The sequence below is a fragment of the Talpa europaea genome, assembly GCF_964194135.1.
Source record: "Talpa europaea genome assembly, chromosome: 2".
Lineage (NCBI taxonomy): Eukaryota > Metazoa > Chordata > Mammalia > Eulipotyphla > Talpidae > Talpa > Talpa europaea.
In genome coordinates, this window is record NC_140068.1 from 156,994,295 (window position 1) to 157,061,946 (window position 67,652).

General features: G+C 64.6%; 2 protein-coding genes across 2 annotated transcripts; both read left to right on the forward strand.

Annotated features, from left to right (window-relative positions):
* Positions 1 to 601: 601 nt before the first annotated feature.
* RPP40 (ribonuclease P/MRP subunit p40) lies at positions 602 to 3,642 on the forward strand (the record flags this gene model as incomplete). The annotated part of the gene is made up of 8 exons (XM_084257186.1): positions 602 to 724; positions 966 to 1,110; positions 1,285 to 1,353; positions 1,864 to 1,959; positions 2,416 to 2,541; positions 2,735 to 2,933; positions 3,032 to 3,166; positions 3,444 to 3,642. The coding sequence occupies 8 exons, from the start codon at positions 602 to 604 to the stop codon at positions 3,640 to 3,642; spliced, it is 1,092 nt and encodes a 363-aa protein (XP_084113312.1).
* A 20,934-nt stretch (positions 3,643 to 24,576) lies between these two features.
* On the forward strand, positions 24,577 to 54,440 carry CDYL (chromodomain Y like; the record flags this gene model as incomplete). Its single annotated transcript, XM_084228278.1, has 7 exons — positions 24,577 to 24,600; positions 47,348 to 48,014; positions 51,362 to 51,618; positions 52,201 to 52,373; positions 52,812 to 53,022; positions 53,831 to 53,974; positions 54,131 to 54,440. The coding sequence occupies 7 exons, from the start codon at positions 24,577 to 24,579 to the stop codon at positions 54,287 to 54,289; spliced, it is 1,635 nt and encodes a 544-aa protein (XP_084084404.1). The 3' UTR covers positions 54,290 to 54,440.
* Positions 54,441 to 67,652: the final 13,212 nt, after the last annotated feature.

Below are 67,652 nucleotides of genomic sequence, written 5' to 3' on the forward strand. Positions count from 1 at the left end.
GGGCGCGGGGGCGGGCACAGCACGCGAGGCTGCGGCGAGCTCCCCCCCCCCCCGGGAGCCGCGTGGGGGGGCAGCCGCGCCCCGGCCCCGCCCCCGGCCCCGCCCCCCGGCCCCGTCCCTGGCCCCGCCCCCCGGCCCTGGCCCCCCCCGGCCCCGCCCCCCGCCCCGTCCCTGGCCCCCGGCCCCGCCCCGCGGCGGTGGGGGTCGGTGGGTCCCCGTCTGCACCCCCAGCTCCTGTGCGCATTAACAAATCTTTTTAAAAATGAAATAAAAATGAACAATGATGTAAAACATCAAAAAAATCTTAAAAGCTGAGGCGGCGTGATGACAGGCGGCCGCCCCGCAGCGGCCACGGCGCAGGCGCGGGCGGGTCGCGCGTGGGACCCGCCTCGGGACGCCTCGGTGATTGACGGCGGGGCGGGGCCTGCCGGGAGGGGCGGGGCCTGACGGGGCGGGGCGCGGTCATGGGAGGGAGGGGCGGGGCCTGACGGGGGCGGGGCGTGGTCATGGGAGGGAGGGGCGGGTGGGGGCGGGCCTTCCGGGGCGGGGCAGGGCGGGCCCGGGAGCCCGGAAGCGGCCGGCGCGCCTGCGCGGGGAGAGCATGGCCACCCTGCGCCGGCTGCGGGAGGCGCCCCGGCACCTGCTGGTCTGCGAGAAGTCCAGCTTCGCCCACGACAAGTCGCGCCACCGGCAGCTCGTGGACACGCACCACCACAACTACAGGGTGAGCGCGGCGCGTGAGCTCCGGGGCCGCGGCGGGCGGGCGGGCGGGCGGGCGGGCGCGGGGCACGCCGGGAGCTGTAGTCCCGCGGGCGGCCCGCGCTGCCGGACTACAGCTCCCAGGGGGCGCCGCGCGGCGAGGGCTGCGGCGGCCCCGCCTACCCCAGGGGCCGGGGCGTCCGAGGCGCCCGGGACCCCGCGCCGGCCGCGCCCGGGCCGCGCGCTGACCCCGCCCCCGCCCGCAGGTGTCCCTTCTGGTGCCCGAGTGCGGGGCGCTGCCGGGGGCGCTCCGCGGCCTGGTCGCGCGGCTCGGGCCCTACTACTCGGTGGAGGACCTGCCCCTGCACGAGCTCGTCGCCCCGGGGTTCATCAGCGCCTTCGTCCGGGCAGGTCAGCGCGGGCAGCGGGAGGCCGCGGGGCCCTGCCCCCCGCCCTTGGGGCCCCCGGGGCTCCTCACGAGCTGACTCGGGCCTCGGAGTGCTGGAGGGGAGGGCGCGGCCCCCGGCCTGGCCGGGAGCGGGGTGTCCCCAGCATTGCGGGGGCCCTGATGCCCCTGCCCCACAGGCACCTGCTGCGCGCTCAGCCTCAACGCCCGCGTGGACGAGGACAGCACCGTCGCCCTGCTGCCCAGCGGTAAGGCCCCGGGCCAGGAGAGGGCAGGCCCGACGCAGCCCCTTCCCGGGAGGGGCTGCGGGGCGCCGCGCCCCAACTTGGGCCGCGCGTCTGTCAGTGTGGCCGGGGCGTTCCTAACAGGCCGGCTGCCCAGTGACCCCACCCCGCGCCCGGCTCTGCCCGCCTGCGCCTCGGCGGGTACCCCGTGTCCAGTGTCCAGCTGGGAAGGGCAGGGCATGCCCGGTGCCGCCTGGACGGCGATTTCCACACACCGCGTGGTCGCGGCCGGGCCCTGCCTTTGTCACTGCGGCCTCGCGCAGTTCCCGTGGGCGTGCATTCTGGTGCCACAAGTTAGAAGCACGTGTGTGCAAGCGCCCCTCGTGTGCAAGCGCCCCTCGTGCACGGCAAGGGTGCGCTGATGTGGCGACGGGGACAGCGAGCGTGTAGCACCTTGGGTCGCCGTAGGGCCTGGGGCTGGGCTCGTAGCGGGAGGCCCGCGCCCTGCCCCCACAGCCACCGACTGCCTTGCAGGGAAGCTGGTTTTGTCGCTGGATAAAGACACCTACGAGGAGTGCGGGCTGCAGGGCCGCCCGTCTCAGCATTCAGGCCGCAGCGCCCCGAAGTACGGTGCGTGACGCCCCGCCCCTCCTGCCGCCCTTCCCACCAGCCGCACCCTCGGGCCTAACATGCGACTTCAACTGCGTGTTCGTGTTCGGGAGGCGCCCGAGGGGTGGAACCGGGGGTGTCTGGGTCAGGACCTCGCAGTCACGGCTGCAGGCAGAGGCTCCAGCGCGCCAGTGGGGATCCCCCGGGGTCGCCGCAGTGGAAACCCGCCCACGGTGAGCCTCTGCGGCTGTGTGGCTGGACCCCAGTGTCCAGGTGGAATAGAACTGGTCCCCGGCAATTCCAGCCTCTGACTTTCAGACACTGGTGTCGGCAGCCCCAGGGCCAGACGCCCAGGGGGGCGCGCAGGAGCCGAACGAGACTTTAAGCTGCGCCACATTCCCAGGCGTTCTGGTTTCAGCCCAGCGCCGCCTCCGTGCTGGCTCCTGAGCGAGTGTCCTGTCCTCTCTGCCTCTCCAGTTGTTTCCATTGACTTGATGGAGCTGGCCCTCCACCCGGACTCGAAGACGTCCCAGAGGGTGGCCTGGTCCTTCAAGGAGAAGAAGCCTCTGAAGTTTGATTTTCTCTTGGCCTGGCACCAGACGGGTGCGGGCACGCCTGGGGCCGGGGAGATGGAGCCGGGGGCTGCCTGTCCCGGGGGCAGGGGCCCCTTCCACCAGGATACAGCTGGGCCCAGCCTCCTGGCCTCCCCCTCCACGCCCAGACACCCACGGGGGTGGGGGTGCCAGGGTTTGCCCGCCTGCTCCAGCACCCACACGGCCTCCCATGCTGTCCCCAGGTGCCGAGGGGTCCGCGCTGCTGACGCACTTTTCCAGCTACCGGATCCGGGAGCACCAGCCCAGAGTGGCCTTGAGCACCGTGAGGGACCTGCCATGCCCCGTGCTGCGGAGCGGGGCCCTGGGGGGGCAGCCCGGGGCGTCCTGCAGCGCCCCCGAGCTCCTGCAGTGGCTGGGGGCCGTCTTCTGCGGCGCGGGCCTGTGCGTGAGCGTGGTGGGTAGGGAGGGGCCTTGCGGGGTGGGGCCGCGTCGGGAGGGGCCGGTGGGAGCAGCGTGTCCCTCCCTCCCTCTCGTGACAGAGACCATGAGCCCAGCGACTTCGTCTCCAGCTACTGCTGTCCCCAGCCCAGCTCGGTGGCCGCCCAGGCCTGCCTCTGCACTGTCACTGGCTTCTTGCTGCCGACCAAGATCCACCTCCTGCTGGATCAGCTCTGGTGCGTCCTGCTTCGCGCCTGCGCCCTGGCACCGCCCTCCCCTCCCCCCAGGGTTACACTGTTCCTGACCACCTCGGGCACCAGCTACCCCTTCCCCCGAACCCTGCCCCCTGGGAGCAAGCTGTCCAGACACCAGATGGAGGGGTTCAGGGCACCGTCTGGGGAGAAGTCAGTCATGGAGGTGGTAGCTGGGGGTGGTCGTGGGGACGCCAGGCACCGCTGCTCCTAGTGAGCTCTAGTGCCCGGGCCCTGATGACCGTGGCTCCTTCCTTTCCAGCCGCTACTTCGACGAGCCCAAGCTGGCCCCGTGGGTCACGCTGTCTGTGCAGGGCTTCGCGGACAGCCCGGTGTCCTGGCGGGAGCTCGAGCACGGCTTTGGGAGTGGTGGAGACCATCTGTACAACTTCGTCATTTTCAGCAACCAGGACTACTGGCTGCAGATGGCCGTGGGGGCCCACGACGCATGTCCGCCATAAAGCAGGTTCCAAGTCACCCTCGTGTCTGCGGTGCTTGCGGCTCTGCAGCGTGAGGGGCTCATCTGGGCAGCCCTGACACTGCTGGGCCTGCGGCTGGGATCGCGCCCAGGGGCTCCTGCTGCATCGCAGCAAGGGCTAAAGACTGTTCCTCTGCCCAGAGGTAATAATGGGATCTGCATCCAGCACTGATGCGGGGTCACGTATGCTTAGTTATTTGAACAACTCTTAAAGAACATTGGCGTGGAGGGGGTTTCACAGCGCCTGTCAGGGGCAGTGGCTGGAGGGCTGGGGCTTCCGGGCTGCGGGACTACAGTGTGTGAAGCTGGCTGGGGCCAGCTCTATACTAGAAAACCTAGAGAAACCACTAGAATTAAAAATTACAGCTGTTAAGGGTCTTCCCAGTGGCGTAGCGGTTGAGCGCTGGGCTGCAAAGCTGCCCGCAGCCTCTGCAGTGCCAGTTGGATCCCCAGCAGCCGGTGAGGGCCCCTCATGGCGCGGCAGACCTCTCCTGCCACGCCCGCTGCTCCCCTCAGCAGTGTGTTTCGTCATTCTGCCTGTTCTGTTCCCCGCTCTGGCTCTGGTGAATCCTCTCACCCTCCCGCGCTTCTCACTGTACCTAGTGCTTGCATAAATACATAAATAAATCTTTTTAAAAAAAAAAGTTACAGCCGTTAAACTAACATAATACAATTCTAAAAAATAATTGATGAGGGCCTCCCTGGTGGTGCAGGGAGGTGACCCACAGGGCACAGCAGACCTCTCCTGTCCCCTCAGCAGTGGATTTCAGTGGATCCACCTGTTCTGCTCCTCACTCTGTCTCTGGGGAGTCCTCTCGCCCCCTGCGTCTCTGACCTGTGCCCCAGCTCTTGTATCATAAATAAAATAAACCTTAAAAATAAGACGGGCATCTCTAGTGGCGCAAGGGGTTAAGCACAGCACTGTAAAGCTGTCTGTAGCCTCTGCAGCATGAGTTCAACCCCCGGCCAGCCAGGGAGCAACCCACATGGCGCAGCAGACCTCTCCTGCCCCACCTGCTGCTCCCCTCAGCAGTGTAGTTCGTCAGCCTGCCTGTTCTGCTCCCCGCTCTGGCTCTGGCGGAGGGCAACCCTGGTAAAAAAATAAAATGGGTTGCCTGACTGTGGGTCCTCACCCGTGTGTGCTAAAAAGGGCCTCACGCTGCAGGCACACACAAAAGGTTAACAGGATTATTTGCAAGGTAAGCGGGATGTGGAAATGTACAACTCAGGGAGAAAAGAGGGAGATAAAGTCTCAAGTGCGTCCTACGGGGTCCCCCGACCTGGAATCCCAAATGACCCGCAGAGACCAAGCCCGCCTGGCCAAGAGCAGAGCCAAGCAGAGCCAGCCCACTAACAGGGCTGGCTTTATTTGCAGACTGAGGAGATGGCCGCCTAACTCCGCCCTCAGGTCCGCCCCCTCCCCTTGGGGGCCCTGGGATTTGTAGTCCCCAGGGTCTGGCTGGAGTGGGGTGGCTGCCCGAAGCCTGCGGTTTGCTCAGGACATCCTCTCCCCTAACATCCTCTCACCACCTGCCCCCCAGCTCTTGAGTGCATTAATAAATAAATCTTTAAAAAACAAGCAAGGAAGCCTAAGGAACATGCACAGCTGCAAACAAAAACATGGGGCTCCTGGGAGTGCCCGACCCGACCCCACACACGAGCGTGCAAGGCCTGAGCCCGGAGGGCACGGAGTGTCCCTTCCCGCCCCGGGGGACCCGGCGCTGGGACGCGTGTCCGCAGCACAGCCCAGGCCCCCCGCCGCGTGCGCGTGTGCACTTGCGTGTACATGTGTGCGTGCGCGTGTGCATGCATGTGCGCGCCCGCCAGCCCCGCCGCCCGTCTCCGGCGCAGCAGCGACCCCTCGGCCTCCCGCGCCCCCGCGGCTCCTTCCTCTGCCCCCAACACGGGCCCTGAAAGGCCGCGCCGCGGGTTCGCGGGAGTGAAGGCGCTGGGGCGGGGTCCAGCGGGTAGAGGGTCCAGGGGTAGAGGGTCCAGCGGGTAGAGGGTCCAGGGGGTAGAGGGTCCAGCGGGTAGAGGGTCCAGGGGGTAGAGGGTCCAGCGGGTAGAGGGTCCAGGGGGTAGAGGGTCCAGGGGGTAGAGGGTCCAGGGGGTAGAGGGTCCAGCGGGTAGAGGGTCCAGGGGGTAGAGGGTCCAGCGGGTAGAGGGTCCAGGGGTAGAGGGTCCAGCGGGTAGAGGGTCCAGCGGGTAGAGGGTCCAGGGGGTAGAGGGTCCAGCGGGTAGAGGGTCCAGCGGGTAGAGGGTCCAGGGGGTAGAGGGTCCAGCGGGTAGAGGGTCCAGCGGGTAGAGGGTCCAGCGGGTAGAGGGTCCAGGGGGTAGAGGGTCCAGCGGGTAGAGGGTCCAGCGGGTAGAGGGTCCAGCGGGTAGAGGGTCCAGGGGTAGAGGGTCCAGCGGGTAGAGGGTCCAGCGGGTAGAGGGTCCAGCGGGTAGAGGGTCCAGCGGGTAGGGGGTCCAGGGGTAGAGGGTCCAGGGGGTAGAGGGTCCAGCAGGTAGCGGGTCCAGCGGGTAGAGGGTCCAGCAGGTAGCGGGTCCAGCGGGTAGAGGGTCCAGCGGGTAGAGGGTGCAGGGGGTAGAGGGTCCAGCGGGTAGAGGGTCCAGCGGGTAGAGGGTCCAGCGGGTAGAGGGTCCAGCGGGTAGAGGGTCCAGCGGGTAGGGGGTCCAGGGGTAGAGGGTCCAGGGGGTAGAGGGTCCAGCAGGTAGCGGGTCCAGCGGGTAGAGGGTCCAGCAGGTAGCGGGTCCAGCGGGTAGAGGGTCCAGCGGGTAGAGGGTGCAGGGGGTAGAGGGTCCAGCGGGTAGCGGGTCCAGCGGGTAGAGGGTCCAGCGGGTAGGGGGTCCGGGGTAGAAGGTCCAGGGGTCGAGGGTCCAGCGGGTAGAGGGTCCAGGGGGTAGAGGGTCCAGCGGGTAGCGGGTCCAGCGGGTAGCGGGTCCAGCGGGTAGGGGGTCCGGGGTAGAGGGTCCAGGGGTCGAGGGTCCAGCGGGTAGAGGGTCCAGGGGTAGAGGGTCCAGGGGGTAGAGGGTCCAGCGGGTAGCGGGTCCAGCGGGTAGCGGGTCCAGCAGGTAGCGGGTCCAGCGGGTAGAGGGTCCAGGGGTAGAGGGTCCAGCGGGTAGAGGGTCCAGGGGTAGAGGGTCCAGCGGGTAGGGGGTCCAGGGGTAGAGGGTCCAGGGGGTAGAGGGTCCAGCGGGTAGAGGGTCCAGGGGTAGAGGGTCCAGTGGGTAGAGGGTCCAGCGGGTAGAGGGTCCAGCGGGTAGAGGGTCCAGCGGGTAGGGGGTCCAGGGGTAGAGGGTCCAGGGGGTAGAGGGTCCAGCGGGTAGCGGGTCCAGCGGGTAGAGGGTCCAGCGGGTAGAGGGTCCAGCGGGTAGAGGGTCCAGGGGTAGCGGGTCCAGCGGGTAGAGGGTCCAGGGGTAGCGGGTCCAGCGGGTAGGGGGTCCAGCAGGTAGCGGGTCCAGCGGGTAGAGGGTCCAGGGGTAGAGGGTCCAGCGGGTAGAGGGTCCAGGGGTAGAGGGTCCAGCGGGTAGGGGGTCCAGGGGTAGAGGGTCCAGGGGGTAGAGGGTCCAGCGGGTAGAGGGTCCAGGGGGTAGAGGGTCCAGCGGGTAGCGGGTCCAGCGGGTAGGGGGTCCAGCAGGTAGCGGGTCCAGCGGGTAGAGGGTCCAGGGGTAGAGGGTCCAGCGGGTAGAGGGTCCAGGGGTAGAGGGTCCAGCGGGTAGGGGGTCCAGGGGTAGAGGGTCCAGCAGGTAGCGGGTCCAGCGGGTAGAGGGTCCAGCGGGTAGCGGGTCCAGGGGGCGGGGCCTAGGGGACGGGGCGGGGTCCAGGGGCGGGGTCCGGGGCTTGGGCGGAGAGAGGACGCGGGGGGCGGGCTCGCAGCCCCCCAGCCGGCCCGAGGGGCGCCCGGGCCACCCGCTTCTGGAAGCTTCGGCGAGGCGCGACGTCACAGAGGCCGAGGGGGTCCGGGCCCGCGACGCCCCAGCCCCCCTGCCGCGCCCCGTCCTGCGGCGGTGACGTGGCGCCCGGGCCGAGGCAGGTGGGTGTCCCCGCGCCCGCCGCGCCCCCGCCGTCTGGACCCGGACGGGGCCAGTCGGGCCCAGCGCGAGCGGCCGGGGCGCGCGGTCCGGTCAGCCCGCGGGTGGCGGGGCACCCTCCGGGGGAGCCGGGAGGCGCAGGCGGAGCATGGGGTGCCCCGAGGAGGGAGGATGGGGTGCCCCAGGAGGGAGGATGGGGTGCCCCAGGAGGGAGGATGGGGTGCCCCGAGGAGGGAGGATGGGGTGCCCCGAGGAGGGAGGATGGGGTGCCCCAGGAGGGAGGATGGGGTGCCCCAGGAGGGAGGATGGGGTGCCCCAGCAGGGAGGATGGGGTGCCCCAGGAGGGAGGATGGGGTGCCCCAGGAGGGAGGATGGGGTGCCCCAGGAGGGAGGATGGGGTGCCCCAGCAGGGAGGATGGGGTGCCCCAGGAGGGAGGATGGGGTGCCCCAGGAGGGAGGATGGGGTGCCCCAGGAGGGAGGATGGGGTGCCCCAGCAGGGAGGATGGGGTGCCCCAGGAGGGAGGATGGGGTGCCCCAGGAGGGAGGATGGGGTGCCCCGAGGAGGGAGGGGCGCCCGCAGCGCCCCTAGGCCGGGCCGAGCTCTGCCGGGTCCGCGCCCCGGAGAGCTGGGGTCGCCCCACGGCTCAGAGCCGCGGCCCGGCGGGGGTGCACGGCCTCGGGGCACCCTGGGGCCCGTCCCTGCCGGCCGGCGCTCCTGGGCCAGGAGGGACCGTTGCTGCCGGCCGGTGCTGCCCAGGCCCGGTGCCGGTGGACGCGGGCGAGGCCGCCTGCGGCCACAGTGAGCCTTCGCGTCCCTGTTTGTGAAATCAGCCCGTGGCTGTTCCCGGCCGAGGCCTCCCCGTGGCGCCCGGAGACCCCGACGTGGCCTGCCCGGCTGGGCCCTGCCTGAGTGGGCTCCGGCCGCAGGCCCCGTGGGCGCTGCCACAGCCCGTGGCCTCTCGCTGTTGGCCTTCGGGGGCTGTCAGGCGGCTGTTGTCCGAGCCTGGGCAGGAGGTGCGGGTCCAGCCTACCCGGTGTCCTGTCCTCCCGCCCCTCGCCCCTGCTTGGGCCCCGCAGTGTCCATCCACACCCCCTGCTTCCTGCGCGTGCCCCCTCCGGAGCCTGCGGCGGGTGGGCCGGCGTTGCCCTTCCTGTCCGGCCTTCCCTCACCGCGGGCGCCGGCTCCCTCCTCTGGCTGAAAGCAGCCGCCTTTCGTCTCTGCTGACGCGCAGTGTCCACCCGCATCCAGACCCCGTCCCCTGGCTGGGGCGTCCTGGCTGGGGGGCCCGGTGGGCACACAAGGCTGGGCCCGTGCCCTCAGGGCTGAGCCTGGGGAGCGAAGCCCAGAGGGGCAGCTGGCCCGGGGGCGGGTGTGAGTGACGCTGCAGGCTGCAGGGCTCCTGAGGGCTCCGGGGGGCATAGGGGAGGCCGAGGCCGTGTGACCCCGCCCTTGTCCTGGGGCCTGCGGCTCCCTCCCCCAGCGCCAGCCAGGAGAGCTGCGCAGCCCAGGAGCAGGCTCCAGGGAAAGCAAGTGGAGAGAGGACTCAGGCCAAGGGGACGCGGGCCGGGGGTCCGGCCAGAGGCGCCAGCTCTCTTTAGCTCTGGGTCACCCGCCGTGGGCTCGGCAGCTGGGTCCTTGAGTCTGTGCAGCCCGGCACCTTCCTGTCCCTGATGCCCAAGAGGCCTCTCAGCCCCTAAGCCTAACGGGGGCATGGATGGCAGTGCCAGCCTCTGGGGCGCTCCCGTGAGGTGGGGGTCCCGCCCGCTCAGAGCAGGAAGAGTCTGTGGCCTTCGGAGGCTTCACAGGATCCCAGGGGACAGAGCCGGAACCGGCGGCCACACCGCAGCCGGAACCCGTGGCCATAGCCAGACGCGACCCCTAGTGGACGGGCGGACGAGGGGCCGCTGCGGAGCAAGCCAGGGTCGGCGTCCCAGCGCCCAGATGACTCCCAAACGTCCCCAGCTGGCCCCACACTGGGCGCTGGGCTCTGCCCGTCCTTTGGGCCAGCGGACACTCACCGCCACCTGCTGGCCGGGGCCACGCCGGAAATTCCTGGCATCCAGGCGAAACCATCAGCCGGTGGTTCCATTATGCTCTGTCGTGAGCGGGAAGGGAGGCGGCGTGGCTGCTGGACGGGGCACGGCGTCCCCAGGCCTCGGGCCCAGCGTCGCAGGTAGCACCTGCCCCTCCGACTTGAGCTGCCGGCGTCCTGCGCCGGCCAGGCTGCCCGCGGGGGCGACTTGGCCCTCCTGCTCGCTGGCCGTGCAGTCCGGGCCCGGCGTCCCCTGGCAGCCAGGCCTGCGTCCTCCTGGTCTCCGGTCTCCTCGCCCGCTGGACCTCGACTCTCCACTTCCGTGACGCCCTTGGAATCCTCCACCCCGGAGACAGGCGGGAGACGCGCGAGGAAGTTCCTGCCGCTTGGATTCTGAAAAAGACTCTGTTTTGCTCTTTTCTCCTTCATCCCTGGCGTGTCTTGCTTCTTTTTCTCCTGGGATTTTGCGTTCCAGCAACTGATCAGAGTCACAGCTTCAAAAACAGCAGGGAAAAGCCGCACGCTTTCCGGGAGTCGGACGACGTGTTCTCCTCATCAGAAGCCAAAGGCGGCGGGTCTCCGAACTGCTCTCTCGTACAAAGCAGATCAGGCTGCGACACAGCCGTCTCCCTCAGGGACCCGTGGGGTCCGCGCAACCACCGTCCTTGCGCCCCAAATCGCAGGCGATGTCTCAGGTGAGGTGAGCGGTTGCTGCAGCAAGGGAAGCGTGGGGAGCCCTGGGGAGCCTGTCACCCCAAGGACAGGGGTCTCCCTGTGACCAGGCAGGGCACCAGGAGAGACACAGGAGAGGGGGCCACGCAGAGTCCCAGGAAGTCCAGGAGGCACCGTCCCGGGGACAGCAGTGGCGGGACAAGAGCAGGCAGGAGAGACAGCGGGATGCAAGAGGCACCCAGGGGCTCGCCTAGAAGGTCTCCCAGGATCCTCCAGGATGTCCCGGTCCCCGAAGACTCGTCCAAGCCCGCAGGGTGGACTGGACCCTGAACCTCGGGCTCTCCCGTGCCTGGGGCAGCGACGCCCCCACTCGCAGCTGCTGCAAGTTGAGCAAGAAGCTGGAGACCCGCAGACAGCCCAGGAAAGCAGGCATGGAAAGTCAAGGAGCTCCGAGTCAGCGCCAGTCATCTCGGGGACCCAGGAGGACACCAGAGGCACCTTCCCACGAGGGCCGCGTCGGCATCACCACGTCTGCAGTCCCATGGGGGTCGCCAGGGAGAACGCGAGGGGCCGGCAAGGTCCTCATCCAACAGCCTCTGGCAGTTTTTCTAAGTCAACCCACCAGCAGGCCCCGGCCCCTCCGCCACCCCCAGCGCCTATCGCGGGGGCTGTGCTGCCCTCCTGGGTGGAGACGGCACTCGCTGGCCTGGCCTGGCCGCTCCCTTCGGCCACGCGGGCGACCGCGTCTTCTGCAGCGCGGCTTTTGGACAAAGGCGCCTGTTCGCAGAGGTCCCGTGTCTCCGCGGCCCAGCAGCTGGGAGACAGGTGGGGGTGAGCCGAGGCCCTCGGGTTCCCCCACCGGGCCAGGGGAGCAGCCTGTTGCTGTCAGCCGCGGTGTCGGGACGGGGGCGGCGCTGGGGGCCTGGGCTGGAGAGGAGAAGGCGAGACAGCCAGGGCGCGGCCACCTGGGCTTGGGGGCCAAAGAGCAATTGCAAATGCCGCGGAGACGTCACTCCCCTTGCCTCTCGGCATCTCTGGCTCTGGCGGGAGCCGCACCCCCTCCTCCAGCCACGCAAACGTTCACGCGAAGCCGGGGCGTGTCCGATGCCGCTGAGCCCAGTTCTAAGCGATGGTGTGAACCGGACAGCCCCTGTCCTCGCGCCCCAGCTGCCGCTCGGACCCCACGGGCTGGGAGCGCAGGCCCTGCTGCCCGCAGTTCTGGCGTGGACCTGAGGGTGCGGGCCGGACTCTGGCCGGGCCTTCCTGGGGCCCGGCCCCTCTCTGCGGCCTCACCGGCGGACGCTGGGGCAGCAAGGACCCGGGTCCCATTCCCGAGGCCCCAGGGCCGCCTGGCCCACTGTGGGCCGCCATGCCCGTTCTCAGCCTCCTCCTCCGGGAGAGCCGAGGTCTCCCCTCTCTGCACGGACTCTCCCGCCATGTCTGACTGGTGTCAAGTGAGTCCCACTCGTGGGCTAGACAAGCCAGCGGCTGCCCTGGGCTTCTCCCGGGCCGGGCGGGCCAGGGTCCCCAGGAAGGAGGAGATGATGGCGGAGACCCGGGGGTGGGAGGCCAGAGCGGCGGAGGCCGGGCCCACAGCAGGAGCCCAGCAGGGCCCGGACACGGGGGCCGGGGGCAGGCAGGGCCCCTCCCGGGCCAGCTGCAGGACAAGCTGCCGAGGCAGGTCCTCCAGGCCGCGCTGGCCATCCCCGCGTGTGCTGCGCCTGCCGTCCACGGCCAGCCCTCAGGGTGGCGGGTCTGCCGACCAGGACCATCGTGGCTTAAAGGACTCGGCTCGTGGGAGCCTGGATGAGAGCAGAGACGAGCACCCCGACGCCCCAGCCCCGGGACCCCGCAGCTCCCACACCACGCCCGTCGTGGGCAGGCCCCTGCCCTGGGCCCGGGGCCCTCCGGGCTTCAAGTCCCTTTGCAGCCGGAAAGCGAGGACCACCTGGATCCCGCCCCAGGTCCGCGACGCCCCAGGCTGCCCGCTCAGGGTGTGGGGGCCCTGCCTGCGTGGCATGACTCCAGGGGCCGTGCCCCGCGGGCCCTGGGACTCATCAGAGGAGCCGCCCACAGACCGAGCCCGGCCTGGCTAGGGGCAGGCGTGGTGGCCCCACGGGGCGCGGGCGGCGGGGCTGCTGCTGAGCTGCTCGCCGAGGGCCGCTTGCTCGGACAGAGCCTCAAAGTGTCTGTCGCTGACTCGCTCCTTCCGCCCTCAGGCCGGGCAGCTGCCCAAGCCCAGTGTCCCAGGGTGGGGTCAGGACTCCCTGTGGGTGTCGGGACCCCTGAGGCACAGAGCACAGGAGAGCCCCCCACAGCGGGGGTGACCCCTCACCTCACACTGGAGCCCCCGGAGCCGGCATCCCGCGAGGATCCAGAGAGGCCGCCCGAGTGGGCTGCCAGCGTGAGGTCAGCCTGCAGGACCCCATCTGGCCGCAGGGAAGAAGGAGCCACGCTGTGCCCACGTTCCACCCGCACCGGCCCCCCGGTGCTTGCGGGAAGGTGCCCCCGCCCTGCCAAGCGCTGAGGGGCCGTGGGCCTCCCCAGAGGCGGCCCCGCGAAGGGCCACCGGCTCCCGGGACCGCGTCGGGCCTCTGCCGCCCTCTGGCCTGAGGCGGCTGCCGGCCAGAGCAGGGGCCCGGCCACGCCTCGCTCGCGGCTCCCGCTGACCGCCGCCCTCTCCCGCGGCTGCAGGTGGTGACGGGAGACGCGGCCGCGCGTGGCCCCGAGGCCCTGGCGGAGCAGCCCGGCCGGGGCACCCGAGCCGAGAGCCAGCGCGCTGCCCGGCGGGGCCCCCAGGAGCAGCCATGGTAAGCCGCCCTGGGGGGCCTCTGCTGGTCTGGACGGTGTCCGGGACACCCCCGGGCGGCTGTGCCTCATGCACCGCCCCTTCCCCCCCACGCGCCCCCGTCCACGCCTCGGGAGGAGGCAGGGGCCACGCTGCCTCTTGCCGTGTCCTTTGCTTTTTTCAAAGTCTGGGGCTCCTGCCCCCCATCCTCCTGCTCCCCGCTCCCAGCTGAGGCCCAGCCCCCCATGGGGCGGGGGGGGGTGAGTTGGCAGAAGCGGCTCCTGCTCTCCCGGCTGCCCGGGTGGGAGGGTCCCCAACAAAACGCGGGGTCTGCGGGCCCCGAAAGCCCCCCGCAGGGCCAGCGAGAGTGTCACAGGGCAGGCGGGGACCCCTGGCGTCTGGGCCGGCGGTGAAGGTCAAGGGGCCGCGGGCCTCGGCAGCGGACGCCCCCCTCAGCCCGGGGTCGCGGGCGCGGCCAGCAGGGACGGCGGAGGGAGCCAGGGCGGGCGGGGTGGGCTCCCGCTGCAGCGAGCCTCCCTCCCGGCGGGGGTGGCAGAGCACACGCCGCGGCTGCTTTCTGGTGTCGGCCGCACCCGCGAGAGGAGGCCGGGGGTGACTGGCCACCCCGACCGCCCGGCCGTCCCGAGGCACTGGCCTCTGTGTCCAGCGCGCGAGCCCAGCGTCCTCCGCGCTCCCCGCAGCTTCCTCCCCCGCTCCGGGCTCCGGACTCCTGAGCTGCGCCCATGCGGGGGAGGCCCGGGGAGCTGCGCAGGGGGTGCTGGGCAGAGGCCTGGAAAGGAGGGTGTCCATGGCCTCCGGGGCCTCCCGGGCACTTCCTGCCCCGGAGCGGGGCGTCCAGGCACCGCACTTGTCCAGGAGCCCCGCAGGCCTCTGGCCGTGGCGTCCACAGCTCCGGCTGCACCGCGCCCGGCAACCCTGACCCTTCAAGACACATCCTGGGCCCTCCCGGCCCGCGTTTCTGCCCGCCCAGGACAGGGCGAGCCGGAGGGCATGGCTTTCTGCCATCCAGAGCCAGCCTGGCGCACGCCCACAGCCCGGGACCGTCTCACGCCGTCCCGCTCACCTGGCACAGACCCATGCAGGCTCCACCTGACCCTGGGCCCCTGTATTTGGCCCGGCCGTGCCCGGCGCCAGGTCCATTCAGTGAAGCCAAGGTCACTGTCTTCGGCTTCAGACCAGGGCAGCTGCCAGCCATGAACTCGGACTGCAGAGTGGCCGGGACAGCCCTGGGAGGCCCTCGGCTCCAAACACAGATGCCCCCAGCACCCTGCCGCTGCCCCTGGTCTGTCCCCCAACTGTGCACACACACACACACACACACATGCATCCACACACACCTCGACACACACGCACAGGCCACCCGCAGGCTCAGGGTGAGGAGCCCACACCTGCCTGTCCAGCTGGGCGCCCCCACTCAGGTGTGGACGCCCGCTGACTCACGGCTGCCCCTCCCTCCCCAGGGCCTGAGCAGCAGCGTGCCTTTCCCTGAGCAGGATCTGCCCTGCAAAGTTCTGGAGGAATGGAAGCCTCCTGCCGTCGAAGTCAGCCAGGTAGGTGCCACCACCACCGTCACGTGGCCCCCGGGCGCCCCCAGGGCTCGGTGAGATGCACGTGGGCTCCAGCCTCGTGTGCTCTCAAGACGAGACCTAAACAGCCAGCCTGTGTGCCGTGGCCGAGCCTGCAGACGCTGGGCTGTCTGGCACACACATGGCCTCAGGCCGAGCCCCGTCTCGAGGCTCTGTCTTGTCTCAGGACGTGGCTGGTGCACTGCTTTAACTGGACACACAGCTTCTCCCGGCATCTGTCCAGGAGCACCTGGGCTGGTGGGGGGTGAGTGAAGCATATGCATGTGGAGGTGGGGGCTGCACACCCCAAATTCTGTGGTGCGGTAGAACAGGGGCAAATCAGTGCAATGTGAGAGGGAAGAAGAACAGAAACAACCTAAGGGCCCCCAGCTGACAAACGGGTAAAGAAGGTGTGGTAAATAGAGGCAGTGGAATATTACTCAGCCCTGAAAAAAGAAAAGATGAAATCCTGCCATTTCATCCTCTAGCCCTATAGGATGGGCCTATAGGGAATTGTGTGTTCAGTGACCTAAGACAGGCAGAGAAAGACAAGGTAGGACTTCACCCCTGTGTGGGCATAAAGAGAGGAAGCAGGGCCTCCCTGGGCGCACAGGGGTCAGTCTCAGTGCTAGGAACCTATCAGCAGCCCCTGCAGCAGGAGTTCGATCACAACCAGGGAGCAACTCACAGGGCGCAGCAGACCTCTCTTGCCTCCCTGCTGCTCCCCTCAGCAGTGGATTTCATCAGTCTGCCTATTCTCCTCCCCACTCTGCCTCTGGTGAATCCTCTCACCCCCCACACCTCTGGCCTGTACCCCAGTTCTTGTGTGCATGAATAAACAAATCTTAAAAAAATCAGTGTATAATGTACCTGTTACATATAGAAGCACTGCAAGCAACAACTGTGCAATGCACTGCCTCTTGAAGTGCCATGCTTATTTATGAAGCACCAGCATGTTTACAAAATCTGAGCATGTTTGAGACATAAAATAAGTCTCAACAAATTTCAAAGGATTAAAACTTGATTATGTTCTTTGACTGTAATACCATTAAGTTGGAAATCAAATAACCACCACAACAAAAAAATTAGGGGCCTCCCTGGTGGCCTAGGGGTTAAGTCTCAGGCTGTCACTGCAATGGCCAGAATTCGATCCCTGGCCAGGGAGCTGCCCACAGGGCGCGGCGGACCCCTCCTGTCTCCCCGCTGCTCCCCTCAGCAGTGGATTTCAGTCAGTCTGCCTGTTCTGGTCCCCGCTCTGGCTCTGGTGAATCCTCTCACCCCCAAACCACTGGACTGCACCCCAGTTCTTGTATGCACATAAATAAATAAATCAATAAATAAAACGAAGAAACAAAGGTATTCACACAGAAAATGAAAGCTGGGAACAAGGGAGCCTGTGGCAGCTCTTCTGATGAGACATGCTTAGCCCTGATCACAAATTTTCCGGCCAATTTTTCCCACGACTGTGGATTCAAAATCCCGAACACGTTTTCACTGTAAACAATTTAGCAATTTATGAAAGGATAATGCATCGAAACCAAAGTTGGTTTCTACCAGAAAAAGAAGGTGGCGTCACATTAGAAAAGTAACATGGGTTGACATGTTCACAAACAAAGGAATAAAATCACACGTCCGTTTAGGTAGATGGTAAGATTCAACATCCATTCGGGCCCTCGTAGAAAGCTTGAGAAAGCGAGAACTAGAAAGGAACTTCCTGGATCTGATTAAACCTGACTGGCTCAGACTGTTGAGCAGATGGCATTCCTCACAGGGACCGCTTGCCCCTCACCTTGGAAACCAAGACGCCGCTGGGGGTCCCGGCGGGGCGGCCGTGCTGGATGCCTGCCTGGGCTCCGCGAAACTTGAAATAACTCCGGACCTTTTTAAAAAAAGCATCCAAGGTGACGTGGCCGCGCGGTTCCCCAGGGCCGTGCCCCAGCCTCCCGCGCTCCACAGAGCCGAGCTTTCAGAAAATACTCCAGATGATCGCGCGAGGGACCCGGCACATTGTCGAGACTCACCTGCCTCTTAATCCCACCTGATGTCCCTTTCCTGCTCCGTGTTCCAGCCTCTCCAGCTGTTTCCAGATTCCGGGAACTGTGTTCCTCCAACATGCGGCCTCTGCACAGGTCCTTCCCCACCCGGGCCATCTCTGCCATCACCCCACAGGCTCTAGCTCGGGAGGTCGAGCACCGCCTGATCAAAAGCTAAAGTCTCGGGAGCAGTGAGCAACCAGCTCCACCTCCTGCTGCAAAGGAGAGCCGGGGCACAGGCCAGAGGTGCGGGGTGAGAGGGTTCAGAGACAGAGCGGGGAGCAGAACAGGAGGATCCCCTGAAATCCACTGCTGAGGGGAGCAGCGGGCGAGTCAGGAGGGGTCTGCTGCGCCCTGTGGGTAGCTCCCTGGCGGGGCTCGAACTCATGCTCCAGTGGCGGCGGATAGTTTCATGGGTTGTGTCTTAACCCCTTGCGCCACCAGGGAGGCCCCACCTCTTGCTTTTTTTAACATGATTTTTCCATTAAAAGGAACCAGAGCTCCCTTGAGAGATGGCTGGTTCTAGAAGCGGCCAGAAAATGCACAAGGCGACGGTGGCGTTTGGTAACGTCCGAGAGAGAAGTGCTCAAACCCGCACGCCCTAAAAAAGCAGAGTGTGTCAGAGGGCGGAGGAGGGAGCTCTCGGTGGCCAAAGCTGGGACTAGCCGAGCGACAGAGGAAAGAGTTAGGGACAGTCACCCACCGTGTGGGGCACGGCTCCCGGCTCCCGGCGGTGAGAAGAGACATTCAGTCAATTCGCCAGTGGAGGAGGAGGGGGGCGGCTCGGCTGCGCGGGTCGGGTGGGCTGCGATGACAGAGACGTGCCGTCCCCGTGGCCTCCCCCGCTTCACCTCGCCGTCACACCAACCCCAGGTGAGGGACAGTCCACCAAACACCGCACGGCCCGGCTCATGGGGAACAGAGGCGCCCGGTCCCGTGGCAGCCGAGCGTGGCCGCGGGGACGCGGGCCCTGAGCCAGCGCCGGGTCCCGGGGGCGCTGCTGGGACAGAGGAGTGTCGGGCAAACACGCAGAAAATCGGATCAAAGTGAGGACTTGGGCTAAACGTGAGTCAACATTGGCTCAGTCGCTGTGGCAGATACGCCGTCCCCCTGTCGGGTGGAGCCTGGGGCAGGGCCGTGGGAATGAGAGAAACCTGTGGACCGTCTCTACAAGCTTTCTGTAAATCTAAATCTGTGACTAGAATGTTCATAAGGGCCTCCCTGGCGGCGCAGGGGCTAAGCCCATGTCCCGGGCTATGGAGCTGTCCGCAGCTTCTGCAGCACGAGTTCGATCCCCGGCCGGCCAGGGAGCTACCCACAGGGCGCAGCAGACCCCGCCTGTCTCCCCGCTGCTCCCCTCAGCAGTGGGTTTCAGTGGGTCCACCTGTTCTGCTCCCTGCCCTGTCTCTGGGGCGTCCTCTCACCCCCACACCTCTGGCCGCACCCCAGCTCTTGGATACATCAGTAAATCCTTGGTGACCGTGGACATAACTCTGAAGTGGGCAGCAGGCACACATGTGCTTGTATTCGCCTTGCTGTCCTTTGAAGAGCTAGTATCTCGTGTTTAAGACATGCTAACTCGTAAAGCAACTGCACAGAGGCCAAAGTGTCCTCTTCCCCACGGTGACCACCTAGATGCTGGTTTTCCAGGTGTCAAATTATTTGAAAATAATTTACCAGGAATCCGCTCTCCCTGCGGGTGGCTAAGTGGGTGGCAGTGCCCACGGGGCGCTGGGCGGCGTCTCTGCGGAAGCGGTGGCCGCACCCACACCATGTCCGCGGGCTCCGTGTCCTGCCACTGCCCTTGATTTCTAGCTGAGGCTTTCCCTGGTGACTTGGGGTGGACCGTCCCCTCCAGGCTCCCGCTGCCCCACGTGGCAGGACTGTGACACTGCATGGGTGCGGGTCAGGGGCCTGGTATGGTGGTACGGCGCGCGGGCAGCAGATGTTTGTTGAATGACTGTGACTTAAAGGCTCAGACCCTGGGGTGACCCGGGCTAGGATACAAACACGGGCTCCCCACTTACTAGGCACGGAGATGCCCGTGGAGTTTGCTACAAAAGGCACTGTATGAGGCGACGCATAGATTAGCACCACGGCTCCTGGTCCATGTTAGGGATTTTAATGATGCTGCTGGAATGCAAGAGGTTAGTGCTTTTCACAGTTGCCAGCGTACAGTCAGTGCGTCCTGTTTCTGTTTTTGTTTTTTTAATTTTATTTATCTATGCACACAAGAACTGGGGTGCAGCCCGGAGGTGTGTGTGTGGGGTGAGAGGACCCACCAGAGACAGAGCGGGGAGCAGAACAGGCGGATCCACTGAAACCCACGGCTGAGGGGACAGCGGGGAGACGGGAGGGGCCTGCCGCGCAGGTAGCTTGGCAGCACTGACCGGCCCTGCACCGCCAGGGAGACCCACTTGTCGGGCTTATCGCCGCCACCTCCACCCCACCTTAAAGTCCACGGATCCCAGCTTCACGCTGAGCCCCTCCCCCCTGGTCCTGGCCGGCCCAGCGCCCACTGTTTGGGGGGCTGGTGTTCCCACTTGCTTCCTGGCCAGACGCTCCCCCCCACTCTCCCTCAGGGTGACCTGTGTCTCTGCAGAGGCCCGAGGCGGGGGCTGCCGCACAGTCTCCGACCCCACGGCCCGTCACTGGGATTCTGGGGTTTGGGGATTCGGCTGAGCCGGGCACCAGGCTGGTGTCCGGCGGGCAGAGCCACCACGCGCCCAGGGTTCCCCGTGTGGCGATTGCTTATCTTCTGCTTCCAGAAGGTGGGTGTGGACGCGCTCTCCATGGGCGGCTTCAGCAGCGCGGGCGCACCATGCTCGGCAGGCCCGGGCCGCGGCCCCGGCTGAGGGAAGGGGCTGTGGGGCCCTCACTCCCGTGGAGCGAGAGTGGCCTTCCTCGTAAGCGGACCGGGCAGCGGTGGCGCCTCGGCCCCAGAGGAGAGGGGGCCTCAGAGGGGGCGTCCCGGGACGGACATCGGAGAGCCTGAAGAGACGGTAGCGTGGTCAGGAAGCCGCAGGCTGCAGGCCGGATGAGGCAGCAGCCCAAGGACAGGGCCGGGCGGGGGCGGGGGCGGCAGGTGACGGGGAAACTGCCTGGACAGGAAGCAGCCCCTGGAGGCAGGAATCGGGGTTACCAGGGGGAGAAAACGGGGGGGGGGGGCGGTGTCCAGTGGACGCCTCCAGGGGCAGCCGCGGGTCTGTCTCTCCCGGCTGCTCAGCCTCGCGCTGTCCTCGCCCCCTCTGGGCGGGCGGCGAGGGCGCCGTGGGGCAGCGTGGACGCGGCCACAGAGGGAGACCCTCGGGCGCCCGCGCTCACCCCACACGCCGGGCCACTCCTTCGTCAAGTGCCGCCGTTCCGCTGGGGGCGGTGACCCGGAGGGATTATGCCTTTGGGGGTGCAGAGTCAGGAAGGAGCCCTCACCACTGCTCCCCCCAGCCCTGAAATACCTTTGGGGGAAGAGCTCAAGTCCCCGCATTTGGAGCTTTTGTCTCCCCAGCCCCACCCCCGCTCCGCAGGCCAGCCTGGGATTCAGATGCAGATGCCATGCAGATTCTGGGGAGAAAGGGGCAGATTCTGGGGAGAAAGGAGCAGATTCTGGGGAGAAAGGGGCAGATTCTGGGGAGAAAGGGGCAGATTCTGGGGAGAAAGGGGCAGATTCTGGGAGAAAGAGGCAGATTCTGGGGAGAAAGAGGCAGATTCTGGGGAGAAAGGAGCAGATTCTGGGGAGAAAGAGGCAGATTCTGGGGAGAAAGAGGCAGATTCTGGGGAGAAAGGAGCAGATTCTGGGGAGAAAGAGGCAGATTCTGGGGTGAAAAGAGCAGGTTCTGGGGAGAAAGGAGCAGATTCTGGGGAGAAAGAGGCAGACTCTGGGGAGAAAAGAGCAGATTCTGGGGAGAAAGGAGCAGATTCTGGGGAGAAAGGAGCAGATTCTGGGGAGAAAGAGGCAGATTCTGGGGAGAAAGGAGCAGATTCTGGGGAGAAAGGAGCAGATTCTGGGGAGAAAGAAGCAGATTCTGGGGAGAAAGGAGCAGATTCCGGGGAGAAAGGAGCAGATTCTGGGGGAAAGAGCAGATTTTGGGGAGAAAGGAGCAGATTCTGGGGAGAAAGAAGTAGATTCTGGGGAGAAAGGAGCAGATTCTGGGGAGAAAGAAGTAGATTCTGGGGAGAAAGGAGCAGATTGGGGGGGAAGGAGCAGATTCTGGGGGAAGGAGCAGGTTCTGGGAGAAAAGGAGCAGGTTCGGGGAAAGGAGCAGGTTCTGGGGAAAAGGAGCAGGTTCGGGGAAAGGAGCCTGGAGCCCCCGAGCGGGACAGGGAGCCCCCACTTTGAGGCCCTTTGAGGCCCTCGCCCCGCCCGGCGGGGCCATGGCCGCGCGTCCCGGCCCCCGGAGCCCCGCGGCGGGCAGCAGCGGCCGCGCCCCGCCGGTCCCGAGGCGCCCGCAGGCGGCGTGAGCCGGGCCCGCGGTAAGAGCGCCCGGCGCGGGGAGTGGGGGGGGGGGGCTGGGGGCGCGGGGAGTGGGGGGGGCGGGGGCGCTGCGCGTGTTTGGGCCCCTGGAGGCGAGTCCGCGGGTGTTTCGGGCCGGGCCCCCCTCGCCGTCCCACGCACACACGGGGTCGTGGGACCCCCGCAGCTGCAGGGGCCCCTGAAGGGGAGCCCCCCGCAGGCTCACGCGTGGGAGCGGCCGGCGCGGGAGGGGGGGCGCGCGGCTGCAGCGGCCGGGGCGCCCCGGGCGGGGACGGGGCAGTGGGGGGCCGGGGCGCCCGCCCTGGCCACGGCGGGAGTGGGGGGCGCGGGCCGCCCGCGCGGAGCAGTCGGGGAAGACCCCGCGCACGGGCCGGCTGGGGCCGCCTCCGGGCTGCGCCCCCTCCCCGGGCACCCGGGGACGCGGCCGTGGCTCCCACCGGGTCCCGTCACGGGGCGGCCCTGCCCTGCCCTGGGCGCGGCGAGTCAGGCGCGCCGTGGGGGGTGCCGGCCCCGCCGCTGTGGGGGAGCCCGCGCGGTCGCGAGGAGGGACCCTGGTTCCCGGCACGACCTGCGCTGCCGCCCCGGCCCCGGCCCCCGCCCCGCCTGCCCCCCGCGCGCGGGTGTGGGGAGCGCCCGGTGTGGGGAGCGCCCGGTGTGGGGAGCGCCCGGTGTGGGGAGACCCCGGTGTGGGGAGCGCCCGGTGTGGGGAGACCCCGGTGTGGGGAGACCCCGGTGTGGGGAGACCCCGGTGTGGGGAGACCCCGGTGTGGGGAGCGCCGGGTGTGGGGAGACCCCGGTGTGGGGAGACCCCGGTGTGGGGAGCGCCCGGTGTGGGGAGACCCCGGTGTGGGGAGACCCCGGTGTGGGGAGCGCCGGGTGTGGGGAGACCCCGGTGTGGGGAGCGCCCGGTGTGGGGAGACCCCGGTGTGGGGAGCGCCCGGTGTGGGGAGACCCCGGTGTGGGGAGCGGTGTGGGGAGACCCCGGTGTGGGGAGACCCCGGTGTGGGGGGCGCCCGGTGTGGGGAGACCCCGGTGTGGGGAGCGCCCGGTGTGGGGAGACCCCGGTGTGGGGAGACCCCGGTGTGGGGAGCGCCCGGTGTGGGGAGACCCCCGTGTGGGGAGACCCCGGTGTGGGGAGACCCCGGTGTGGGGAGACCCCGGTGTGGGGAGACCCCCGTGTGGGGAGACCCCGGTGTGGGGAGACCCCGGTGTGGGGAGCGCCCGGTGTGGGGAGACCCCGGTGTGGGGAGACCCCGGTGTGGGGAGCGTCCGGTGTGGGGAGACCCCGGTGTGGGAAGCGTCCGGTGTGGGGAGCGTCCGGTGTGGGGAGCGTCCGGTGTGGGGAGACCCCGGTGTGGGGGGCGCCCGGTGTGGGGAGACCCCGGTGTGGGGAGCGCCCGGTGTGGGGAGCGCCCGGTGTGGGGAGACCCCGGTGTGGGGAGACCCCGGTGTGGGGAGACCCCGGTGTGGGGAGCGCCCGGTGTGGGGAGACCCCCGTGTGGGGAGACCCCGGTGTGGGGAGACCCCCGTGTGGGGAGACCCCGGTGTGGGGAGACCCCGGTGTGGGGAGCGCCCGGTGTGGGGAGCGCCGGGTGTGGGGAGACCCCGGTGTGGGGAGCGCCCGGTGTGGGGAGACCCCGGTGTGGGGAGACCCCCGTGTGGGGAGACCCCGGTGTGGGGAGACCCCGGTGTGGGGAGCGCCCGGTGTGGGGAGCGCCGGGTGTGGGGAGACCCCGGTGTGGGGAGCGCCCGGTGTGGGGAGACCCCGGTGTGGGGAGCGCCCGGTGTGGGGAGACCCCGGTGTGGGGAGCGGTGTGGGGAGACCCCGGTGTGGGGAGACCCCGGTGTGGGGGGCGCCCGGTGTGGGGAGACCCCGGTGTGGGGAGCGCCCGGTGTGGGGAGACCCCGGTGTGGGGAGACCCCGGTGTGGGGAGACCCCGGTGTGGGGAGACCCCCGTGTGGGGAGACCCCGGTGTGGGGAGACCCCCGTGTGGGGAGACCCCGGTGTGGGGAGACCCCGGTGTGGGGAGACCCCGGTGTGGGGAGCGTCCGGTGTGGGGAGCGTCCGGTGTGGGGAGACCCCGGTGTGGGGAGCGTCCGGTGTGGGGAGACCCCGGTGTGGGGAGCGCCGGCCGAGCCTGCGGGGACGGGGGAGGGGCAGAACTTGGGGACCTCGGGCTGGCGGCGAGGGGGGCTGTCGTGGAGGGGGGAGTCTTGCGAAAGCGCGTGGCGGTGCCGTCCGCGTGGGCGCCCCCGGGGACCCCGGGCTCCCGCTCGTGGCCGAGGCGCGCCGCGTGGGCGCAGCGCGGGGCGGCGGGGGCCGAGCCGGAGCCCCCGGGCGAGCGGGAACGCGGGAGGGGGGGGGCGGGGGCCGCCGGGGCTCTCCGGGGAGACTCGAGCCGCCGGCCGGGCGGGACGCGGGGCCGGGTTCGGGCGAGGGGCCGGGCGGGCCTGGCCGGCGCCGCGAGGTCCGCGGGCCGCGCCCTGGGACGCGGCGGGCCCCGCGCTCGGGGGAGCCGCAGCGGGAGGCCGGGCGCGGGGCGCGGGGCGCGGGGCGCGGGGCGCCGTCCCGGGGGCGCCGTCGGCGGGCAGGCCGGGGAGGCCGGGCCCCTCGGGAGGGCGGCGCCCGGGCTGCGGCAGCCGTGCGGGGCGCGTCCTCCCGGGGCGCCGAGCCGACCCCGGGCCCGCCGAGGGGCGCCGCGCCCCGCGCCCGGGAGCCCCGGACGGCTGCGGCCCTCGGCCCCGGGCCCCCCGCCGCCGGCCCCGGCCGCCCCTCGCCGCGGCCGCCCTCGGGCCGGGGCGCGGGGGGCGGCGGGCGGCCCCGCGCGGCGCCGGGGCGGGGGGCGCGGGGCCGTCGGGCGGCGCCGGCCTCGGCGCCCGCCCCGCCCGCCCCGCCCGCCCCGCCCGCCGCGGCTCCGCCCCTTCCTGCCGCGGCCCCGCCCCCCGGGCGGCCCGAAAACCCGGCGCGGGCGGCGCGCGCGGGGCATGCGCAGTCGGCGGGGCCGGCGCCGCCAAGTAGGAAGCGCGGCCCGGACCGGGGAGCCGCCGCCCGACCGCTCCCGCCCCCCGCCCGGCGGCGGCGCGCCCGAGCCGCCCCGCCCGCCGCCCCGCGCCGGCCCGGCCGCCAGGGGCGCGGGCGCGGGGCCGCCGCCGCCGCCCCCAGCCGCCGCCCGCGGCGCGGCGGGCAGGGCCAGGCCCGGCCGGGACCCCGAACAAAGTGCGGCCGCCCGCGCGCCCGCGCCCCGCGCCCCGCGCCCCGCGCCCCGCGCCCCGCGCCCCGCGCCCCGCGCCCCGCGCCATGGCCGCCGAGGAGCTGTACGAGGTACCGGCCCCCCCGACCCACGGCCCCGGCGGGCGGGCGGGCGGCGGGCGGGCCGGGTCCGCGGCGCGGGGGGGCGGCCGGCGCCGGGGAGGGCGCGCGCCCCGCGCCCCGAGGCCCCCGCGCCCCGCGGCCCCCGCGCCGGCCGGGCGCCCCGACGCCCCCGTTCGCGGGCCGCGGGCGCGGGACCCCGGGGCGCGGCGCGGGCGGCGCCTCCGCCTCCCCCGCCCGGCGCCCGCGCGGCGCGGCCCCGGGAACTTCGGCGCGCGGCGAAGTTGACTTCCTGGGGGGGGGGGCCCCGCCGCGCTGACAGGTCGGGGCGCCGCGCCGGACCCCAGAGCGCGCGGCCCCGGCCCGCCGGCAACTTCGCTGCCCCGGAGCCGCCGCGGACCCGGACTGTCGCGCCCCAGGGCCGGGCCGCCGCCCAGGCGAGGGGCTCCCGGGGCTCCCGGGGCGCCGAGGGCCGCGCGGGGCCGGCCGGGGCCTCGCGCACCGGGACGGCGGCCCCCGGCGCCCGGGCCCCTGGCGGGTCGCGACCCTGCGCCGCGGGGCCTCCCGTGCGGGGTGCGGCGCCGGCGGGGGGGGGGGGCTCGTGGGGCGGCCGCTCCCGGGGCAGCGCGGGCACCGCGTGTCCCCCCGCGCGCCCCCCCGAGCCCCGCCGGCCCCACGCCCGGGCCCTGCGAGGTCAGCTCTGTGCCGGCCCCCCGAAAGGCGGCGCGCTGAGGGGGTGCTGAGGGGGTGTCGGGCGGCCTCGTGCTTGCTGTGCTTCCTGAGTTTGGGGAGCAGCTGCTGAGGGGCGAGGCCGGTGTCTCGGGGATGCGACCGCTGGGAGCGAAACCGGGGTGCTGGGGAGCTCCTGGCTCCGGGGAGAGCCTGGCTCGGGCAGAACCCCAGAGGCTGTGCCCGACCCCGGTGCCGCGGGGCCTCCGGAGGGGCCGTCTGCCCGGCCGCAGCACCCCAGCCCTCAGCCTGGCGGGGCCGTCGCCTCTGTGGGGTGCTGGTCGCCCCAGGTGGGCGCGGCTGTTTCTTGCAAGGCGAGGCAGCCCGGGCGGGCAGGTGGCAGCTGGGCCCTTGCCGGGCTCCACCCTCGGCCTCCAGCAGCCTCGGGGAGCGTGGGGCCCGGGGTTCCCGCCCGGGCCCAGCCTGGGCGAGTGGGATGGTCGTAGTGGGCGGCTGGGGTGACCCCAGCGCCGAGGATGGGGGAGCACAGCGTTGGCTTGACCTTGATGGAGAACCCCATCACGTTCCCAGAAAGGCCGGCGCCCCCTGGGGGGCTGGGGCGGCGCCCCCCACCAGGAGCAGACTGTGGACACCTTGGCCGAGCGGCCACTGTCTTCCCCACCGCGCGTGGGCCCCGGACGGGAGGACGGGCCTGTGCCGAGGAAACGTCGCTGGGAGGCAGACGTGGATCCGTGTGGCCTCCTCGCGGCGGACACGCGCCCTCTCGTCACACGCGCCGGCAGGCACCGCCCCGCGCCCCTGCCCGGCCTGTCCGCTGAGTCCAGGTGGCCGGGTCTGGCCGGGGGTCAGCTCTGGCGCGGAGGTTGGCGCCTCAGGGGTGCGGCTGCGGGTCCAAGACCTGGCGGGGCTGCTCTCTGCCCCTCATCGGCGCATTGGGGTGACAGGAGGGGCTTCGAGGCCCGGGTGGCGTCGGCTGGTAGAGCCGTCCACGCTGGCTGAGACGCCGAGGCTCGGGGTCCCGGCGCACGGGAGCCCCGTCCGCCCCTCCTGGTGTTCAGGCGACGCGGTTCCGTGCCCGAGAAAGCTTGAGGCCGGACGCCCTGGCCTCGCTGCAGACGGCCGCGTGCCGGGGCCTTGTTCCCCTGGGATGGAGCGGGAGGCCCCCGTGACTGGAGCATCCTGACCTCCGGCCTGGCCGTGGCTCCCCGAGAGACGGTCGACTCTGCACTTGTGCGTCCGGTGGGTTGGTTGGCGGGAAGTGGGGCGAGCTCCGCTCCTGTCGGTGTGGCCCCCGTGTGGGGGTCAGTGTCCCCCCCGAGCCGGCAGCCAGCCGTGTGGGGCGGCGCTTGAGGGGAAAGCTCGGGCCAGAGGTGGGGACCGGGGAGGTCGCCAGGTCCCTGCGCTTGGTTGTGGGGGTCGGCAGGTGCCTGGGGTCCCAGGAATCAGCCGCCTTCACCCAGCGCCGGGAGCCGCCGCCGGCTCCTCCCAGCCACAGCCCGACCTCGGCTGCTGCTGGCCCGAGAGCCGTTCTGGCCCCGCTGGGCCTGACACCCGCGTCCCCTGCATCCGCCTCGAGTTGCTTCTCCGCCGGAAGCGCCTGATCTGGGCTGTCGTGACTCTCGGTCGCGAGCGTCCAGGCCCCCGCAGGAGCCCGTGGGGGGGCTGAGGACTGCGTTGTGGCGGCCTGTGGGTGCGGCGGGGCTGCTAGCACAGGCCTAGGCCGGCCCGAGGGCGAATTCGGGGCGTCTCGTGAGGGTCTCCCCAGCGCGGGCAGGACGGGGGCCCGGGCGGTGGGCCCTGCCTGGCTCGAGGCGCGCAGGCAGAGCTCCCGGGCTGGGGTGGACAGACCAGCCCCTGCCGTGGGCCCGTCGCGCAGGCCGGGGCTGGCCTCGCGTGTGGGTGCGGCCGCGAGGGCAGCTTCTCTCCCCGCGGTGCTCGTGCGCACGGTGGGGGCCGTGTGGAGGGCGGCAGGCCTCGGGGCTGCTTTCCCGAGATGTCGGGGGTGGACGGAGCCGCCCCCGGGCCGGCTCTGGCTGGGGAGATTGTCTGTCCACTGGCCCCGGCTCAGATGCGTCGGGGCCCACGATCTGGGGCCCGGCGGGGGTGCGGGGCTGAGGGGCTGTGCAGGCGCTCACCAGCCCCCTTGGCGGCAGGACCGTGGCGGCCGGCGTCCTGGGCCGAGGCCTTTGCGCTGAGACGGCTCCGAGACCGTGTCCTCGGCGCTCCGGTGAGCCCTCCCCGGCCCGGGCCCCTCGCTGCCGCCGCCGAGCGGCTGTCTGAGGTGACAGGGACGCGAAGTCCAGCCAGGAGCTCACAGACCCGCACGGCCGTGTCCTCGGGCAGGTCCGGGCTCAGCCTCGCCTCCTCCCCGCGGCTTCTTGGACCCGTCCCTCCATCTCCCCCCGGGTCCCTCCCGCCGGCGCCTGGCCTCCGCCTCTGGAGGGCTGCTGGGGGGAGTGGGCTGTCGGGTCACCTGGACGCGTGCTTTGCCTGGCTTTTGAGGTCGAGGGTTGAGTCCACGCCGGCCACGTTCTTGGGGCGTTGCCTTTGGCGCCTTGGCGGTCCCGCGGTCGCCTCCCCTGCGCCCCGGGCGGCTGGCTGGCTGGCTGGCTGCGGCTCTGGCTGTCCCCGGGCTTCTCCGTGACTTGGGTGTTTCCTAGGCTGTGGCTTTGGCTCTGCTGGTAAACGCGGCCTGAGCTGTCTGTGGATCTGCGGCAGGTCCCCTGGGCTGCTGGCGGCTCCCCTGTTGTGGGCCCCCAGCGGGTACATCCGCAGGCGCACCCCCTCCCGGGCCCTGGTGGTTCGCTGTGCCTTCTGGGCAAGTCGGCACCTTCTGGGCAAGGGGCGTCCGTCGCTAATTCCTGAAATGGCACCTGTGGCTTCCGAGCGCCCCGGGTCCCACCCCACCTCCAGGCCCCGCTCTGTGCCCCTCGGCGCCCCGGCTTGCTTTGTGGTGGGGTCACTCCTTGGCCTGGGCGGGGGCGCCAGTGGCGCCCAAGCATTTTCCTCGCTTCCTGGGAGGGGGGTCTTCCGATTCCAGCAGGCGGGCGACCTGGTGTTTCCCGGCGTGTGCCCTTTGGAGCCTCGGCTGCTTTTCCTGGCCGGTGTCCACAGAAACCTGGTGGCCATGGGGCGCGTGGTGTCACGAGTGGACAGAGGGCTCCGGCGGCGCGTGTGGGTCTGGATGCGCGCGGCGTGGGCGGCTGTTGCCGGGCCCTGCTGGTGGGTGCGCGAGGCTCGGAGAAGCCCACGGCCGCCGCTGCACGCCTGCTGCTCCCCCCGGGGCCCTGCTCGGTGTTCGGAGCCAGGGGAGCCAGAGCTGCCCCTTTGTCCACACCCCACGGCCCGTCCCTTCCGCCTCCCGGGCCGTCTGCGAGGCTTTGCTCTCTGTCGTGTTTCCACCGTCGCGGGCTCTGCCGAATGCTGTTGCCGAGAGGGCGGCAGCTGCGGGTGCTGGCCAGGACGCCCATCCTGCCCGCCTCGCTGCTGTCTCCTGCCGGCCGCCCTGCATGCCTGCGGCGGTGGGCACCCCTGGGGCAGGTCCGAGTTCCCGAGGTCTTCCCTCACCTGGGATCTCCGCAGGTGTCCCCTGCCCGCCTCCTGCTGTCCAGGTGTCCCGAGTGCGCCGGGTCTCCCCCCAGCTGCAGGTGGGCGCTCGAGCCAGAGGTCAGCGTGAGGCGGCACTTTTATTGTAGCCTTTGAGGATGGACACGGGTGGGCAGGGAGGTGGCCGCTGGCCGTGGGGCCACGGGACTCTTCCTGATGTCCTGCAGGACTGTGGGCGCCTCTCGGCTCAGCCACGAAGGAGCGTCTTAAGATGGCCTCGGCTGAGCCGCCTTGGAGACCCGGTCCCTCAGAGGCCGCTGGTCACTTCCTGGCTGGGCAGCTGGAAACAGCCGCCGCCGGGGGTGGTCCCTGCACTCTTGTCTCCACGTCCAGCAGCCTGGCCGTCCTGGCCGTCAGCCTGAGGGGACTCTGCTCTGGTCCAGGGGCGGGGCACGTGCTGACAGGAGGGACCGTCGTTTCTGCAGTGACCGGGTCTTTAGTGGCTTTTTAAAAAAGATGTATTTATTTATGCACACAGGAACTGGGGTACAGGCCAGAGGTGCGGGCGTGAGGGGGTTCCCCAGAGACAGCGGGGAGCACAACAGGTGGGTCCACTGAAATCCACTGCTGAGGGAGCAGCGGGGAGACAGGCGGGGTCTGCCGCGCCCTGTGGGTGGCTCCCTGGCCGGCCGGGGATGGAACTCGTGCTGCAGAGGCCGTGGACTGCTTCATAGGCTGCGTCTTAACCCCTTGCACCCCCGGGGAGGCCCTTTGGTGGCTTTTTTTAAGAACCAGCGCTTGATGCGGAAGAGCCTGCTCCCGAGAGGAGTGTCCGGCGCCAGGAGGCAGAGCGCGTGGGGCCGGCTGTTCGGGCCACGTCGGGCTAGGCGGGGACTCGCTGGGGAGCTGCTGCGGGGGCTGGGGCGAGCGTCGGGCTGGGCAGGCCATGGGGTGACCCCTCCCTGGGACCCCCATTTCGCACATGAGAAACCCGTTGCCTCCCCGGTCGTCAGGTCCAGCTCACTCGGTTCCCCCAGGATTTCTCTCCTCGGGGTGACCGCTGCCCCCGGGCGCTCCTGGCAGCCCCAGCGGGTGCCGCCCCTGTGCTGCCCACTGGCCTGCAGTGTGTCCACAGAGGGCGGAGGGTGCGGGTCCAAGAGGGAAGGACCCGCGTGGCCCCAGCAAGGGCCTCCCCCGGCGCTGGTCCTCATGGGACTGCGGGGCCCGTCCAGGGGCCACCTTTGCGGCCACCGAGCCGAGGGAGCCTTAGTGCTGCCGCGGCTTCTGCTCGGCTCGCGGCCCGTTGGGGAAACTCCCGCCCCAGATGTCTCCTGCCTGCGCTGGGCGGCCGCCCCCCACATCAGCGAGGCCACCCAGCGCTGGTCGTCCTCTGAGCCACGTCCTCTGTCCTCTCCCCGGGCCTGTCCCCGCGGTCGCGGGCAGGGCCGCCCTCCCCCAGCCCGACGGGGCGCTGCGGCCGCCCAGCTGGCTCCGGCCCGCGGCAGGCCCTGGGCTGTGTCCACGTGGGCTCAGTGGACACGGGGGCGGATGCCCCGTCACTCACTGATGCCGGTGAATGACGTGCGGGTGTTTCTGGCCGGGCCTCCAGGCAGCCTCCGCGGTGCTGAGCCTCCCGCCCGACCTGCAGCGCCGGGGGCTGCTCCTTCTCCACAGCACTCGAGGCTGGTGCTTCTGCCCCGTCCCCCCGTGGCCCCGGCGTGTCCCTGGCATGTCCCCGGCACTGAGCGCCTCTTCCGCGTGCCCCTGGGCCCCTGGCGTCTTCTGTGGCGTCTCCGAGGCGCGTGTCCTGGGCGTCTGTGGTGTGCGGGAAGACTGCTGTGTCCGCCCTCCGTCCAGCAGCCTGTCGAGCTGTCCCGTGGTGCGCCGCGTCGTGGGTGCTGAGACTGACGTGCAGGCAGCCGGCTCTCGCCAGCACAGAGACGGGCTGTTGTTTTTCTTGCATTCCTGGGCGGGACCCGCCAGCAGGGTGTTGAATGAGTCCTAACAAGCGTCCTCGTCGTTCTGTCCGAACTGTAAGTTCCTCAAAATTCTGTTATTAAGTAGAGGCGCTAGATATGTTGTCGCTGTTTTTAATCTGGTTTAAAGATCTCTTGTTTCAAGGCCTCCCTGGGGACCTGGGGGTTAGTCTCAGACTGTCACTGCTGCGGCCTGAGTTCGATCCCTGGCCAGGGAGCTACGCACATGGCACCGCAGACCTCTCCTGTCTCCCCGCTGCTCCCCTCAGCAGTGGGTTTCAGTGGATCTGCCTGTTCTGCTCCCCGCTCTGTCTCTGGTGAGTCCTCTCGCCACCCTCACCCTGCACCCCAGCTTTTGTAGGCATAAATAAATAAATAAATAAATAAATAAATAAATAAATAAATAAATATTAAAAAAATTTAAACTAAGTGGTTTTACAGTGAAAACCTTACGGCTGAATGGGGTCGTGGTCAGAAAAGTGTCTTCATGAATCCCAGGAATTCTTGGGGGCTTCTTTTATATTCTGCTAAAAGGTTTTATTTGAGATTGGGGTTCAGTGTTTGTTTGGTGCAGGGTTCAAAAACTGTATCTGCTGGAGCTACTGTCCGATTATTGACACTACTTTTGAGTGGCTCATAGTGAATTTTTGCTTTGAAGCTTATTTTTACAGGATGCCGTGTGAGCTCTCAGGCAATGTTTGCTAGTCATGTCTTTTCTTTTTATTATAAAAGTCTGGGGGCCTCCCTGGTGATACAAGGGGTTGAGCGCAGCACTGTGAAGCTGTCCGCAGCCTCTGCCGCGCGAGTTCGATCCCCAGCCAGGGAGCTACCCAGAGGGCGCAGCAGACCTCTCCTGTCTCCCCGCTGCTCCCCTCAGCAGTGTGTTTCAGTCAGTCTGCGTGTTCTGCTCCCCACTCTGTCTCTGGGGAATCCTCTCACCCCCCACCTCTGGTCTGTACCCCAGTTCTTGTATGCATATGTAAATAGATCTTTTTTAAAAAGTGGCATTTATTTAATATCTCTTGAAGGCAACACGTAGTGAGCGTTGAGCTCAATGTGATGCTTTTAGTGAGTTGAAGCATCTTTGTCAGGTCTTTGGACCTGACGCGGTTTGTTACCGTCCTTCCTCGCTCAGGCTGTTCTTCCTGGCTGGCTGCTGGGTCTAGACATGCCGTATGGATTTGCCGTCTCTCCCAGTGTGGACGAGGGCACATTCTTCTCTGACCTTGTGGTTGTCGTGCATTGCCTTCAGTTCTGTTTCCTGTCATCCCGGGTAATCAAGTGATTCACAAGTTTCTCCCTGGAATATGACATCAGCTCTCGTTGCCTTTCCAGGACATCCCCTCCCCAGCACATGTGCATGCGGAATTTTAAATTCCTTTGCATCTACCAAGAATAAGATGTGTATTTAGTGGTTAATAGATACATACTTATTTTGAGGACATACTTCATCGTGAAATCTCTGTGGAAGTGTCTGGCCTCGCTCCTGCTGGATTGTTTAGTAATTAGTTTTATCCTTTAAAAATAAACCAAAGAGGGCCGCCCCGGTGGCACAGAGGTTGAATGCCATGCTGTGAAGCTGTCCGCAGCTTCTGCAGTGCCACTTCGATTCCCTGCCAGCTAGGGCGATACCCACATGGCGCTGCAGACCTCTCCTGTCTCGCCCGCTGCTCCCCTCAGCAGCGTACTTCGTCAGTCTGCCTGTTCTGTTCCCCGCTCTGGCTCTGGTGAATCCTCTCGCCCTCCCGCACATCTGACCTATACCCAGCTCTTGTATAAAATTAATTAACTCTTTAAAAAAAAACACAGAATTTAAATCATTGAAAATTCTTTTCTGACATGGCGTCTGAATGCTTCTTTCACTGGCTCCTTCTCTTATGCGGGCCAACTTTGGTTCCTGAATCTTCTGGTTCCCCTTTTCCTTTATTGAGACTCGTGCGCCACAGAAGCCCTCCTTTCAAAGTGAGCAGGTGCGTGGCTGCTAGCTTGTTCCCGCTTGCACAGCCACCACCGCCATCTGATTTCAGAACATTTCATTTCTTTCACCTCAGAAAGAAACTCTGTGCCGCAGCTGCCGCCCCCGTCCCCACGCCCCTTGCCCTGTCTCCTTGGTGGCGGGAATCGCTGTGCCCCATGGACTGTGAGTTTGCTGGTGACAGTCACGCTGTGTGGGCTTTTGCATTGTGACTGGTCGCCAACATGTTTCCATGAGTCACCGTATGGCAGAGCATCATTTTTTATGGCTGAATAATATTCCACCTTGTGACTGTCCCACTCTTGGATCAGCTGCTCATCGTTGTACAGGCTCGCACTGTAGTCAGTAATGCTGCCGGGAACACTCCGGGGGGCGTTTCTAATTTTTTAAAAAAGTGATTTATTTATTTATACAAGAGCTGGGACACAGGCCAGAGGTGCGGGAGGGTGAGAGGATTCACCAGAGATAGAGTGGGGAGCAGAACAGGCGACCGACAAAATCCACTGCTGAGGGGAGCAGCGGGTGAGACAGGAGAGGTCTGCTGCACCCTGTGGGTAGCTCCCTGGCCGGGGATTGAACTCGCGCTGCAGAGGCTGCGGACAGCTTCATAAGTTGCGTCTTAACCCTTGCGCCACCAGGGAGGCCCAATAAATCTTTTTTTTTTTTACTCTTTTTTTTTTTTTTAATAGAGGCATGCTTTATTTATTTATTTATTTGTTTTGTTTGTTCTGTTTATACAAGCACTGGGGACAGTCAGAAGCGCGGGAGGGTGAGAGGATTCGCCAGAGCCAGAGCAGGGAGCAGAGCAGGCAGAAGGACCGAAGGACACTGCTGAAGGGAGCAGCGGGCGGCAGGAGAGGTCTGCGCGCCATGGGGGACCCTCCTCCGGTGCCCGGGGAGCAGCCGGGGATCGAACCGGCGCCGCAGAGGTCGCTGGCAGCTTCGCCACCCAGCGCTCAACCGCTGCGCCACCGGGGAGGCCCCCGATAAATAAATCTTTTTTAAAAAAGCGTAGATCTAGAACTGGACTGATTGCGTTCTTGGACTCCTTCACAGGGATTTGGCATAGTAACTTCTTGGTCTCTACTTATAAAAGAAATCTTGGGCCTCCCCTGGTGACGCAGTGGTTGAGCGCTGGGCTTCGAACCTGCCCGCAGCCTCTGCAGCACTGGTTCGATCGCCAAGGGTCCCCCATGGCGCGCAGACCTCTCCTGCCGCCCGCTGCTCCCCTCAGCAGTGTCCCTCGGTCCTTCCGCCTGCTCTGCTCCCCGCTCTGGCTCTGGGGAATCCTCTCACCCTCCTGCACTTCTGACTGCACCCAGTGCTTGTATAAATAAAGAAATCTTTAAAAGAAATCTTAGTCACTTGGTAGGTTTTTGGCTGGGTATAAATTTTATTGGTTTAACAATTATATTCTTCGTTTTGTTGCAAATAAAAAATCCCCTCCTCCCTTTTTTGCAGGGATCTGAGTTTCTGGCAGTTTCCAGTTTCCAGTCCTGCGTAGTGTCTTGCTAAGTGGAGAGGACGGGCTGGTGCCCTGAGTCTGAGTGACTGGCAGTGTTTAGTCTCTGGTGGATCCCGAAGCCCTGGGGCGTGGCTGTGCCCGTCCGTGGGATGTGGAAGTCCCCTCTATTGTGAGGTTGTGCTGGTCTCGTGAGAGGAGGTGTTGTGGGCAGAGGGCCACAAGCTCTCACCGGCTCTGGGCCCGTCCACCTGCTGCCCCAGATACAGATGAACGAGGCTTTGGTGCAGGGGAAGCCCTGGCTCTCCCGGCCAGCAGGGGAGAGGGGCAGGCGGGTTGGGTGGTGTCCCGGCGCTGTGGTGGCCTCTGCGCTGGCCTGGGTGGCCCTGGGAGGCGGGCGGAATCTGGCCTTGCAGCTCGGTGGGGGGCGGGAAGCAGGGGAGCATTTACTCCTCAAACCAGCGTTGACTTTTCCTGGGTCTGAACTGGGACGTATCAGTGACACCACCTGGTTCGCAATGTCCTCGTGGGGGGTCAGACTGTGGACGCGTTATCTTCAACAGATAAAAAGCCGTCAGAAATCCGGTGTCTCCTTGACTTAGGGTGTTGCGTCTTTAAGGACATTTATCTAAGCGGCTGAGTGTTGAGAGATGGTGGTTTCTGCTCTTCGACCACTTTGGTCTAACCTGCTTTTTTCTTTTTTTCTATATTCTGTGACGAGGAAGATGAGGTCATTAGCTTAGGGTTTTACTTTTTTTTAAAAAAAGATTGATTGGGCCTCCCCGGTGGCGCAGCGGTTGAGATCTGGGTTGCGAAGCTGCCCGCGGCCTCTGCGGTGCTGGTTCGATCCCCGGCTGCTCCCCGGCCACCGGAGGAGGGTCCCCCATGGCGCGCAGACCTCTCCTGCCGCCCGCGGCTCCCCTCAGCAGTGTCCTTCGGTCCTTCTGCCTGCTCTGCTCCCCGCTCTGGCTCTGGGGAATCCTCTCACCCTCCCGCGCTTCTGACTGGACCCAGTGCTTGTATAAACAAACAAACAAACAAATAAATGATTAAAATACATGCCTCTTAAAAAAAAAAGAATTAAAAAAAGATTGATTTATGCATGCTACAAGAACTGGGGTGCAGGCCAGAGGTGCAGGGGTGCGAGGACTCCGTAGAGACAGAAGCAGAACAGGCAGCTCCACTGAAATCCACTGCTGAGGGGAGCAGCAGGGAGCCAGGAGAGATCTGCCGCGCCCTGTGGGTAGCTCCGTGGCTGGGGATGGAACTCGTGCTGCAGAGGCTGCGGACAGCTTCATAGTGCGTTGCTCAACCCCTTGCGCCACCAGGGAGGCCCCTGATTTTGCTTTTTTTTTTTTTTTTTTTAAGATTTTTTTATTTATTCAAGAACCGAGGTACAGGCCAGATGCACGGGAGGGTGAGAGGATTCACCAGAGACAGGAGGGGGAAAAGAATAGGCAGACTGACGAAATACACTGCAGGGGAGCAGCGGGGAGACAAGAGAGGTCTGCCGCACCATGTGGGATTCTTGCTGGCCAGCTGGGATCGAACTGGCGCAGCAGAGGCTGCAGACAGCTTCACAGTGTGGCACTCAATCGCCTGCGCCACCAGGGAGGCCCTGATTTTACTTTCTTTTTTTTTTTTTAAATATTTCTTCTCTTTTTCTTTTCTTTTTTCTTTTCTCTCTTCTCTTCTCTTCTCTTCTCTTCTCTTCTCTTCTCTTCTCTTCTCTTCTCTTCTCTTCTCTTCTCTTCTCTTCTCTTCTCTTCTCTTCTCTTCTCTTCTCTTCTCTTCTCTTCTCTTCTCTTCTCTTCTCTTTTTTAAAGATTTATTTATTTATTTATACAAGCACTGGGTACAGTCAGAAGCGCGGGAGGGTGAGAGGATTCACCAGAGCCAGAGCGGGGAGCAGAGCAGGCAGAAGGACCGAAGGACACTGCTGAGGGGAGCAGCGGGCGGCAGGAGAGGTCTGCGCGCCATGTGGGACCCTCCTCCGGGGGCCGGGGAGCAGCCGGGGATCGAACAGGAGCTGCAGAGGCTGCGGGCAGCTTTGCAACCCAGAGCTCAACCACTGCGTCACCGGGGAAGCCCTGATTTTACTTTCTTTTTCTTTTTCTTTTTTTTTTTAAGGATTTGAAGATTTATTTATTTATTTATACAAGCACTGGGTACAGTCAGAAGCGCGGGAGGGTGAGAGGATTCACCAGAGCCAGAGCGGGGAGCAGAGCAGGCAGAAGGACCGAAGGACACTGCTGAGGGGAGCAGCGGGCGGCAGGAGAGGTCCGTGCGCCATGTGGGACCCTCCTCTGGTGGCCGGGGAGCAGCCGGGGATCGAACCGGCATTGCAGAGGCTGCGGGCAGCTTCGCAACCCAGCGCTCAACCGCTGCGCCACCGGGGAGGCCCCTGATTTTACTTTCTAATGTGAACATTTAATGTTGTAAATTTCCTTCAAACTTTCGTTTTAATCTAGTTCAGAATACTTTCTGATTTCCGTTGTGATTTATTTGACCCATGGGTTGTTTAGAATTGGGTTGTTTAATTTTCACATATTTATGGTCTTATTGGCGGCTTGACTTTTGCATCCCAATTCCATTATAGCAGAGAACAGTTTAGTAAGGGTTCCCCCCCGCCCCCCGCCTGCCCGCTGAGGCCTGGTGTGGGACTCCCTGTGGTGGATGCTCTGTGTGCACTCTAGCGACTCTGTTATTCTCCAAACTTGGTGGGGTCTCCTGCATAAAGGTCTTTGTCACTGGGACCCCACGTCGCTCTCGCGCTCAGCCCTGGGTGGGTCAGTTACCAGGGACACCAGGCTCTGTAGCTGCGGTGGGCACTGCCCATCCTACCTGGGAACCTCCTGCTGTTTCATGTGCCCTGATGGTCTCTTGCTCGGTGCTTGTATATTCAGTCTATTGTCGCCTTTTCCTGCTCTGCTGGCCCTTTAAGCCAGCAGGTGCGCCTCTGTCTGCCACTCCTGGAAGGTTGCTCTGTTCTCTTTCACAGCATCCACTTCAGTTTCTGTATGTGGCCAGCCTTCCGGTTCGTTTCTTTTGAAACTATAGTTACTTGCTTTATTTTCTTTTTCTTTTTTTAAAAAATCAATCTGACAATCTCTGCCTTTTGGTTGGAGTATTTAGTCCATTTACATTTAAAGTAATTGTCATTGGCTTAGTTGGCGCGAGGTCTGCCTCTTTGGGGAGAGAGTTGTCTCTGTCTTCCTGCCTCTTGGCTTTTCCTAATCAGAATTTAATTGTTTTATTTCTCTTTATTTTCTAGCTGTGTTTCTTTGCTGGGGGTGGTGGAGGGGGGCTGCTTCACCATGCCCAACCAGCTGTAGTGCTGGCCGTCCTCAGGTGAAACAGGGTACTTCCTGGCAGCCGTTTCCTCTTCCCTCTTGTCCCTAGTGTCATCACGTGTTTTGTGAAATTATCAGTAGTCTGTGATTTTTGCTTCGAGTTGTCATCTCTCACTGAAGCTGGGCTAAGCGACGAGGCATCGCACACACAGTCACTTCTCTGGCTTCCTTTCTTCCTGTGCTTCTAAGTCGCCCCCGGTGCGGTGCCCTCTCTGTTCAGGCCAGAGGACTTGCTCTTCGGTGATGAGTTGATTTTTATTTGAAAATGGCATTTTTCACCTTCGCTTAAAAAGATGGCTTTCCTGAAAACTTGCGCTCTCTTTTATGATCCTTTGTAGTTCGAGGTTATCTGTTGTAATTTCTCCGCTTTCATTTCTGAGTCTGTTCATTAGTGTTCTGTCTCTGAGTGTAGCAAAGGTCTGTCAATTTTGCTTATCTTTCCACAGAACCTACTCTTGCTTTCATTGATGTCTGTGTTGTCTTTTGGTGTCTAGTTCATTTGCTTCCTTTCTGATTTCTGTTATTTTCTTCTACAAACTTCTTTTTCAAGTTGCTTAAGGTGTAATGTTCAGGTGTTGGTAATTTTTCTTGTTTCTCAATAGGGTCCTGTGCTGCTATTAACGTCACCCTCAGTGTACTGCTTTTGCTGCATCCCACAGGTTCTGGTAACTTAGGATTCATTTTCATTGGTCTCCAAGTATTTTAAAACTTTTGCTTTAACTTCCTTGTTAACTCAGTGGTTATTGAGAAGCATGGAGTTTAGTCTCCATGTGTTTAGAGGCTTTTCCAGTCTTCTATTTTTATTTTAAGATTTATTTATTTATGCATACAAGAAGTGGGGTACAGGCCAGGGGTGTGGGGGGTGAGAGGGTTCATCAGACAGGGTGGAGAACAGAACAGGCAGGTTGGCTGAAATACACTGCTGAGGGGAGCAGCGGGCGAATCAGGAGAGGTCTGCCGCACCATATGGGTAGCTCCCTGGTTGGGGATTGAACTCACCAGGGAGGCCCTTTCTAGTCTTCTTTTTGTGTGGATTTCTAGTTTCATGACTTTGGGATCATAATAACTACTTGGTATGATTTCACCCTTCTTAAGCATGTAGACAGTTGTTTTGTGTTCCAACATACATTGAGGATGTTCCATGTACATGTGAGAAAAATGTAAGTTCTGCTGCTTGGGGATAGAATATTCTGGAAATGTCTTCTAAGCCCGTCTGACCTAATGCTTTTTCACTGAGAGCTGTTGTTCCGTTATCCTATGTCTGATTGAACTGCCCATGGTGGTCAGGGTGTTAAAATCCCCTACTATCATTGTGTTGCTGTTTCAGTAATGGCTTTACTTTTGTGTTTTGACCTCCATCATTTGATGCATATGCCTGAACAAGTGTTACACATTGTTGTGGAAGCCCGTGTGTCATTACATGATGTCCACCGCTGTCTCCTCTTGCCTCTTCTGACTGAATGTTTATTTAATCTGGTACGTCTGGCTTTGCTGCCTTCTGTAGCTGTCATTTGCTTGTGGATTGTTTTCCAGATGACTTTGAGGCTGTGTTTTGTCTTTAATGCTGACTTTACTGTAGGCAGCAAACTTGGGTTTGGTTCTTGACCTATTCAGCCATTCTATACCTTTTAATTGGTGGATTTAGCCTGTTAGCCTTTGGTTAATTATTGAAATACAAATGTAGATTGCCCTTTTATTAAATTTTAGTTGTTTTGGAGTTTTTGTTATTTTTTTTCTCACTTTCTTGTACTTTGACATCTTTTGTGTTGTTTTTTTTTTTTTTAAGATTTATTTATTTATGCATACAAGAACTGGGGTACAGGCCAGAGGTGAAGGGGGTGAGAGGACTCCCCAGACCCAGAGACAGAGTGGGGAGCAGAGCAGGTGGATCCACTGAAATCCACTGCTGAGGGGAGCAGCGGGGAGACAGGAGAGGTCTGCTGTGCCCAGTGGGCCAGCTCCTTGGCCAGGGATGGAACTCGAGCTGCAGAGGCTGTGGGCAGCTCTACAGTGCTATGCTCAACCGGTGCACCGCCAGGGAGACCCGCTGTTGGGGGAGGTTTTGATGCTGATTTAGTGTCTCGTTCTTCATCCGTCCAGGTTTTCTGTTTCTTGAGCTGTTTTGATTTCATGCGTGCGGGTTTGTCCGTTTCAACCAGGTTTTCCTGCCTGTGGGATGACGGTCCTTCGTGCCACACTTGACTCTCCAACAACACGCGTTTGAGCCTCGTGGGGCTGGGTCTATGCAGGTGGTTTGGTAAATATATTGGATTTTTTTTTTTCATGTGCAACAATTTGTGAAAATTCACAGGTGAAAGGCAGGCCCTCAATAGTTGGAAACATTAAGGAGAGGCTATGCTATGGATGCATAAAGTACCTGTAGGTGAGTCTGCCTTGTCCCATGCTGCCATGAAATACCCACACGGCTGCTATTAAAATGAGCCAAACGTGGGCCCTCAGACTGGCACAGCCATGAGTGGTGCCTCCGGTCTCTCCAGAAATTGCCGTTGCAGTGAAAAGTCCCTTCTCCCTGTTTCTCGCCTGCCTGGTGTGATGCCATAGACCCCGAGCAACACCACGCTGGAGGGGCTCCTGAGAAACACCACAGTCATGACCTATGAGAACAGGCTGAATCTCCTGGTGCCGGCCCCAAGGAGGGTGTGTCCGTCTGCCCTTGACAGATTAGGGAACCGGCAAAGAAAGACCAGAGTTAGAAAGGGAAATTTGTGGCCATGCCAGCAGGCAGGAAAACCCCACACTTCTTGTGAATCAGCTTTTTATTTTTTATTTATTTGCTTTAAAGGTTTATTTTATGTATTTGTGTATTTATTTATGCGTACAAGAACTGGGGTGTAGGCCAGAGGTGTGGAGGGTGAGAGGACTCCCCAGAGACAGAGTGGGGAGCAGAACAGGCAGATCCACTGAAATCCTCTGCTGAGGGGAGCAGCGGGGAGACAGGAGAGGTCTGCCGCGCCCTGTGGGTAGCTCCCTGGCCTGGGATCGAACTCATGCTGCAGAGGCTGCGGACAGCTTCACAGTGCTGAGACTAACTCCTGCGCCCCCAGGGAGTTCCCTGAATTACCTCTTTATCTTGTCTTGAAAATACGGCTTTTATGTGGGTGCAGGATTACATGTGTATAGACTCCTAAACAAGAAAAGCAAAGTGATGCTGTTTGACAACTTAAAACTAAGGGCAGGTGAAGAATCTAAAGCGGGTGAATCTAATGCCAGCAAGGAGGGTTGGATAATTTTAGGATGTTTAATTTAAGAAACGTCAGCAGGAAAAGCAGCGTCTGTTGACCAAGGTGCTGCCACCAAGTTTGCAGAAGCCATTAAGAAAGTGGTTGAGGAGAGAGGATGGCTGGCTGCCCCAACAGGTTTCTGAAGAAAATGGAAGTGCCCCATTCTGGGGGCTGGGGGGTGACCACAGAGGTCACTTTTTAGGGGGGAAGAGAAGGGAGCACTAGGCAGGAAGGGATAGGGGTGACTGTACAAATGCATCAAGTTTATGACCTGGGCCGCCCTCATCTAAGCCACGGACCCCAGCCTTGAAAGGAAACTGCTTGCTCTATTGTAGGGGTGCAGTCTGTTTTCAATACACAAATTCTCGCAAGGCCTTTGTCAGCAGCCAGCAACAACAGTAGTGAAGTTTGAGGGGTCCAAAGTCACACTCCTGACTGGGGAGAGGTCAGCACCTCTCAGGAGCCCCTTGCTGTTCAGTGGGTGACTAATCCCTTAACACACTTTGCATTTCTATAAGATAATGTCCCTGTTTTAGTTATTTGCTCTTTCCTTGTTATCTTTTTCAGTCCAGCTAAAGGTTCTTCAAGTTTCTTGTTGGTTTCATTAGTTTTTCCACTCATTTTTCTTTTCCCCATTTTCCTTATCACCAAGCCTTTCTTATTTTCATCCTTATGGTATCTTTGGATTTAGGTCACTCTCCAGTTTCTCAGGAAACTAATGTGGAATCACTTTTTCAAGTGTAGACCTCGCATGCTCTAAACTTTCCTCTGACATGCTACTGCGTTCCTGCCCTCTGATGTTTCGTTTGTTGTGATTTTATTTTATTTCCTTTGTGGCTTCTGATTTGCTTTGTGGTTTCTTTTTGGACTTATTAGTTGCTTAAGAGTGTGTTGTTTAATTTCCACATGATGGTAAGTTGCACTTTACCTTTTGCTATTAATTTCCAGCCTCATTCTAGAAGATACTTTGTATGATTTTGAGCTTTTAAAATTTGAGATGTGTTTTGAGACTTAATAAATGAGTACTCCATCCTGGAGACTCTTCCATGTGCTTATTTATTTATTTGTTTGTTTGTTTGCCCATACATGCACTGGGTACAGTCAGAAGAGCGAGAGGGTGAGAGAACTCACCAGAGCCAGAGCGGGGAGCAGAGCAGGCAGAAGGACCGAAGCACACTGCTGAGGGGAGCAGCGGGCGGCAGGAGAGGTCTGCGCGCCATGCGGGACCCTCCTCCGGTGGCCGGGGAGCAGCCAGGGATCGAACTGGTGCCGCAGAGGCCGCAGGCAGCCTCGCGACCCAGCGCTCAAGCGCTGCGCCACCGGGGAGGCCCACTTCCATGTGCTTTTGAGAAGTGTGTTTTGCTGTTGTTACCTGGAATGTTCTCTGTATGTGTCCTTTAGGTTGGTTTCCAGTCTTGTTTAATGTGTTCATCGATCAGCCTAGATAATCTGTTCTCTCTTGAAAGTGGCGTATTGAGGTCTTCCACCACTATGGTAGAGATCTGTCGCTCTCCTGTCAAATCCGTCGGTAACTTTCATATTTCCTAGAGGCCTGTGTGGTTTGGTGCATATATGTTTACAATTGTTACACCTTTATGATGAATTATTCTTTTTATGGTAGAGTTCTCTTGCTCTCCCTTCAAATCCGTCAGTAACTGTTTATTATTTCCTGGTGGCCTGTGGCATAAATGTTAACAATTGTTATACCTTCATGATGAATTATTCTTTTTACCACTGTCCTTTGTCTCTTACAACAGTTTTTGCCTTAAAATCTCTATAATCTGATCTTGTAACAGCCCCGCTCTCTTGGTTACTATTTACATGCATTATCTTTTTTCCATCTTTTCACGGTAAAACTTTTTGTGTCTTGGGGTCTGGAGTGTACGATAGGACCTGGGTCACTGTCTTTGTTTCCATTCTACCAGTCTTTGCCTTTGGATAGGAAAGTTAATTTACATTGACATAACCGCTGAGGAAAATCTTAATTGCTCTATGTTGCTGCTTTCTGTCTTATGTCCCTTGTGTGTTTCATTGCCTACATTGCTGCTTTATGTAATTATTTGATTTTTTCCCCCTCCTTACGTTGTGAATGCTTTTTGATGCAATTCTCGTTCTTTTGTATGCCATCATGTGCTGCCTAACATTTTGGTGAACCTGAGGCCAAATAGGCAGATGTGGGCCCTGATGTACAGTTGTTTAGTGATGACACAGCCTTTGTGATGTGGCCGAGTTTCCTGGGCATGAGCCTCTTGTTCCCTGGGCCTGGGCCTCCCGTGTCTCTCGATACCATTATTTTCTCCGTGCTTGATTCAGTCTTCTTTTTGTTCATCGTGGCCCCTACGCACACAGTACCTGCTGTTGATGTTGCCAGTGAGAGGCCATGTCAAGTAATTGGCCTGGAAACGCAAGTGGAAATCAGTGATGGGGGCTGTTAGAGGCTCAGCTTCGCTGAAGGCAGTGAGGCTGCGAGGCTTGAGAGGGAGAGGTCTGCATTGGGTGTGGAGACACTGCTCGGGTTGCGGGTTGAAGATCAGATGTGGGGTCGTCCCTGCTCGTGCCTGCGGCCATCTTGACCCAATCAGTGTCTGCCTGTGCTGTTGAGCGAACAGCCTGGGTCAGACTGTGATGTCGAATTTATCACTCGCTCTGGGTGATGTAAATGATCCATCATTGTTTGCTGCATGAAGTGAGGGAGGTTGGCCCGCTGGGGCTGATGTGAAGGCAGCTAGAAAAGTTTTTTTGAAACTCTGCATCAGCTGAGCGTAGAGGAAAATTGCTCGCCAGGGGGAATCTCCAAGATGGATGAAGCCTCGTGATTGTATAAATGGGTGCCCAGAAGGGTTCTCATCCACCTGGACGCCCAGCCTGTGCTAGGTTTCAAGGTTTTCAAGGACAGGTCGGCCGTCCGGCTCAAGTACAGTGCTGCAGGCTGCCAGCTGAACCCTTTCTGACCTGGCGCAGGGAGAACCCCAAGGCCTCGGTGAGCTCACACGGCTCGTGCACTGCAGGAACGGGGAGAGGTCGCAGTGAGCCCAGCTCCTCCTCCACGAGGCCCTCCTGGATTGTCGTGCCGTGAAACCCAGACATGCCGTCTGGAGCATAACAGACCTTCAGGGTCTTGCTTGTCGAGGCTGAGGCTCGCGACATCCTCCTTTTATTGGTGCTCTCCATCCCCGGGTCCAGACGTGGCCTCTCCGGTCCCGCCTTTCAGATCCACTGCTTTGGGAGGGGACTTGCCGGGCCTTCGAGCAGACACTGCAGCGACTCTGGAGAGATGACGGCAGCGCCATCGGGAGCCGCTGGGGCTGGGGCTGGTGTTCCCAGGGGGCGCGGGCAGCCTCTGGAGGAAGACACTGAAGACTCCCCACCCGTGACTTCGAGGATGAAGACGTTGCAGGAGTGAGCAGGACTATGGGCTGGCATGGCAGCACCTTCAGCCCGTGTGGCGTGATGGGTGCGGGTGACATGAGGAGCTCCTGGGGGTGGCTTCGGAGCCCCTGGCTGGTGCAGAATTGTTGGGACTGTGCAGGCAGGAGAACAGGCAACTGCAGGGCATGAAGCTGCAGCAGCACAAAGACGATTCACAGTAAGGGCTAAGCACAAGGCTTTGCAGCCTCAAGTTGATGATCATGTGCCCCACACCGGGAGCTTTTCAGTGAATAATAGACAGGAGATGCTCACGGTTTCACTCTCCCCTGCAGCAGCCACGCGGCCGAGTCTCTAGAGGGAGCTCCACCCCGAGAACCCGCGGTCCCCGAGGCCGCCCTGCAGCCTGCGCTCCCCGGGGGCGGCAGCTGGCACAGACGACCTGGAACTGCCCTCCAGGGGGCTCTCGAGATGGACACAGTGGGGCCGGACCCAACGGCTGTTTTTAGCCAAAAAGTTTAAAACAAAAAGATGCATTTGTGAAATGAGGAAAAAGCTTACAGGATTAAGAGAGACTCTCCTGGTGCAGCTAAATAATGTTTGTGTCTAAGCCAGGTATCGTTACAGGAGAATAAAACCTTGGAAAATAAGACATCCAATTTTTATTAATTTTAATTATTTAAAAATTAATTTTTATTTAAATGAAGTGAAACGGTCCCACGGCTGGCCGACTGAAGACCGAGTTCTCAGAAGCAGCGGGGGCGTCCCCGCTGAGAGCCCTCGGTTTATTTCTCCAGTCTGACCTGCAAGCGTGCCTCAGCGTTTTATTTTTTATTTTATATATTTTTTGCATCGTTCATTTTTGTACGATACATGCTTTCTCAGCTCAGGTGCGGCCCCTGTGACCATCACCCTGTCCCTGTGCTCTTCCCGCCCCTCTTCTGACCCCCTCCTCTCTCCCCCCGAGGTGTCTCTGGTTGATAGTTGCCTGCTGATTTTCATTTTCACTTAACGTTTTGTTTTTTTAAGATTTATTTACGCAGACAAGAGCTGGGGTGCAGGCCAGAGGTGCGGGGGGTGAGAGGCTTCAGCAGAGACAGAGCGGGGAGCAGAACAGGCAGACGGACTGAAATCCACTGCTGAGGGGCACCGCGGGGAGACAGGAGGGGTCTGCCGCGCCCTGTGGGTTGCTCCGCGGCCAGCGGGGATCGAACCTGCGCTGCAGAGGCTGCGGGCAGCTTCACAGCCCTGAGCTCAACCCGCTGCGCCGCCAGGGAGGCCCGGTTTTCACTTTGTCATAATAATTTTTTCCCGATTCCTTATTTGGATCCCCCACATTCCTCCTAGGAGCGAGACCATCCAATATTGTTCTTTTTCTTTCTGGCTTATTCACTGAGCATGACCCTTCCAGCTCCCGCCCTGTTGCTGCGAGTGGCAGGGCTTTCTCTGTTTCGATTGTCCTCCGCATTTGAGGAGTAAGTGACGGTGGGGGCCGACCGTGAGGAGACCCGGGGGCAGGACGGGCTGGCGGTCGTCACCTGCTCTGAACATGGGAGGCCGAGGTCACTGTTGCTGGGCCGGTAAAATGACAACGTTCAACACAAAGTCACCCAGACTGTGTGTGTCTGTGCATGAAGTGTGTTGTTTGTGCAGATGTCCCAGGGCTGGCGGTTGCCTCGAGCACCCCCACTTGCTCGGGCGCTGACCCACGGGGGGGCCTCTGGCCCCCAGGCCTGCGTGGCCCGCGAGGTGGTGTCCCGCGCTGCTGCAGGGGACGCTGGCGAGCTGAGCCTGGGGGTGTTGAGTGCTGCTCCCCAACCCTGGGCTTTTGTTGATTGAGCAGAGCGCCTTGGGCGGGGCGGGGGGGTATTTTCAAGTCTTTGGGAAGTTGGGATGGAAATTTCAGCTCAGTGTCCTCCGTGAACTGTGGCTCTCACACCCGTTCACACCCGTTCGTAACGGGCTTGTTCAACGAGCGATCGTGCGGGACAGAAACCGCCGAAACTGCTGCTGTGATCCGCTTGCTCGCTGCCTCCATTTCACCGCTTCTCCGCGCTGAGCGGGATTTACTCATCGGAAAACAGCCGCGGGTCGTCACCGGGTTGAGACCCCCGAGCACACTCGCCGGAGGATGGGGCCGGAGGACGGGGCGTTGTCGAGCTTCCCGCTCCTCGCTTCCTCGGGGTGAATTCCCTCCCTTGTCCTGCAAATGTTTTTTTTTTTAAGATTTATTGACGCGGACTAGAGCTGGGGTGCGGGCAGAGGTGCGGGGTGAGCGGATGCCCGAGCCAGAGCGGGTGGCTGAGAACACTGCCGAGGGCGCAGCGGGGAGGCGGGCGGGTCCGCCGCGCCCTGTGGGCAGCTCCCCAGCGGGGCATCGAACTCGGCTGCCGCAGGTTGTGTCTGAAGCCCGTGCGCCGCCAGGGAGGGCCTGGACACAGGATTCGGAGCTGCCTCTCCCCTCGGGGGGGTCCGGCCCTCGGCAGCCTAGTTGCACCCCGAGGATGAAGCCGCGCCGCTGCCGCCGGCTGGTTTGCACCCCGCGTCACCCGCGCCGCTTGGCCCGGCGGTCACGGTCGCTCTTGGCCGAGCACCCGCGCGACCCGCGGCGGAGGCCGTGGCTGCCGGCCCCGCGCGCCTGGAGGCCGCGGCTTGTGCAGGGTGGGGCGGCGCCTGCCGGCAGGCCGGGGGTCCCCCCATCCCCGCACCCCCGCCTGCCCCTCGCGGCCAGGCCGCGCTCCTGCTGCGGGGGTCCCCCCCCCCCCAGCCGGGCGCGCAGGGCCGCCGGCCACGGCCTCGCGGGGTCCCCTCCCCGTCCCGGGCACGGGCGGGTCTGGACAGGGTCCGCGGGGCGGGGTGGGAGGGGCGCGCGGGGCGCCCCTGGCCGTGGAGTCCCCTCCGCATCCCACGGGGGGGGGGGAAAGGGGCGCCGGCCATGGCCTCGCGGGGTCTGGGCAGGGTCCGCGGGGCGGGGGGGGGGGGTGAGGGGCGCCGGCCATGGCCTCGCGGGGCCCTTTGTGCTCGCCGCGGGGCGGCCCTGGCCGGGCGGGTCTGGGCGGGGCCGGGCCGGGCCGGGCCGGGCCGGGCCGGGCCGGGGCGGGCGGAGGGGCCGGCCCGCCCCCGCGCGCGCCCACGCCGTGTCCCCGCAGGTGGAGCGCATCGTGGACAAGCGGCGCAGCCGGAAGGGGCGCACGGAGTACCTGGTGCGCTGGAAGGGCTACGACAGCGACGACGACACGTGGGAGCCCGAGCAGCACCTGGCCAACTGCGAGGAGTACATCCACGACTTCCACCGGCGCCACCCCGAGCGCCCGCGCGAGCCCGCGCCGCGCGCGCCCCGCGCGCCCCCGCACAGCGCGCGCAAGCACGTGTCGCGGCCGGGGCCCCCCGCGCCGCCCCCCCGCGCGGCCGCGCGCGCCCCGGGGCTGCCCCGCGAGCCCGAGCCGCGGCCCGCGCCGCCGCCCGCCGCGCAGAAGCCGCGCCGCGCCGGCCGGGGCATGGACCTGGCGCGCTCGGGCATCAAGATCCTCGTGCCCAAGAGCCCGCCCAAGGGCCGGCCCGCGGCGGACGGCGCGCCGGGCCCCGGCCCCGAGCCCCCGGCCCCCGCCGAGCGGCCGCCCGAGGACGCGGCGGCGCCGCCCGAGCCCGCGCCCGCGCCCGAGCGGCCGGCGCCCGAGCGGCCGGCGGGGGCCCTGCTGGGCCCGGGCGCCGAGCGCGCGCGCATGGGCAGCCGGCCGCGGGGGCCCCCCCTGGCGCCGCAGCTGGCCGCGCCCGTGGCGGCCGTCGTGGCCGCCGGCCTGGCCGTCAACGGGAAAGGTGAGTGTCCGTCCGCCGCCCGCCCCTCCCCCAGGCCCCACCCTCCCCTCCCCCAGCACCCCTCCCCCAGCACCCCGCTCCCTTCCCCCTCCGCACCCCTCCCCCTCCGCACCCCTCCCCCAGCACCCCGGCTCCCTTCCCCCTCCGCACCCCTCCCCCAGGCTCCGCCCTCCGCACCCCTCCCCCCCGCACCCCTCCCCCAGCACCCCGGCTCCCTTCCCCCTCCGCACCCCTCCCCCCCGCACCCTCCCCCGGCCCCTCCCCGACCGCGGGGTCAGGGCGCCTGAGTCGCCCCGGGCCCTGCTGGCCGCGCCCCGCCCCGCCGGGTGCCCGCTGTGCGGGTGGGGGCGCCCGGACCGCGGCCCCGAGTCTGCGGGGCGCCAGGGCCCTTCTGGGGGCGCCCCCTGCGCCCCGCCCCTGCCCGCTGCAGCGCGGGCTCCCTCGCGCGTCCCGGGGCGCCGGCCTGGCGGGCGGGGACCCTCCCCAGGGGGGCGGCCCGAGGGCGGCGGTGGGCGCTGGCCGGTGGCCGCCCCGCCCCGCCCCGCCGACGTGGCCGCCCCGCCCCCCGCGGCCCTGCGCGCCCGCCCGCCCGCCCGCCCGCCGGCCCTGGGCGCAGACGGCCCGACCCGCGATGCGCCGCGCAGCGCCCGCCGAGCCCCCGCGCGCCCGCGGCAGCGCCGACGGGGGAGGCGGCCCGCCGGGAGCCCGCCAGCCCCGCGCCGCTGGACGCCGCTGCCCGCGAGGTGCCCACGGTCGGCCGCCCCCGCGGGGGCCCTCGGCCGGCCGGGCGGTGGGGGGCCGGGGCCCGCCGGGGCCGGCTCGGGGGGGCAGGGCAGGCCGCCCCCGCACTGGGGTCCGGGGGGGGGGTCCCCGGCCCCGGCGCCCTCTGTCTGGGGTGGGGTCTGGCCCCCCGCGGGAGGGTGGCGCCCTGTCCCTGGGCGCGCCGTGGCCCCCGCGCCTCGGAGGGCAGCGCCCGAGCGCCTGGCCGGGCGTCCACCCTTCCCTGCCCTCCGCGTCCCGGAGACCCCGTTCCCTCTGGCCGCAGAGGTGGGGGGCTGGGGGCTGGGAGCCCCGCGGCAGGCCAGCCCCTCCCCGACGGGACATGTCCAGCCTTGCAGCTGTGCTGCTGCCCCTGCGGCCGGCCCGGGGCATGGCGCGCCGCGGAAATTCCAGCGGATGCCTGGGCCGGTGGGCCCGTTCCCCGTGGCCACTCGGCGCGCAGAGCCGCAGTTGCTGTCGCTGCCGGGAGCGGCCTGGGGTGGGCCGGGCCGCCGGCGGCCTCACGTCCAGGAGGCTGAGCCGTGGCCCCTCGAAGCCGCGTCGGCCGCAGCCCGGGCAGGACGCCGCTCCGGAGCCGTCCTGCGGGACCGCGAGGCTGCGGGTGGGGCGGCCGCCCTCCGCCCCCGGCTTGGGCCGGACCGGCCACGGCCCGGGTCCCCGGGCCCCAGAGCAGCCCGACGGCCCGGGCCCGCTGGGGACACCCCAAGTGTCCCCCGCCTGGACGCGGCGGCTTCCAGAGCCCGGGCTCCGGGCCGCGCGTCTGAAGGGCCTTTCTGGCCTCGTCCTCCTGCCCTTGCGGTGGGTTGGCCGCGGGGTGCGACGGCTGCGCCCGCCTGGCGCCGCCAACTCGGCCCCGGTCGTCTGCCACGTGGCCCCCCGGCCTGGGCTGGGGGCGCGCGGTCCTGCCGCCCTGTCCGTGCTCCGGGCGGCGCGAGGGGTGCGGACGCCCTGGAGGCCGTGCGCCCAGCGGGGCCCGGAAGGGGGGCGCCCCGCGAGGGGAGGGTCCCGGGCTTTGAACACGCGCCTGAGCCCGACGTCGGGGCGCCTGCATGCGGGGTTCCAGCAGTGGCGAGTCCCGTCCCCCGCCGCCATCCCCCCGAGGCGCCAGCCGGCGGGGCGGGGCCCCCGGGCAGGCCCGGAGCTGGAGGCACGGCGCGCGCCCCGCTGCTGTCCGGCGCGCGCCCCGCTGCTGTCCGGCCTGCGCCCCGCTGCTGTCCGGCGCGCGCCCCGCTGCTGTCCGGCCTGCGCCCCGCTGCTGTCCGGCCTGCGCCCCGCTGCTGTCCGGCGCGGGCCCCGCTGCTGTCCGGCGCGCGCCCCGCTGCTGTCCGGCCTGCGCCCCGCTGCTGTCCGGCCTGCGCCCCGCTGCTGTCCGGCGCGCGCCCCGCTGCTGTCCGGCGCGCGCCGTGGCCGGGCTGCGGGCCCAGCGTGGGTGCCGCCCGCGGGGCTCCCTCCCCAGGACAGCCGCGCCCGAGGGCCAGCGCTGCTCGTGGCTCGCACGCCAGGGGCGCGGGCGTGAGGTTCGCGCTGTTCGGGGCGGCCCGTGGGGTGCCGCTGCCCGGCGATGCTGGCGCGTCGCGTTGGCGAAGCGCGAGACCAAGTCCCCGGGCACAGACCTCACCCGGCAGGCACCGGGCACGCTCGTCTCCCCAGGGTCGTGCCCACGTCGCCGCGGGTCGCCCCAGAGCTCGCGGGCGGCCCTGGAGCAACGAGTGCCAACTCGGGGGGCTGTGGAGGTGCTTCCTCCGCGGTCGCCTGGAGAGACGCGCTGGGAACGTCGCCCCATGCCCAGCAGGGCGCGGGGTTCTGCGGGCAGAGCCTGGCACGGGCGTGGCCGCCCGCCGCGTCCTGAGGCCTCTCCTTGGGCTCGGCCGCGAGAGGGGGGCTGCCCGGCCCAGTTCCGGCGTCGCTCCCGCGGCCGGGGGTCTCGCCTGCGCGCTCTGCACGTCGGGTCGCTTCGGGGTGCCGAGCGGTGCCTCCCACTTTCGGGTGCTGCCCCTCGTTCCCGCTCGGCCCGGCCCCCAGGCCGGCCACAGCTGCCTGTGGGTCTGCGCCCCCGAGTCGGGGCCGGGTCCCCGCGTGCCGGCCGGGGGCCCACGCCGGCCACCGCGGCCCGCGCCCCCCACGCCCCGCCGAGGCTGGGGCGCTGGCCCCGCACCCCCAGAGGCCGCCCGGGACGCTGAGGGCCGCGGGTTCCGGAACGTTCCGTGCGCCCCGCCCCGTCCTGGGCGCGGGCTGTGCGGGGGCGCGGGCTGTGCGGGGGCGCGGGCGGCGGGGCTGGCGGGCGGGGCCGGGAACAGCCCGGCGCCCTCGCCCTCGGCCGGTCGCCTCCGCTGAAGACCCGCGCAGGCAGGCGGGGCTCCTCGGGAGCGAAGAGGGGGCGCCCCTGGGGGGCGGGGGCGCGGCAGGAGGCCCTAGTTGCGCGCGCGGGTGGGGGGCGCCCGAGGAAGCGGGGGGCGCGGGCCGGGCGGGGCGGCCGGCGCGGGGGAGGACCCGGGGAGTCGCCCCCGCTGCCGGGAGCCCGCGAGGGCGTGGGGGGCCCCGGCCCGGCTGACGCGCGCCCCCCCCAGGCTCGTCGCCCTTCATGGACGCGCTGACGGCCAACGGCACGGCCGGCCTGCAGACGTCGGTGGGCAGCGTGGCCGCGGGCAAGAGGAAGCTGCTGGACGAGCGCCGCGACCAGCCCTTCGACAAGCGGCTGCGCTTCAGCGTGCGCCAGACGGAGAGCGCCTACCGCTACCGCGACGTGGTGGTGCGCAAGCAGGAGGGCTTCACGCACGTGCTGCTGTCCACCAAGTCCTCGGAGAACAACTCGCTGAACCCCGAGGTGGGCGCGCGCCCGCGCCCGCGCGCTCCTGCGCCGCCCCAGGGCTTTCGGGCGTGGGCAGCGCCCCTGGAAAGGCCCCCGGGCAGCATGGAAACCACGGAGGGGACTTGAGGGTCTTCGACAGCGTGGAGGGCAGGGGCGGGGGGGCTTGGAGAGCCCCGGTGGGGGGCGCTGTCCTCCCGCCATGCCGAGGCCCCGTGGACACCAGGCCATGGGGCCCCTGGCCGGGCCAGGCTCTCACACCCGTGCCCCCCGGACCTCGCTCCAGGCGCGGGGCTCGCAGCCCGAGGTCACCTTGAGTGGCCGCTGAGCAGCCGGGCAGTGTTTTCAGGCAGGAGAGGCCGAGCCCCTTGAGGCCACCTGCGCGGGCCGGGGCTGGGGCTGCGGGCTGGGCCTCCCGCCTTGCTGACCGGCCGGGTCGTCCATCCCGAGCCCGGCTGCCGCTCTGGGCTCCGCGGGGCTGCGGGCACGGGTGGGTGGGTGGGGGGGGGCGCTGGAGGACTCAGCCCCAGGCTGGAGGGACCAGCGGGGTCTGGCGGCAGCGGCTCTGCACTCACCCCGCGCCCACCCGGCGCCCCGCAGGTGATGAAGGAGCTGCAGAGCGCGCTGAGCACGGCGGCCGCCGACGACAGCAAGCTGGTGCTGCTCAGCGCCGTGGGCAGCGTCTTCTGCTGCGGCCTGGACTTCATCTACTTCATCCGGCGGCTCACGGATGACCGGAAGCGGGAGAGCACCAGGATGGCCGAGGCCATCAGGTAGGGGGTGGGCCGGAGGCCCGGCCCTTGTGTCCAGCTGCCCCCCCGCCAGCGGCCAGGCTCCTTCCCTCCAAGCTCAGGACGTGCCTTTTTCTCGTGTCTGGGCGGCAGGTCCACCAGGGCCTCCGCGAGCCCTCGCAGACCCCAGGAGTGGGGGTTCCAGGGCCGGGCGGTCTCCAGTGGGCCGCAGCCCAGGCCTCCTTGCCCCGGTGTCTGGAGGGAAGGGGCTGGCGGGGGCGTTGGCCGTGAGCTGCCCGGCTGACTCCTGCCTGCCACTGTGCTGGCCTGGCTCTCCGTGGGGGTGGGTTAGGGTTGGGGGGGGGCCGCCCAATCCTGTGGGCCTGCGGCCCCGAGTGCCTCGCGGGAGCCGCCCTGCCTGGTTCTGGGTCCCGTCGGCCGCTCGCGCCGGCGCGGGGTGACCGGTAGGCCTTCCCGCAGGACCTTCGTGAACACTTTCATCCAGTTCAAGAAGCCCATCATCGTGGCGGTCAACGGCCCAGCCATCGGCCTGGGGGCGTCCATCCTGCCGCTGTGCGACGTGGTGTGGGCCAACGAGAAGGCCTGGTTCCAGACGCCCTACACCACCTTCGGGCAGAGCCCGGACGGCTGCTCCACCGTCACCTTCCCCCGCATCATGGGGGGTGCCTCCGTGAGTGCCGCCCCACCCACCCCACCCACCCCACCTGCTCGCGTCTTGGCGCGCGGCTGTCCTCACGGCGCAGGGTTCGTGCTGCTGGCCTGGGCCCGGCTTCCCTCTGCGGTGCCCGGGGTGCCCACTCCCGGCAGCACTGGGCGCCTCAGCAGGACATCCTCGCCCCACCCACGGCCCCGCCCCGCCCCTCTTGGCTGCCCTGCGGGTCCCCGGGCAGCGGGCACCTGCGTGTCTCCCTGAGCCTCCGAGGCCACTGTGGCGTCTTGTGATCTTCAAGGGGCAGCCGCGGAAGAGACGGCGGCCATTTGGGCATGTCGCGTCTGCCTCCCGCTGCCTCGCGCACTGGCCTCAGCTCGCCCTTTTGCGGGAGGACGCCCACCCTCACCACCGTGGTGTCGGGCTTTGGGGGCGATCTCAGCCGGGCGGCTGCAGAGGGACGGTAGAAACTCTGGTGCTTGCAGGGTGGAGACGGCATTGACGCCTGTGGGGTCCTGGGCGTGAAGGACCCTGGGCAGTGGCCACGTGGACGCCTCCAGCCCAGGTGGCCCCATTCTGCAGGCCCCGGAGCGTTGAGTACCGGGCGGTCCCGCCTGGACCCAGCTGTCGTGCCTGGCCCAGCTCATGCGCCTCCGTGGGGAGTGGAGTTGGCATCTCCCCTGAGCTCCGCTGGGGCGGCCACCTGGGAGCTGGGGCCGCGTCTCGTCCTGGTTGTGCTCCGCTGGGCACGGGCTCACCTGGGTGGTCTGCCCTGGGGACGCGCCTGCAGCAACCCCCCTCACAGCCGCCCTCCCCTCCCCTCCCCCAGGCCAATGAGATGCTGCTGAGCGGGCGGAAGCTGACGGCGCAGGAGGCCTGCGGCAAGGGCCTGGTCTCGCAGGTGTTCTGGCCGGGCACCTTCACCCAGGAGGTCATGTTCCGCATCAAGGAGCTGGCCGCCTGCAACCCCGTCGTAAGTGGGTCCCCGCCCCGGTAGCTCCCCTGCCAGTGCCCCGACCGGCCGCCACCCGGTCTGTCTGCGCCTCGGCCACTTGTGGTGCCTGACCGCTTGCTGGGGGGGGTGGTACAGGGGCCCCGCCAGGGCACCGCTGAGCCGCTGTCCCCGCAGGTGCTGGAGGAGTCGAAGGCGCTGGTGCGCTGCTCCATGCGGGCGGAGCTGGAGCAGGCCAACGAGCGGGAGTGCGAGGCCCTGCGCAAGGTGTGGGGCTCGGCCCAGGGCATGGACTCGATGCTCAAGTACCTGCAGAGGAAGATCGACGAGTTCTGAGCCCCACGGCCCGGACGCCGCGCCAGGCCTGGAAGCAGGGCGCCGCCGCCGAGCTATTTATTACCCAGGAGTTCTACGTACTGTAACTTTAAATAAATAACTACAAAGCTCCTTCGTTCGACGTCGTCATTTTGTGCCCAGCTCCCCGCCGTGTGCAGAGCGCGGGGCCGGCGCCCCCCTCCCGTGTCTCTCTCTGGCTGGCGTCTCAGGGCCCGGGGGCAGGTCGAGGACACGTCCTCGGTGGTGCTGCGATCACCGTCCCTTCGGGAACAGGCCCGCAGGCTGCGGGCGGGCCTCGCCCCGGCCCAGGCAGAGAGAGAGACCGAGCGGGCCCCCCGGGTCCCCAGACCCAGCCGCGTGAGCCTCCCGCACGAGCGATTTCGCCGCGGAGCCGCGCGGGCCTGCCCCGGCTCGTGCACACTTGGGCGCGAGCGGAGAAGCGGCCTCCTCTTGTTCCTCTGCTCTGTTCGGTCTCACCCAGTTGTCACGAAGGAGCCGCCGCGCCTGGAGAAAAGGCTCTGGTTTCGGGGGTCACCGGCGGCGCCCTGGCTGCCTGGTGTCGGCCGGCGGCGGCGGGAGGGGGCTTCAGTCGTTGGTTTCTCTGACCCTTTGGGGAACGGCTGCGAGGGCTGCTTTGTGTCTGGGTGAGACGGTCCTTTCTTTGCGGATTTGGTTTGTCTCCAGGCGTGACCGCTGTATCCCACCAAAAAGTAATAAGTATTTCTGTTTATAAAGTGTCAATTTTACGTTCACTTAGACTATATTTTATTTAATAAGTTAAGATTCCCGGCCACGCTATTACATGCAGAAACTCCTTTTGAACAAAAAAGAAAACTACCTTCTCCCCGGCGCCCCGTGCTGGGCCGGTGGCCGTGGCTGACGAGGGTGTCCCCTGTGTCCGTGGGGGGCCTGTCCCCCTTCAGGCGGCTGCCGACCCTGTGCCCTGAGCTTGCAATCACGTTGAATGTATGAGGACATAATAAAATCAGAACCTTATTTTTGTACAGTTTTGAAGTTTATACTTAGAAACCGGCGCCCCCCCATCAGAGGGGTGACTGGTGGGGGGCTCGTACAGTATTTTTGCATCTGTGGGACCTACTTTTTCGTTCCGTAGTTTGAACTATATATAAACTGTACAATCTGTAAAGTTTTTATAGAATAAATATTCGGCTGTGAAGACAGGTTAAATAAAACTAATATTTCTTAACACATTGGAGCTGGCGTCCTCATCTTTTGCCTCCTGGGGGGTCTTGTGGGGCGTCTGCAGCATAGACCTGGGCCTCCGCCTCCTGGGCTCAAGAGCTGGGGTGCAGACCAAAGGCGCGGGGGGGGGGGTGGGAGGGCTCCCCAGAGAGAGTGGGGAGCAGAACAGGCTGATCCACTGAAACACACTGCGGAGGGGAGCAGCGGGGAGACTCCGAGAGGAGCTGCTCCCCTCTCCGTGTGGGTGGCTCCCTGGCTGGTGGGGGATTGGACAGCTTCATAGTGCTGAGACTTAACCCCTGCGCTGCCAGGGAGCCCCCAGGGTCTCCTCTTTTTGACAGCTGCATAGTACTCCAGCGTATGCACCGCGTCATCTTTGTCCAGTTGACCGGCCCGTGGCTTGTTTCCAGATCTTGGCTGTTGGCTCACCAGCCCTGTCTCTCACAGACCTCAGCTCCAGGGCCTCTCTCAGGGCCTCTGGCTCACTGGGCTGGGCTGTCCTTGCGTCCAAGAGGCGGCCATTCACGTGCCCTGTGAACTCTAGAATTTACCATGAAGCAAGCATTGGCTGCTTCGGCCCTCGGCTCCCAGACCGGCAGTGTCTTCCTGCCGCTATAAGCTAGCCGGACCTGTGTGGGGGGGGCCAGGTCGAGGTCCCTTTTGCCAGCTGCTGACCCTTTGCCAAAGCCCCTGGCCGGCGGCCTGGCAGCAGATGCCCTTTGCTGGGGGCTCAGAGTTGCTGAGTCGCCGAGGGCCTGGTGGGGAGCAGCCCCTGCTGGCCCCTCCCTGCCTGAGGCATGGCTCTGGGAAGGGAAGAGTCTGGTTTGCACCACGTTGCATGTCTGCCGCAGGGATCTTGTTTGTGGCCACTCACAACTGGGCTCTGCATCCCCCTTTGCGGAGTGGAGGCTTCGCTGCTCAAGGGCTTGAAACTGCAGGAGGAAGCGGGAGGAGAAGGTGCTGTTGGAGATGGTGCCTGAGGGCCCTGCTCTCCGACAGGCACCGCCAGGGCACCCCGTACCCGCCCCCTGCGCCTCAGGATGCCGCTCCCTGCACTCGGTCCGGCTCCCATGGCCTGTGGGGTCTGTGGATGCCAGCCCTCCCCTTCGCCACGTGCCCCGGCTGGGTGTCGTGAGGACGAGCCTCTGCCTGGGTCCACGTCCTGAGCAGCCCAGCGGCCCGTCCATCCCAGTAGGGGCGTCCCGCGTCTGGGGCGGGGCCTGGCCACGCTGGCCTTCAGGTCACTGACCTTCAGGTCCCTCCTTGCTGAAGTCTTATGAGGGTGTCGCTGGCCAGGAGGCCGCCCTGCTGGAAGGACACAAGCCCCAGGTCTGCGTGGTTCGCGGTGGGCGTTCCTGAGGGAATGTGGAACCCGTCTGTTGGGGCTGAGGCCGTGGTCCGTCCTCTGCTCCGGGACCCCACTCTCCAGGACACGAGTGCCAGGTACTTGCTGAGTCGACGGCGTTCTTTAGGGCGTCTGACTTTCTTGCATCCTGTGGGTCGTGTTTTACGTGGTAACAAGTGGAAGCAACAGGCGCGTGGGAAGGAGGCGTGGGGCGCCGAGTCTGTTCTGCACCCAGTGCTTTCTCTGTCATGTCTGTGTCTTGGGGGAGCACTTGCGCACAGGCGCGTGTTTTCTAGAACGCTGAAAAGTGAAATCATGTCCTTCCAGAGGCTTCACCCCTAAACCCACCAGTGCTGCTCCCTGAAGCCTGCCCCCTTCACAGTCCCCAGCCGCACAGCGAGGAAACCTGGCAGCGCCCTAGCCTCAGGTTTCCCAACTGTCCCCCAGACGCCTGCCATGTCTGCTTTGTTCAAGCCGGGAGCCAGCCAGAGCTCCCTCCCTCCCCCCACCACTGGCCTGTGATCGGAGGCCTGTGCCCCTCCCAGCCTGGCCGGATGTGGTTTCCTGAATGCATTTTTTTTTTTAATTTTAAAGATTGATTTATGCATACAGCACTTGGGTGCAGGCCAGACGTGCTGGGGTGAGAGGACTCCCCAGAGACAGAGCGGGGAGCAGAGCAGGTGCATCCACTGAAACCCACTGCCGAGGGGCGCAGCGGGGAGACAGGAGGGGTCTGCTGCGCCCTGGGGGTAGCTCCCTGGCTGGGAATGAACTCAGGCTGCAGCGGTGACAGCCCCTAGGCCACCAGGGAGGCCCCCTCCCCCCCTCTGCATTTTTAAAGGTACTTCTCTGCATTTCCTGTATCTGGAAATTATAAAGGACCAAAGACTAGGTTGGATTAAAATCACCTGTGCTTGGCAGGGACACTTGGTGTTGACGGGGAGCAGCACCCCGCCCCCAACTGCAGAGAAACGTGGGTTCTTGGGGCTGCAGATGGCGCGTCCCGTCCTGTGTTAGCCACGTCCTATGTTTTCTTTAAGGCTTTCTCACGCGCCCTGTGTCCTCAATATCTCACTTAGCTGTAAACCTTGTCCGTGAGCTCAGAGTGTGTGTTCAGCGCGGCTTTATTTGCAGTTTCCCCGAGTTACAGGGGAGCTCCCGCCGCGCTCTGCTGTCTGCGCAGGGCTCCCTGTGGGCCCCGCTGTCCTCTCTGCTCCCGGGGGGCCCGAGTCGTCCCCAGCTCTTTTCTTAACAAAGGCGGGACAAGCCAGGGGGGTGTGAGCCGGCAAGGGGGCCGTGGGAGCGTGTGGTGGGCGCGGACACAGCGCTGCCCAGGACGGGGAGCTGGGAGTTGGATTAACGCCCCGGGGCTCAGCTTCTGAGGCCGAGCCTCACCGGGTGCGGGTGCGGGCCGGCAGGAAATCTCGCCCCTCCTCGGGAGGCCGAGTGGCCTGGCGGCCATGGCGGTCGCCGCGTGCCGTGGGCAGCCGCTTCAGTCAGCACAGGCCCCGGCCAGCCTGCCGGCCCGCGCGCTGCTCTGCGGCTCCGCGGTCACTGCTGCCAGGGCGGCCGCGTGGGGCCTCGCGGGCTTTCCCGTCGCGCCTGCCCGGCCGCGGCCCCACGGTGCCTTCTCCCCTTGCTCCTTTCTCGGGACCTGCCGTCTGTTGGGACGAGGCTGGTGGCTTTACAGGCGGCTTCTCGGGCCGAAGCACGTCTTCCACCTCCCGACGTGTGGTCTTACCCGGCGGAAGCTGTAGTGTGAGTCAGTTGTATTCATTTCCCCCTTCGGCCTGTGCCTTCTGTTCCTGTTTTAAGCTCTTTCCCCGGGATGCACAGTCGAGCAGGTTATTCTCTGCCTCTGCTCGTCCTGTTTCAGTTCCTGACCCGCCTGGGAGGGGTGTCAGCAACGGCGTGAGGCCGGAGCCCATTTTTATTATCATCTGTCCTACCTGCAAGGCCGGGCCTAGCCCCCGTCACGGCTGAAGCGTGGGTCAGCTCCGGGGCTCCCTCTCTGCCCCGCTGTTGTGTGTTTCGTGCTTGTGGCCACAGCGCACAGCGCCAGCCGCGGGAGCGCCAGGATTCTGGGGACGGGCCTCCGTCCCCGTCGCTCTGGGCCACATTGGCCTCTGTGCGCTTTGGGGTTGGGTTCTGACATTTCATAGACCTCGTGGGACTTTCGTTGCTTACTGACATGTCATTGAACTCAGAACAGTCGCGAGAGAAATGAGATCTTTGAGATGCTCCGTCCCCCTGTCACAGAGGAATCGTGGGTCTGTTAGGTCTCGTTTCATGCCTTTCGCCGAGGTTTTACAGAACTTTGCCCACATCGACCTCGCGCGTGTCTTCTGTCTTCGGTCAGGCTTCCCAGCCGGCACCTTCTTTTGCTGCTGCTGTTGTCCATGATATCAAAAGCACACGGCGCACGTCCCCTGGCCGCTGCGTGGAGGCGCGGTGGCCTCTGTGGACGTGGATCTGGCACACGTGCTCAGCGCCTTGGCTGCTTCTCAACATCTGTCGACGATCGCAGGTTTCTCTGTAGGACACTGTGTTCCAGGGCAGGGCGAGGGGCACCCCCGGCCCCCAAACCTGCCTGCTCTGAATAGGTTCTGCCATCCGCTGCATCAACACAAAACATAGGAGACTTTAGTGGGAAGGAACTTTTTTTTTTTAAGATTAATTTATTTATACAAGCACTGGGTACCGTCAGAAGCGCGGGAGGGTGAGAGAATTCCCCAGAGCCAGAGCGGGGAGCAGAGCAGGCAGAAGGACCGAAGCACACTGCTGAGGGGAGCAGCGGACGGCAGGAGGGGTCTGCGCGCCATGTGGGACCCTCCTCCGGTGGCCGGGGAGCAGCCGGGGATCGAACCGGCGCCGCAGAGGCTGCGGGCAGCTTCGCAACCCAGCGCGCAACCACTGCACCTCCAGGGGAGGCCCTGGGAAGGAACTTTAATACAATTAGTGAACGATACAGAAAAGACAAAGAACATAGTTTCTAAATCCAGCACCCAAAGTGACCCGTCCCCTCGTGGGTAAAAGTCCACCCAAGCAGGACGGGCCCAGAGCAAGGCCCCAAAGCCTGCCACAGTCTAGAGCACCTTCCAGGGGGGACCCACAGAAAAGAAGCAGAAACAACCAGACTAGTCTGGGAGGAAAAGAGCAAAATCAAGACAAAAACTGCCATGGTCCCCTCCCCACGGGTCTCACCCGCATCTGTGTCCCCCCGTCCACGACCACAAGGCAGGAGCAGTTTCTCCGTGTCTCTCGGCTCCACGTGCCTCCTCCAGGGCTCCTTCTGGCTCATCCTGCTCCTTCCTTCCTCCATCTTCTCTGCAGCTTCTCCTCCCCCCTACTCAGCTCCTCCCTCCCTTGGGTGGGGCGGGAAACCTGGAACCTCCCCCTTCCTGGAAACCCCCCAGTTACAACAGCGCCCGCCAGTCGTGGCGGTTTGTGCCTCCTCGGGGTCCTGTCCCTTCTTCTGTCCTGGACGCGCAGGCGAGGGCCGCGGGCAGAGCGGCAGGGGTGGTGGAACCGGGGACGACTCCCGCCCACGAGGGTGGGCGCCCCATGCTCAGGAGAGCGTGCTTGGCTCCTGCTGGAGGAAGCCTGAGCCTGGTGGGGACGCGCCTGCAGTTTCCAGCTTGGGGCAGAATGAAAGCAGGGTTTTTGCCTTTTGCCTCTGAGCTCTCCTTGAAAACCGCCCACACGCTTGCCTTGCGAGGAGGGACTCGCCAGGGAACGTCTGTCCTGGCGGCTCCGGGCGAGCGCCGCAGCGCTCCCTGCTCCTGCGCCTTGGACTAGCCGTGTGGGGCCCAGCTGGCCGTCCCCTCCGCAGCCACAAGGCTCTTCTTGCACCAGGGCTCGCAAGTTCTGCCCTCTCAGCAGCCTCCAGCGGCGCAGTCCCGCCCGCGGCTGTCCCCGTGGCCGTGGCCATGAGCCCGACGTGCTCGCCTTGTGACTGGACATTTGTGCCTTTTGTGCTGTGGCTGTGGGTTTTGTGCTGATGTGATTCCACCTGAGTGAGGTCAGAGTTTGTCTTTCTCCCACTCACCTCACGTAGCCTCACCCCCAGGTCCAGCCATGCAGGCTTTCCTCCCTATGGACAGAACTCGTGTGTGTGTGCGTGCGTGAGGTGTGTATGGTGTGTGGGGTGTGTGCAGTGTGTGCGGCATGTGTGTACATGGTGTGTGGCATGTGGGTGACATGCAGCACATGTGGCGTGTGTGTGGTATGTGTGGTGTGTGAGGTATGTGGAGTGTGTGTGGTGTGTGTGTGTGGTGTGGCATGTGTGGTGTGTGTGATGTGTGTGTTGTGTGTCTGTGCGGTGTGAGGCATGTGGCATATGTGCGGTGTGTGGTGTGTGTGTGGAGTGTGTGGTGTGTGAGGCATGTGGCATATATGTGGGGTGTGTGGTATTGTGTGGTGTGGTTGTGGCATGTGTGTGTGCAGGGTGTGTGTGGTGTGGTGTGTGGCGTGTGTGTGGGGTGGTGTGACATGTGTGTGTGGTGTGGTGTGTGGCTTGTGTGTGTGTTGTGTGGCGTGTGTGTGTGTTGTGGCGTGTGTGTGTGTGGGTGTGTGTGGGTGGGTGTGTGTGGTGTGTGTGTGGTGTGGTGTGTGGCATGTGTGTGCGGTATATGTGTAGTATGTGACGTGTGTGGTGTGGTGTGTGGATTGTGTGTGTGGTGTGGTGTGTGTGGCGTGTGTGTGTTGTGGTGTGTGTGTGTGTGTGGTGTGTGTGTGTGTGGTGTGGTGTGTGGCATGTGTGTGCGGTATATGTGTGGTATGTGACGTGTGTGTGGTGTGGTGTGTGGATTGTGTGTGTGGTGTGGTGTGTGGCTTGTGTGTGTGGTGTGGTGTGTGTGGCGTGTGTGTGTGGTGTGGCGTGTGTATGTGTGGTGTGTGGTGTGGTATTTGTGTGTGGTGTGGCGTGTGTGGCGTGTGTGTGTGTGTGGTGAGACTGGGGTTGCTCGGCCACGCCATGGTGGTGTGTGATGAGCGGCTGGGGCAGGGCTGGGGCAGGGCTGGGGTCGTGGGGCGGCTGCGCCCGTGGTCCCCTGGGACGCGCACACTCAGGCCCTGGCGGTGTCCGGCTCTCCCGGCCAGTTCGCCCCCTCTCCTGCCCCTCGGCCATGGGACATCGCAGTGAATTTGGGGGACACGCACCTTTTTGACTTTGGAGCCTTTTGCCTTGGCGGCACCCCAGAAGGGCGTGCTGGACGGTGGTAGCCCCCTCTCCATTTTGAGGCGCCCACCCTGCGCCCCCACACCTCGCGGCGGGTCATCCGGTGCGGCGCTGCCCACAGATCCGCTGGCCCCGCGCACGGCTGGCCGGGTCGGGGGGCGCCGGGTCTGCTCCAGCCCACGTTCTGGGCGCCCACGGCGGGGGATGGACAGTCCGGCGGCCCCTCGGGCGCACCGTCCAGGATGGCGTCTCCGTCCTGGGGGAGGCCGGCGAGGCGGGTCCAGGCCGCAGACGGCTCGGGGAGGCGCGTCGTGGACACAGCGGGGCGGGCGGGTGCCTTGTCCAGGCCCTGCCCGGCCTCGCCCGCGGGGCGCAGGGTCTGCCAGGGCCGGCGGGGTCGGGCGGGGTGCGGCCTTGGCGCGTGTCCAGCCTGGGGAGCGGTGGGGGAAGCCACAGTCCAGCGCCCAACCTGGGGCACGGGGAGGAGAACGCCAGGCAGGCCGGGGCTGGGGCCCATTCCCAGCGGCTCGGCCCCTGCCTTGGAGAGGGCGCCCCTTCTCCCCGGCGGGCAGGTGCCGCCCCAGTGGGCCAGCGTGTCCCCAGCCCCAGCCCCCCGCCCTGGCTGGCCCGCGCCTGGCCTGGGCAGCGCCTGCCCATCCCTCGGGCATGCGGGTTGGGCCTTCTCTTGCGCGGTGCAGGGGCGGCTGTTGCCCGACTGGGTTTGCCGCCTCTCCTGCCTCCTCTGCTCCCTTCCGGCAGCTCTTACTTGGGGCTGCCCTGGGGCCACCCCCACACCCAGAGGTGGCAACTCGGGCTCCTGCTCTTGCCTCCTGAGGGGGCCCCCTGACTTCTCAAGCCTGTCGGGTGACACTGCCGCTGAGGCCGCCTCGGGAGCCCACAGCGTGGCTGTTAGGGGCTCACTGAGTTCCCCAACTTGTCCAAGCTCTGACTTGAGCTGTTGGGGCATCGGGTGGACCCTCGCTCCCGCCCATGGGGCTCCCCAGGTCCTGCGTCACCCCTTCTGGCCTTCCCTGCCCTGCCCGCCCCCAGGTGAATGTGGGGTCCTGCTTGGACGCTTGGTCTAGACCCCACTCTCCCTGGGGCGGAATCGGGGCGGGAGAGGATTGCAGCGCGCGGCAAATATCCTCAGGCCCAGGTGGCACCTCCGGCAGCTTTCACAGCCGGCACGACCAGGGGTCCTGGGTCCCGGAGCCTCCGTGCCTTTTCCTTCTGGAAACATCTTATTTGGCGCTGGCATTCAAGCTGCGGCTCCGGGCGAGTGCGCGCGCGCGGTTCTGTGTTCTAACGCAGCCTTCTTGTGACTCGGTGACGTCCAGAGGCTGGGCACTTTCCTCATCTGGAAAAACTTTAGTAATTTGGCCTTGGGTGCTGAATTCTCTCCCCCCGGGGCATTTGTGCGGTTCCCATTACATTCCTGACTCCATGTCCCGAGACGCTTCATCTTCTGGGTTGTTTTCCGAAATCTCTGCGTTTTCAGGTGAACTAAGAGGCGAGTGTTTCTCACCCAGCGCTTTCGCGGCGTCTTGCCTTGGGCCAGCTGCAGTGCTAGACTTCAACGCTTTCTTCTCTGATTCTCCAGCGAGGGTCTTGGGTTTCTTCTCTTTAAAAGCCACCTCCAGTGCAGAGCAAGTGGGCCTCGAGGTCCAGCTTCGCCTGCACGTCCTGCGCCCCGCTGGAGCGGGGCGCGGTGGGTGGGGACTCTCAGGAAATGGAATTATTGAAGCAACAAAATGCTGGTTGGGGCCATGCAATATTTTGATTTTTTAAAAAAGATGTATTTATTTTTATGCAAGAGCTGGGGTACAGACCAGAGGTATGGGGGTGTGTGTGAGAGGATTCACCAGAGACAGAGTGGGGAGCAGAGCAGGCAGACCGACTGAAATCCACTGCTGAGGGGAGCAGCGGGCGAGACAGGAGAGGTCTGCTGCGTCATGTGGGTTGTTCCCTGGCTGGCCGGGATCAAACCGGTGCTGCAGAGGCTGCGGACAGCTTCACGGTGCAGTGCTCAGCCCGCTGGGCGGGGAGGCCCCGTGCAATATTTTGAAGCCAAGATATTAAACCAAATCTTTGAAACCTAGAAACAAAAGGCTTGGGTTTCTTTCCAAAGCGTCTGGCACACACATTCGCTGCTCCCTACTCCGGACCCTGTAAGGCAAAGACCAGCAGCGTTGGAGATGAGGGGGGAGCGCCACCAGGGCTGAGAGCGCTGCCTGGTGCATGCCCGGCCTGGCCCGCCCTGTCCGCCTGCCCACAGCCAAGCTGGCCAGGTGGCCCTGACGGCCGCCCACAGAGGAGACCGAGGAGTAGGGAGTGGCCGGGCACGTCACGCCGCTGATGACGGATGTCCTGGGCGTCAAGCACGCTTTGGGTTCCAAAGCCCATGTCCACTCAGTCCTGTTCCCTCCCCCCAGCCTGGCCTCTGTAGCGTCAACCGCACCCCGGGCCCAGCATGAAGTGCACATGTGGGAAAGACTAGACTCAGCGGACCTGCCCCGCTCCCCAGCAGCAGCCACCTGCGGAGTCCCCTGATGCTTCTGGCGCATGCTTCCAGGTTTGTTAGTCACACGTTTTGATTAAAAAAAAAAAAAATTCTATGGACGGTAAGTATTTGCCTCGCACATGAGTGCGCAGACTTTGCCCCTTCACCCGCCTGTCCCCGGAGGACAATTTATCGCCTCGTTCTCCCAGGAGAATTAATTAAATTGTGGCTCTGGCTAGCTCCTTACATGTGGAGTTTATTATTAGACAGTGGCATGACTTGTGTGGTAAACAGTCACTACTTTTTCTCCTTTGTTACAGTTTTCGGTTTTCCCTAGAGTTAGCAATTGCCTTCTTGTTTCATTTGTTTAGTTTTCTAAACTAAGTGATTCTCACTAATTCAGCGCCAGCTCTTGCTACGGATCCAGTCTCACTGGACGGGGTCTTCTGATTTGCTCCAAGCTGGATGAACCAGTTGCTTTTTACGCCAGAGTCAGGCCATCCTGAGCTCTGCTTGCCCGTTACCCTGGGTCATCCTGTTCCCTCTCCTCTCGCCAAGGCAAAAACGCATTTCCTCTGCGTGCTCATGGAATTGCTAGCTGAGAAGAAACTCTCTGCTTTCAAAATATTTTGCTTCAGGCATTTGGAGACCTTCTTCCATTATTTTCTGGTTTGTCACAGGAAACCATGTTTTGTTTTGTCTCCGGCTGGTAGGATTCTTTCTGTAGGTGCAGCGTGCTGACGTCATAGTGGAATGCCTTGCTGCGTGGATCTGTGTTTTTCCTCTTCTGGGACTTGTTGGGTCCCTTTCAAGTTAGAAACTTACGTCTTTCACTTCTGGGATCCTTTTCTTGAATTATTTTGCTAATTCTCTGTTTTCTCTTTTTGGCACCCCAGACCAGTTCTCTATATTTTTCCTCTCTATTTTTTTTTTTTTTGTATCTTGGTTAGTTTTTTTTTTTTTTTTTTAATAGAGGCATGTTTATTTATTTATTTGTTTGTTCTGTTTACAGATGCACTGGGTACAGTCAGAAGCGCGGGAGGGTGAGAGAATTCACCAGAGCCAGAGCGGGGAGCAGAGCAGGCAGAAGGACCGAAGCACACTGCTGAGGGGAGCAGCGGGCGGCAGGAGAGGTCTGCGCACCATGTGGGACCCTCCTCCGGTGGCCGGGGAGCTGCCGGGGATCGAACTGGCGCTGCAGAAGCCGTGGGCAGCTTCGCAACCCAGCGCTCAACCGCTGCGCCACCGGGGAGGCCCTCCCCTCTATTTTCTATTTCTTTGTCTTTTCACTCTTTTTGTCTGGGGGATTTGCCTTATCTAATCTTCTATTTTGTGTTATTTTTAAAAAAGATTTATTTTATTTATGCATACAGGAACTGGGGTACAGGCCAGAGGAGTGGGGGTGAGCAGATTCCCCAGAGACAGAGAGGGGAACAGAACAGGCAGATCCACTGAAACCCACTGCTGAGGGGAGCAGCGGGGAGACAGGAGAGGTCTGCCGCACCATGTGGGTGTCCTCCCTGGCCGGGGATCGAACTCGTGCTGCAGAGGCTGCAGACAGCTTCACAGTGCTGCGTTTTAACCCCTTGCACCACCAGGGAGGCCCTATTTTGTGTTATTTTAATTTCTAAGGATTGTCTGCTGTTCTTCTTTCATAGGTTACAACAACCTGAGTGTGATGTCTTCTTTCCTCCTCAGGATGTTAGCGGTGGTTTGAGAGGGATGATTTCACTTTTTTTGCTTGATTTTTCCAGTTTGTTTTGGTCTCTTCGCATCAGGGAGTCTCACTGATTCTAGGGTACTTGACCTTCCCAGGTGCCCGTGGCTGCCGATGATCTCACGCCTCTGCGGCTTGGAAGGCGTGCCGAGTTCAGAGCTGACGGGCCTTTGAGTCTTACAATCAACCCGTGAAGCAGAGTGAGTTTTCTCTTCAAGCTTCTGGGGATCCCCCCCCCCTCTCCTCACGGCTGTAGAGTGCTTGGTGCCCTGGCTGGGTGGCAGTGACAGCACCGAGACCTCCAGGACAGAGATCCCCCCAAGGCAGAGACCCCCAGGGCAGGGATCCCCAGAGGGTGGGGACCCCCAGTACAGGGGCACCCAGAGGACAGGGACCCCCAGGGCAGGGACCCCCAGAGGGCAGGGATCCCCAAGGCAGACACCCCCAGAGTGCAAGGACCCCCAGTGCAGGGACCCCCCAGAGCAGAGGCCCCCAGAGGGCACAACACCCCCAGGAGAGTGATGGGTCCTTCCGGCACGGTTGTGGCGAGCAGCTGGTGGCAGGGGGAGGGCGGGTTGCCGTCAGGCCGGGCTGGTGGGGGTCGGCGTGAGCTGGGAAGTGGGAGGCAGGCGGGTGGACCCCAGGGGCCGGCGGCTGAGAGCAGAAGGGCAGCCCCAGCCAGAGGCCGGGAGGGACAGGAGCCGGGGGTGGGGGGTGGGTGGAAGCGATGGAAGGACGAGGGCTGGAGGAAAGGAACCCTGGAGGGGAGGGGGCAGAGGGCAGAGGACAACAGCTCAGATGACCGTTGGGGGAGGGGCGAGGGGTGCGGCCCCGGGTGGGGCGCCAGTGGCTGGCTTCTGAGCAGCCTCTGCCCCGCGGCGAGCGGACACCGGACAGCGGCGGCCAGAGCCAGCGGGACCCACGTCCTGCCCAGGCTCCTCCTCCTGCTGCCATGGCTCTGCCCGCCTTGCCCTGGAGGGCGCTGCACAGGGCCACCTCCGCGGGAGCCGTGGGCGGGCGGGACCCGGGGGGCAGCCACGCGTCCAGGGCTGAGTCCTGGAGGGAGAGAGGGTGTCCAGGCGGGCCTGGCGGGGGCGGGGCTGCTACCTGCTTTGGGCCCATCTCAAAGCCCAGCACCATCTCTTATTTCACTGCAAATGCCCTGGGGAACAGGTTGGCCCAGACCGGCCGTCCACGCGCCAACAGGTGAGGGGAATGACACGAGGCCCCTGGAAGGCCCTCCGCGGTGGGCGCAGCGGCGGGCTCCAGCTGAAGTCAAACTGATCGGGTGCTCACGGTTCTTGGGAGCCCCGGCCCCGGAAAATCCACGATGGCTGTGTGTGAGCTTTTGTTTGCTTTGGAGAGAAGGTTCTGGATTTACACGCCCAGCGGGCGGCCGGCCGGCAGGTAGGTATAACA